This window comes from Netta rufina (genome assembly GCF_964035555.1).
Source record: "Netta rufina genome assembly, chromosome: 1".
NCBI lineage: Eukaryota > Metazoa > Chordata > Aves > Anseriformes > Anatidae > Netta > Netta rufina.
Genome location: NC_140123.1, coordinates 182,640,572 through 182,712,660, shown reverse-complemented (window position 1 = coordinate 182,712,660; position 72,089 = coordinate 182,640,572). Strand labels below are relative to the sequence as shown.

The 72,089-nt window shown below is 39.3% G+C and overlaps 1 protein-coding gene across 1 annotated transcript; it reads left to right on the top strand.

Annotated features, from left to right (window-relative positions):
• The first annotated feature begins 38,365 nt into the window (after positions 1-38,365).
• Positions 38,366-69,044, top strand: FAM3C (FAM3 metabolism regulating signaling molecule C). Its single transcript, XM_084285314.1, has 10 exons — positions 38,366-38,503; positions 52,616-52,675; positions 55,242-55,346; positions 56,462-56,491; positions 56,678-56,801; positions 61,937-61,995; positions 63,335-63,385; positions 63,843-63,927; positions 65,989-66,115; positions 67,180-69,044. The coding sequence occupies exons 2-10, from the start codon at positions 52,663-52,665 to the stop codon at positions 67,267-67,269; spliced, it is 684 nt and encodes a 227-aa protein (XP_084141440.1). The 5' UTR covers positions 38,366-38,503; positions 52,616-52,662; the 3' UTR covers positions 67,270-69,044.
• The last annotated feature ends 3,045 nt before the right edge of the window (positions 69,045-72,089 follow it).

The following is a 72,089-nucleotide window of genomic DNA, read 5'->3' as shown; positions in this document are numbered from 1 at the left end:
TTTGCATCTTAGACCATCATTTATACTAATACAGTTGACTGCTAGCAAATCAATTCACATTCATTTCACACACAAGAAAAATAACTAGAGCAAAGCGAACAGAAGCAGTGAATCCAACACAAAAGAGAAAATCTGAGATGTGACTGAAACTTCTCTTTAACAGGTTAAATTAATTAGACTCTACTGAAACCTCACTTCCTCTCAGGTAGACGTGCACATCACAGATTGTATCTTAGGAAGAAGAGGTAAGAACTTGGCTTTTAATTTAGCCACAAACTGCCAATTTAAAGTTTACCAGAACCTTAGTGAATGTGGGCCATATTTGAGGAGTCACAGGTCCTCTATGTGCTTCTGAGTAAAGACTTAATTTCTCTTAAAATGAGTAGATTCAGCAGGTTTTATTCTTGACATTCTCATACGTCTTGCATCAGTTGCCAACAGTACTGAATATGACATTTTTTTTACATTAAAAAGAACTGCAGATGGTTCCCAGGAATGGACTGTCAGGGACATGGACAATACATCCTTCCATTTTTCAGTGTGTCGGGATCTCCCAGATTTTACAAACTGATGCAATGAGTAGTCTGAAAAAATAGGCCTGGGACAAATTAGAATGAAAATTGATCTTAATACCATGGGTTTGGGGAATTGATAAAGAAAATAGCATGGATTTTGTAAACTGATTATATGTTGTCCTTAGGTTAAGCAGTGTCTTTCCTTAATCTTTTTAATTACTTGCACTCTTTGAGAAATGTTTTTCTTTATGGAGATCGTTCATATTAAATGAATCATTGCTTTGTACTGTTGCTTCAGTTTTTATTTAAAACATAATTCACAGACAAGTTCTGTATTCCCTCTAGATTTTATGAATTATAAACGACATTAAATTCCTTTTACTTAAACTAACAAGTTTTCTTTTCCATAAGCTAGGAGCTCTTTAGCACCATAAGAAGTCAGCAATATCTAAGCAGGCAGATAATTACTGTTTCTTTGTCATGCCTGTAACTCTAATGCACATTAATTGGAGCTTTACATGCAACTCGGAATAAAGCCTCATTCTTCAAGGTGCTGAACAGCTTGCCTAACACCTGGAGGTGGTAAGCACCTTTCCAAGCTGCCAACCTCCTATAACAGTTGTGGGCTTGATGCATCAGTTGTAAATTCTGTTTCAGAATGAGAAATCCCTTTGTACTTAGCTGTTTAATCTTTGTGCTTCACTCTTGGCTATCTGGATTTATCAGAGAACTGTGAATGTTGTCAGACTCCTAGGGGTGCCAGCTGAGATTATAACGATCTTCTTACACCTTAGTTAAAAACTGGTATATAGAAATGTAATAATATGTATGTATAAGTAACTGCACGCCATATTACAAAGAATTAGATCAAAATCTCACACACTAAATCCTTTACCTATTTCAACTCTTTTATGAATAGGCTAAACCTGGAAGTAGGGTTTATTCTTCTTTTGAACAGTAGTTCCCTGGACTCCTGTATTTGCAGTTGCTATTCCAGACCTTAACATATTGAAGAACCAAGAACAGGCAAGAATTATCTGATATGCAGTTTTATGATTGCAGTGATTGCAGGCAGGACTTACTCACAGGTGGTTGTTTTTTTTTGTTGTTGTTTGTTTGTTTGTTTGTTTTTCCCCCGGTTACTGTCCTCCACCCTTAGTCACATGCATTTTTGTTGCTATTTCCATCTCTCTTGTCCCTTCATTGCATTTCTGACAAGTGCACAGAAGGTATTTTGTGTCTAACATACATGCCAAATACTTGTCAAAGGCTTTTTTGCCCAGACAATCAAAACTTCAGCTACATTTCTGACTCTGGTAGTGATTTTCTAAGCCTCTTGTCTCCAAAATGCCACAAATTCAGTCCATTATACAGTCCCTCTAACCAAGAGAATTCTGACATATTCTTTCTGTTTCTTAGGGGTGCCACTACGTATCATCTGGTTTTCTGCTCCCACAGGAATTAAATTTCTTAATTGCATAATTATTAATGTTCTTTAGGTACACTGCTCATGACCAAAGTTTGCAAGATAGGATCTAAGACACATAGACTAAGCCTTGAATTACTACAAGAGAAGACCTAAGTTTCACAGCTATTTTAGCCATGCAGAATTTTGAGGTTGCATTCTGCTTATTCTTAACATTGTATGGTATTTGAACTGGAAGAAAACAGAAGTTATGGATTTTCTTCAAAAAAAAGGAGAAATTAACAAGTTTAGAAGCCTCCTCTGGGGGGAAGAAATAATAATAATAATAATAATAATAATAATAATAATAATAATAATAATAATAATAATAAAATAAAAGAACAGGAGCTACAATCTACAATCTATTATTTAATTCTATTGCAATTTTGTGCTTATGTCAGTGCTGTGCATCAGAATGTATTATGAGAAAATAGTTGAAAATTTCAGTAGATATTTCATTTGCCACAAGTATTTTGTTTGTAGATACAAAGGAAATTGCTTTTCTGGAATCTGTTGGACAAGATCTGTAGGCTGTTTCAACAGTGTGTGGTACCATACTGACTTGAGAGTTAGAGAACAATTCCAGATTTAGCAGCTTTAACACTAGTTTGTTACAAGTTGCTCAGGTATTTTCCTCATCTGCACAGAGATTATTTGTTTAAAGAGTGTGACCATACTTACTGAGCATTCTCTTTTTGAAATACGCAGTTCAATGCTCATTAAAAAAAGGAGGGTTAGTTTGCTCACCAGGAGCAATACATGAAAAAGACATTTCCCACACTTTTGACATGCTGGGACTGCTATCAAGACGGATTCTGTTTAGTTGCTCTGTTATGATAATTGGTACCTGTCATAAATGGATGCAAATCCACAGAGCACAAACTGGAGATGCAGAACTGAATGTGAAACACAGAACACAGGAATGTCTGAAGGTGCCTGCACTGAGGCGTTGAAACTTCACAGTGAAATTCTTGATCCTGGAAACATTTGTTATTTATGTCACTTTCAGACCTATATCTAGTCTGAATTTTATGAGAGAGAGAGAGAATGAGAAACACTATAGTAGTTCTTAAAATATAGATATTTTTTGGATAACATCTCCCCCTTCCAAGCTGCCCTAGTATTTTATCTTACTGCTTAGAATGTATGTAGTCTTGATAACAAAAGATAACACCTGTTCAGTTATCACTCAGTCTATTAATTTTTCAATAAACAAATAGTATAAAAATATTATTAAAATAAGGAATATGAACAAAAATCTCAAATTTGCATACAAAAATGATTTTAACATTCATTTTTTAAAAATATAAAATAGTTTTGCTTTGTTTCTAGAACAGCGTCCCTCCAGATGAGACATTTATTACCATGGCTGCCTTAGTTGTTTAAGGGATATACTAGATGGAAGTTCTGTGACTGATTCTGTGGCAGAAGTGAAATCTTTCAATGCTGTTGGGGTTTGTAGGTTGTAGGATTGTGGGGTTGTAGGATTATGATTTTTAGTTACTTACATTTATTCAGTTTAAATTAAGATAAATTAGCATCAAATACTCATTGTGGATGAAGGATCTTACCATCTCACTTGCACCATACATGTCTGAGACCAGCAGCAGGGGAGTGATACTAGGGGCCATGCTTGTGGAGTATTTTGCTATATAGTTATTAGTATATAGTATATTATTTTTAGCATACGGTATATATTAGTATATAGTATTTCATAGTATTTTTAGTATATAGTATATAATATAGTATCTTCATATATATATTAATATATATAATATAGTATATTCATATATAGTACCTTATAGTATTTATATTATTAGTATACAGTATATTGCTCAGGGTAGCGCTGTTGGTAAGATGCTTGTGAGGCATGCATCACAGATTCAAGGGCAACTAAGTGTGAGTATAATGATCAGAATGCGCTGAATAGACAAGAATAACGGGAGAATAAGAAACTGCAAAGACATCTACAGGTCAGAGGATCAGGGAATGGTTTGGGATGGAAGGGATCTTAAAGATCATCTAGTTCCAACACCCTGCCATGGGCAGGGACACCTCCCACCAGACCAGGTTGCCCAAAGCCCCATCCAGCCTGGCCTTGAACACCTTCAGGGATGGGGCATCCACAGATTCTCTGGGCAACCTGCTCCAGGCCTACTTTAGGTACTGGAAGGCTGCTATAAGGTCTCCCTGTTTCAGATGAAACATCTGAACATAAAATGTGCCATCTTTTGGGGGGTTAATAGGAGAACAGCAAGTAAAGCAGGATAAGCAAGAGCGTGGGAAGAAAGAAAAGCTTTGACTTGTTTAATAGGTATCATAAGGTAATAATATAGTATTATTTTCTTTTCTGTTTGGTTGTGAATGGGAGAGAGAAGTGAGAAGATAAGTTTCAAGCATGCCCATCTATAGACTGAGTCAGGAAAGCAACTCTTGTTTTGTTCTCCATTGGTTCTGGTGGGAGGAAGGCATCTGGCAAGGGAGGAAAGCAGGTTTTATTTTCATGTCAGTTGGAGGAGGGGTGAGTAGAGTGGGAGGACAGTAAAACTTTTGGTAGGATTTTGATATGAAGTGAGCTGTGAAAACTTGAAATCCAGTCTCACTTCTTTTGGTCATTATCAGGCATAAAAATGAAAATCTTCCATTTGATCTTCCATTGTCTGAAAAGTTTTTGGAAAGAAGTGTGGCATTTACTAATATCATGTATTTGCATTTATTGTAATTTGTTTATTTATATACTAATAAAATTGAATTATAGCATATTGCAAGATTTGTATTGTGGTTCATGTTTAATTAGCTGATTCTAGAGAAAGGAACAGAAACAGAATACTTATTTAAGGGAGAGGAAGAAATTAGAGAAAGAAAAGTACTCTTTTTTTTTTTTTTTTTTTTTTTTGAAAGGGGTTTGAAGAAATTAAAGCAGTAGCTTTTGTATGTGTTCACTATGAGAAAAAAAAGTTTGTCCTCAAAACTTATTTACATTTAGTCTGTGGATAAGAATACATGAAACACCCTATCAGTCAGAACACCAGTCCCAATACTGTCTCTTACTGTGGCAATCCAAAGAGCTATTTGGAGAGAGCTATTTGGACAAGATCACTGTCTAGTGCCCATTTCCACTTATCTTTCCCCAGCATCCACAAGTCTTGGTGGAAAGATAGTAGAAGGCAACACACATCACTGCTGGTCCTTTTAATTAATTTGCCTAATACATTTCAAGCCTGTGAAAGTATCGAATTTTTGTCTATTTTAAACTAATTTCACCAGTCAAGTGCTTTCTGGTTCTAGAACTGAAAGTTTTAATGAATTTCACTTTTGTGTTGACATTTTCTACATTTTTTTTTGTTAATCTTAACTTCTTTTTCCTTTCAGCCTTCTTATTTCTATATTGAACAGCTTCAGCCTTTTTAATCTTTCTAATAAGACTGTCGTGACATCACCTCAGTCATTTCAGCTGCCTTCTTTTGTGACATGTCTAACTCCACTGTTCTCTTCTTGAGGACCCAGAAATCTGAAGTTCTCAAGATTTGGGTTTACCTGGTGGTAAAATGGTACTTGTCTTATTGTCAATACCTTTTCTGATTATGCTTTACGTTTTGTTGACTCCTTTTTTGTCTCCCACCAGACACTAGGTGAAAGATTTCAGTAAACAGTAATGTTTCAAGATCATTTTCTTGAGGCGAAATGGCCAATACTGAATTCTGCATGTAGGTGCACTTCATGTTATTTTTCTCTAGATGCATTACTTTTAATTTAGATACAGCAAAGCTAATTTGCTGCATTTTTATTCAGTCAGTTTTGTAAACTTATGGAGTTCCTCACTGTCTACCAGAAGAGCTTGTTATCATCTTCAGATTTGAGGATTTCGCTGTGTTTTCATTTCCTGACCACTGGTGAAGATGTTGAATAAACCTGGTCTCAACACAAGTCCCTATAGAACCTCACTGCTGATGTTGGACCATCTTAAAAAACACTACTCTTTTACCTACCCTTTATCTACCTTCCAGAATAAGAGGTCATTTCCTGCAGTACTGTGGCAGTTTACGTGTTTTGTTTGTTTGTTTGCTTGTTTTTTTTTTTTTTTTTTTTGTCGCCTTTTCATGTAATCTGGTCAAAGATTTTTTTTAAAGTCAAATGTATTTCCAGGTTTGTCCATGCTCTGATTAACAGTGCTATTGAGCTCCAGCAAGAGTTCAGCGAGACAGGATAACCCTTCACCTGAGCCATGCTGGCTCTTTCTCAATAGTCTGTTTATTCATGTATTTGGCAATATCTTTCTTTATTGTAGGCATTATCTACCATTTTCCCATGAGTCAGACTCACGGCTCAGTAGCTTCCAGGTTCACCCCTTGAGCACTTGTTGACGGCCAGCAGTTCTTCAATTTTATGTCTGATTTCTTTCTCAATTCTTAGGTGAATGCCATCTCATCCTGGTGACTTATTAACATTTAAAACATCTGGTTAGTCTAAATACTTTCAGTATGTTTGCTCCAAACTGACCTACCTCATCTGACCTCTGTGCTGTAAAGTATATATGGGTTACATGAGCCTTCCCAACACCTTCAGCAGGAAAGACTGAAGCAAAGGATCAACCGAATTTCTCAGCTATCTTGCTTTTGTCCACAAATGCCCCTTATTTCCTGTCCTCAGGCATTCCCATCATTTCTCACCCAGGCTTTCTGCCTGCCTGGATAGGGCTGCTTGACCTCCGGCAATAAGAAGTATGTGGCTCCTTCTGGAGTGCTCTCACCTGTAAATGTTTGAGGTGTGGAAAGCATAGATTTTGTCACCTTGACCAGGGTCACAGTTAACATGCATGCTTACCTGCTGTGTTTGATGAGAAGATGCATGACATGAAAGATCATAGCATATAAATTAAAGATTATTTTCAAATGGTTAATAAAAAATGTCATTTTTTTGGTATCTCTTGACTTAAACTGTAGTCGATAGTAAAAATGCATATTTGTACATCAGATTAAATATCCATCCAGCCTAGCATTCTGACGCTGACAGACTAGCACAGCAACAGAGTACTTCCCCAGTTGCTAACAAGTTGTGGTTCAGAGAAATGGTGAACAATTGTTCATTATTCATTTTCTTTATGACACTCGTGATTTTATACTCATCTGTCATATTGTCTCTTAGGGGAACAGTCCTGGCTGAATAGCCATGTCTATTAAACAAATCCTTTCCTTTCTCTTCCATACTTTGATCATCTTTGTCCTTCTCTTGACCTTCAGTGAAAGATTTTTGCTTTCATTAACTTCTACCAGTCTTTTGTCTGGTTTATTTTATTTCATTTTTTGCAATTTGGATTTTTTTTTTTTTGTCTGGAGGAAAATGAGCAAAGTAAGTTATCCCGCAAGCTTGTTCATTCCCTTCCCCACAGTACCAAATGGGTAACAAACCCTGCCATAGGGATTCACAAATCTTTTTAATCATATATACCTGTCCACAATCCACAATCTAAAAGCAATGCCTCCCATATATTCAGCTGGGATTTCTGTGAATAAAAATGTGCACACACACCAAGGAGAGTGGTCGTCACGCTGTTTGCACATGGTTAAACCTTACAGCTGAGCTTAGTTAGGTAGACGTTCACCATCTGTCAGGAAATAAAATTTGTCAGAAAAGTAACTGCGAATTAAGAGGGAGTCATTTTTCATTGGATTAACATATTGAATTAGCAAATAATGTGGTGTGAGGAGTGCTAGAGAAGGAGTTATGTGGCTGAGAGCATGGGAAGAAAGGGCGGGATCAGTCTTCCAGGCAGCAATGAGCCATGTGGGTGGCCATTTGCACCCTAGCTGCTTGCTGACTCCCCAGGGTGGGCTGGATGCAGCTGTAGGTTGGTGCAGAGCCGAGCTGGATGTGTGCTGCAACCCAACACATTCAGGGCAGGTTGGTTACTGCACATGGCAACAGCAGTTCTGTGTAGTGGGATTACATGGCAAAGTGTTGGCACTGGGGGGGCTGCAGGGGTGGCCTCTGTAAGAAGAAACTTGTGGCTGTCCTTATCTCTGTCCACAAGCATCTCAGTTTCATCTGCTTCCCCGGTCGTGGTGAGGATGGGAGCAAGGGAGCAGCTGCGTGGGTGATGTGCAGCCAGCCAAGGTCAACCCACCATAATTTGTAACATTTGGAGTATCCAAAGTACAGCTGACTCATTGCACACACGAAGTGGAAGTGCTCATTCCTCAAGGCCATGCAGCACCCGAGAACCTCATCAGAGCAGTACAATTGTGTTGTTAGACACCTTGAAATCCAGGAAAAAATGTGGTGGTGGTGTGAAAAGCATAGGAAAAAAACAGCAAATGATTACAAGAAATGATAGCGTTGGCCAGCCTGTACCAAATAACAAACAAGAAAAGGTAAAAGAGTTGATCTACAGAAGGTGGTGTGAGGTGTCTTCCCCAGCCATGGCCACGGGAAACACCTACCCTGTGTGCAGGTGTTATCCCTCTTATCCCTCCTTATGTTCACAGCTGTGGTCAGCCTCACCTGCTGCAGCACTTGCCCCCGGGATCCCAGGGAGAGACAAGGACGGGCTGGCAGGTTCACAGGTGCCCAGGTGGCCTGGTTACTGACAGGAGCCCCAGGATGCCATACTGCCACGTCACTGTGTGTTAATGCAGTCCTTCTGTGAGTGCGTTCAGGGAAGAGCATACCAGCAGCAGTCCATGCGCCCCTGATAGCACAGAGTAGAAGTGTTTGCCTAAAAGGTGGTTTTGGACCTTACTGAGTTGTTTATTCATGCGATAACTTTATTTGCCTATAGCTGGAAGAAATCCTGGATTTGGTCCAAGTCATACATGGCATTATTCCAGCGAGAGGGGTTGTGGCAATTTTACTTTCATTATACTCATGGGTATGATAGGGCCTGATTGTAAACTTTTACTATTTCCCTCTGTTACTAGCTTTCTTTTTGTACAGCTGTAATCAGAACATTAATGAGCTCCTTAAAAACTGTGTTTAGGTACTCACATTCTCATTATGATTCTGCGGAGTTTGTTACAAGTTTCAGCCACTATAGGGCATATGTTTAAAAATACATGGCAATACAACTATCAGAAAACATCACTCCGAACAGACAGATGAGTGAATGATTAAGTTCTGTAAAATCACAGTGTTTTGGAGAAAAGAACTAAAAAAAGTAATGCAAAATTGGAGGTGCTAAAACTGTCTAGTTCAGGTCTTATTCTCACAAATCTTACAACCATCCAGAGCCATTTGCGTGCTCACTGAACTCAGTGGAGAGATTCTCACACATGTTCAGTATGAGTTGAATCAGACTGCCATTTCACACAGAATCACACAGAATCACAGAATTTCTAGGTTGGAAGAGACCTCAAGATCATCGAGTCCAACCTCTGACCTAACGCTAACAGTCCCCACTAGACCATATTCCTAAGCTCTACATCTAAACGTCTTTTAAAGACTTCCAGGGATGGTGACTCCACCACTTCCCTGGGCAGCCTGTTCCAATGCCTCACAACCCTTTCGGTAAAGAAGTTCTTCCATTTCAAAGGAGTCAGATACATAAGATACACAGATACACTGTAAAAGAGTGAATCTGCAGTAAATTGTCCTGGACCATTCTGGAAAAAAAAAAAATGGATTTGCAGTTGAGTTGAAATGAACAGTTTAGTACACAATAGTTATTGTAGATTATTTGCACAGCTGCTTCATTACTAATACTGAAGACCAGTACAACTACTCTAGCATTCTGATAATTATGCCCTCACTGGAAACCATGTTTGAAATTAGCTTCCTCCCTCATAATACAAACCTTGAAAAAATAGGGTAGAAAAGCCAAGAATTCACAAGCCTGTAAAATGTTCCAATAAATGCCCATTCATGCACAGTTAATTTCACAGAATCATCTAGGTTGCAAGAGACCTCCAAGATCACTGAGCCCAACCTCTAAGTTTGTTCTCCCTGTGCAAGTTTTATGATATCATATTTAATTCTAAGTTAATTACAATATATTCCTACTTTACAAAAGGAATGGGTGTCACTCTGGAACAAATCTGGAACCTATAAGGGTAGTGACTGTAGGTTGGTTCCTTTAAAGACATAAATAGGCATGCAGTGGGTAAGCCGGGGAAAAACAGGATAGCAAGTTTTGACCTTAAGACTAGATAGTTGAGTGCTTTCCTGTGGGACTAAATTCTAACCTTCCCTCAGCTATGGATTGCTTCTGTGATTCTAGGTCCATTTTTTACATTTATCCTGCTGCCTTCACCAATAAAAGCCTTGGACTTTGAAAACTCAGGGTCCTGAAATTTCTTTTTGAGCATTAGAAATTGGCATATACTTTGTGTTGATAATTTTGGCTTTCGTTTCTCTGCCTCTACCTGTAGAATAAGTGTAATGACACCACATAATGTAACAGCTGCATTGTGTAGATAACTATAATAGCTTTGAATTGCTTAGCTTATTCTGTTAACGGCACCTCTGAAACCTCAGTAAAAAAAAAAAAAAAAAAAAAAAAAGTGATTTCTTTTTAACTCAAATGACTGGATGATGTAGGAAACTACTGAAAATGGCATTGCAGTTTCATATTATTAAAGACAATCACAATATCTGTGAATCAAGTAGATTTGTAGAGCTTAGGGATATGGTTTAGTGGAGGGCTGTTAGCGTTAGGTTGGAGGTTGGACTCGATGACCTTGAGGTCTCTTCCAACCTAGAAATTCTGTGATTGTGATTCTGTGATTCAAAGGAGCAAATTAAAATTCCAGAGAAATACCAAATTCCGTCATCTTCTAGGTTGTAAACATGAATTTAAAATCTCTCTATTTTAGTATGTCAATTTTGTATGCAGTTTTTAACATTTAACTTTAATTCCCAGTGCCCACTTAATCACTCGAACTTATGGAATAGCAGATAGTAATAATAAGATGCTATGCTAGTAAGAGAAGGGTCACAAACCTTACAATAAATTTGGAAGTTGTTTTCCTACACCAAGATATGTATGCTAATTATAACCTCCTTTCTTCCATTTTCCTTTGTCTGTTGCTCTTCTACTGTTCAGATTATAAATCTTTTACCTCTGTAATTCTTTCCTATTTTCCATAGGCCCTCAGTGAACTTAAACACAGACAGCAGTATTCCATTCTGCTGCATGACAGAAGTCATTCTTCACCTCCAGAGCTGAGAACATTTCTATAATTAAAATGGAGTCAAGCTTTGGAAGCATAGCAAATGGGGCTTTCCCAACTCTAAATAACTTATTAGATTCTTCACTCATTTAGCTGTGTTTTACCACAAATTCAACCATAATGAGGTCTGAGCATCTAAAGTTTAGAGAGAAAAAAAAAAAAAAAAGATATTAAAAAAAAGTGAGACCTTAAAAAATGTTGTGTTATCTTAATGGCTAGTACCACAGCCATGCATGAAGTCACAAAGAACTTCATGAGTGCCTGGAGGAGATCTTCCCATCAGGATCTATAGGGGTAGAGGATGCAGGGTCCTGTTATGCTTCTGTCCCCACATGTTTCAGGGGAGAATCCCTACCAGAAATCTGCACTTGTATATTTACTGATCTACTGATATGTTTATGCCTATCTTCCCATTTGTCATGTTGCACTAAAAGCATCTGAAAGAGTTTACTCTGTAGAATACAGTTAGGGAAGTTTGACACAAGCAATCTTTGCTTTGGACTTCCTTTGGGAGTGGTAATTTGTGAAACCATAATGTTGTTCTAACATAATAAGACTCAAGGTATTCTAGAGAAGACAACATTTTTATATATTACTTCTCTTCTCTTCATCCTAAGCAGCTAACCAAAAAAAATGTTGACATTGTTGGCTACACCATATAGAAGCAAAAGTGGTTGACAGTGTTGATAAAGTTCTCTTTATTTTCAAACATGTACCAAGCTCCGTATCTTTGCACTCAGGAAGAGGAAAGAAATAAATATAGATTAGTCATTCAGTTTGATTTTTTCTTTAGTCTATACTAACCTTTAAAAAACCATTCATCCATCTTTAGCTAAGGGCATGCCCCAGTTGTGGGGTCAGCCTTTGGCCTCTGTCAACTTCATTATTCCACCATAGTCTTCCTCTTGAATGTTTTCAACTCCACCAATCTGTCTTCTACAGATAGCACCCAGATAAAGCTCTTTCTGCTTGATGCAGTCAGATTTTTCCATTCCAATAACTAAAACTGATGACAGACACACTGGTTTTGACTGGTTGACAGAGATGAATCTGGCACATCACATAAATTAGCATAAGCTATCTAAAAAGTTTCAAAATCTGATGTGCCAAGCTTGCATTTATCTTATGGCAAAAGTAGAAATCACAATACTAAAAATAAACTCTGCTAGCATGGATATTTCACCTTTCTTATAGGGATTAGATCGCAAAGACACCTCAGCTAATAACTCCCAGATAACTAATTACCCTTACGTTGCAGTATCACAGAAGTAATCATTTTTAAAAGCCAGTCAAATAACTAAAATCAATTTTCCAGAGTAATTAGCCAACCATCTATGACTGAGATGAATGATTCAATTAGAATTTGAATTATGCAGAGCTTCTTCATGCTGATATGAAAATAAATAAATAAATAAATAAATAAATAAATAAATTCAGTCTATCCTTGGAAGCCTGTGGCTTTTGTTGACATACCTATCAAGACAACTTGAAGAGTAAAGGCTTCCTCTAAGGCAAATAAACAAATCTATTTCTGAGTAATTATTATCACACTTCAGGTAGTGAATTTTGCAAGCTGTGATGCTAAGATTGACTGCTAGAGACATGGAATTAGCCTTTAGAAATGCTTTGCCTGGAGTACTTTTTGTTGTTGAAATCAATTAAGGAGCAATAATAAAGAGCAAGATCAGATTATTATTGCTTTTTTTTTTTCTTTTTTTTTTTTCTTTTTTTCTTTTTTTCTGTAGATTTCCAAGATAGTGAAATGGTGTTGGACAACATCCCCTTGTACACTGACATGGGAAGTTGTTACAGTTCTAGTATTCGTTATTCCCTAAGAGAACAGTCAACTCTATTCTAGCAGTACAGGAAAGACTGGCTAATGACATCTCTGCAACAAGAGAAGGACACAGAATAGAAAGAAAAAATTACCCTTTCCTAGTATAACAGTGCCAGTGGGTTTTTTTGGATGTTGCAAAATTTGGACAGCCATTTGCCCATATCCGTTAAGTTATTTAAGGCTCTTAAATTAAGTCCCTAATTTGTTGCTTGAGATATTCCTTTACAGCGGGTGGAAACAGAGATACCTTTAGAGAGCTCCTCAGCCAAAACAACTACAAATGACTTTTCTTGCTTTTGAAGCAATTTTACAAGCATATGTTATTCTCTTAAAAACAGATTGAATATAACTATGCTATTCTATGCTATTTCAGCCAATCTCATAGTGTTATCGTTATTCTTCTAGATGACACAACATTCTATGTGTTATGGCACTTCTACATTGCAAGTCACATACACAGAAATATTAAACTAAATACAGAAACTCCTGTGTTAAATTAATTATCTCAATTACACTCTAGCATCATGCGCTGTTTTGAACCTTTAGAAAGTGTCTTGATACTTTCTGACCATCTGTACAAGGCCAAATACATCACTGGTACAAGAATGTCCAGTTCCATTTGTTTCAAAGGCATCAACTCCATTTTCCTGCAAAACAGTAAATATAGCCAAGGAATTTCAAAAGTTTAAGAGAGCACCAGCACAGCAAAGCATGAACACATGCTATCTTCTACCCTTATCATCTATGACAGTGTGAATATTTCAGTAACACAGTTATGACATTCCTTTATATGTTCACAGTTTATTTTAGATAAAAAAATAATTGTCACTAGCAAGTTATTTTGGCCCATAGTTTCTGTTCAATATCACCTTGGGTAACACAACTACTCCCTGTATTTCAAGCAATTAATGAAAGTGCTGTGATACCTAATGTGCAAATCAGGTCTTCTTTATTCTGAACTTCATATTGTTTTCCACTTGTGAACTGGGTGACAGAGAAACCTTTAGCCAACTTGTAGATTTCCTTGTCTACTGTGGATTTCTTGGGAAGCCTAAAGCCTAAATCATTGTAGTAATGAAGCTATTAGGAAGTAATAGTAGGCAACAGTACTACAATAAATTAATGCATTTACACAGAACCTCACATCAACCTTGATGTGAAACAAAAGTGCTGACCACAAACTAAAGATTTCTGTGATGCTTGCATGTGAAGGAACATAAGGAGAACACACAGGCTCATCCAAATAGCAATGGGGAGATGGACAAAATAACCAGTGACTTACACTGGGGTGCTCTGTGACTGTAGCCATGATCAATAGACACTAGAAGAGCAAGGGTGAAGCAGTTTGATTGCTGTGTCATTCACAGCATGCTGATGGACATGAGTGTGTCCAATAAAAGCATCTCAGCTGTCATCCAGTTTTGTATCTCTTCTTGGGGAATCAAATTAGGCAACAAGCTGTCAAAAATCACTATGGCTCAAAAACAGTGCTAAGAAAATATGACTACATATAGGAACAGGAAAAGATATGGTAATGTCATTTCAAAGGTGCAGTTAAACTCCTCTTCAGTTTCTGAATCTGTCGCTGATCTGAATCCAGTGAGGCTTGTGGTGACTGAAAGAGGTTGTAATAGAGTTGGAGACTGAAATAAGTCCTGCAAAATAAGTTAGGTGGATTTCATCCAGCTCCCAAGAGAGACACATCTTTGTCACAAAACCATCACTGCTCTTGCTACTAATTGGCATCTGCACTGGCAATCTCAACAGAAGAGCTGAAAGAACTGCCAGAGGATAGAAAACAAAATCTGCTTCGCTTGTTGGGGATTGTCACTGAGGTCAGGCTTGAGACACACTCACTGGAGCAGAGAGCAGAGAGCTTCTCAATGTACTGCCTGGGGGTCTGCAGCTCCCCCTGTTCTGCAAGGGACACTCATCCTCCTTCACCTACCACTTTTGGTCACTTACAGCACTTATAGCCCTTATACAGCTTTCATCCCTCAATTACTTGGGCAGTAACACCACACCACACACCCAATAACTCTTTTGAAACACTGAAATGTTTCTTCCTCTTTTTTTTTTTTTTTTTTAATTATATTTTTTTAATATTTTTTAGAAGGATGAAGAACAGAGTTGAGAATACTAAATGGCTTATCAGCAAATGCAAAATGTTTATCTCATTCCCATGGAAGTCCCTGGACACAAAGTTGGTTTCCTGAGGATTGTTACAGGAATGGTTGCCTTTTACCTTGAGTTAGCAAAGGTCTTCAACTTCCAGGCCTGTTGATGTGATATACTTTACAGGATATTATTTTTTAAGAAAGAATAAGATAGAATATAAATTGCTTAGTATATCGTAGGTATGTAGGCAGGAAACCCATCCTGTTGCTTAAATGTGACAATATCAAATACATTACATTGGCATTACATGTGATCAGTGCTTTTTTCGGTTTATTATTTTAAGATTTCATTGAAGATGACTACAATCAGTTTCATCAGCTGGTATTTCTGCCCTTATCAAGAACATTCAAGTGCTCAGAAATTCAAGTGACCAAATAGAGAGTGACCAAAGAGAAAAGATTAAATTACTACCCTCAAAAATAAATAGAGATGGACTTGTATAGGGTATCTGTGAGAATCAACCTTTGCCAACATTATTCCTTAGAAGCTTAGGGTATTCCTTGTTTTAACTAGACCTTACTAGGCCCTACTGACAAACTAAATTTAAATGCTCCCATGTGATATTGCAAAATATAGATAAAGAAATGCAGTATGAATAATAAATCATAAAAAAAAATAATCTGTTGTGTAGATGCTTAGACAATTTGCTAGATATACCACATTTCTTATTATACTTGTAAAAACATCACTTTAATGCAAAAACTACAGAAATAATTATTAATTTGCATCTAGCTGCATCTACTTGTCAGGGTAAAATTCCTATGGAGACTTAGATCAACACCAACTTTTAGCTCTCAAGAGCAAAATAACTCAGATGTTTCCTATTGCAAAATAAATTATATTGCGGCTGGGTACAAAGGGGAACAGTGTTGTTATTTATTTGAAGTTCTCCATCTTTTCACCTGTTTTCTTTATTTTAATCACCATTTCAAAAATAGTCTCCTTTAAAAGTAGGAAAGGAACATTTTCTATGCAATCATGAAAGTACCAGATTGTGAATTAAATGTACTTATTCCCGTGAATCTGTAAGCTTTTGTCTTCCAAAGAAAATATGCATTCAAATAAATATGAAAAAAAAAAAATCTTGAATCTCCTCTTAGAGCAAACAAGTCACGTGACAACTTTATAATGTTTCTCTTCATTTTATGAGTATCAACCTTGTGCTCTTGAAAATGGAGGTTTTATTTTCACAGGTGTTTGCAAAGTACACAGTTGCCAGCAGTTGAACATTTAATAAGAAATGTCAAGGCATTAAATGCTGTTACTTGTTACCATTGTATTAATGGTCCTTTCTTCAAGAATCAATTTCAACACATTAATTAGATATCTTTCTTTTCTCAAGACCTTAGTTTGAAGATCTTAAAGCTACAATAGCATTTGAACACATTTTTTAATCTGCAGTTTAAAGTGAAAATTAAGCCAGTTATGTCAGTGAGGGACTGCATTTACATCACAAATACCATCACAACTGACAGTGGCAGTTCAGCCCAGACTCGGGATCAGAATAGCTTACATCCTCTATACCATGGCTTAACTACTTTTGAGAAACAATGCAGAAAAACCTGTACCTGTACAGATTTGTACACCTCAAACCACTATAGTCAGAGTAGATTTGATATTGCTTCATAGTTTGCTTTATGAGATAATCATTAAATAAATATAATATCTACTGATGTTGCAATTGTTATGTCTTACAGCACAGTGTGTTATCTCTGTGTACAGGTGTGGCAAATGTGGTACAGCTACTCAGTGGGTAAGTTTGGTGGTTTACTTGTATATGAAGAAAGCAAAATTACTTTTCTTTTTTTAGCAGCTACTGCTGTACTAGCTGTCTTTCTTTCTTCATTCAGCAATGAAGTATAGCTTTTTTTTGTTGGGGTTTATTGGACTGGAACATGATTTGCAAGTTTACATTTTGCTCCCTACTTTGTGCTACATGAGAGAGCTCCCAAAGCTCTGGGATAAAAAAAGCCATGTCCTTATTAAAAGCAGCGTTCTACTTCAGAGAAAGTTTCCTACATGTTTTCCATTAAGTCTGCAAGGCAGGTAGCCTCAACTGTGTCTCTTCATACACCATACTGTATTCATTCAGATGATGATCAGACAGCAGATGTCCATCTCAGCCAGACAGGTTGAGGGGAGGTCATGCCGTAGGTTGTGATGAATGAACTTCACACGTAGCCACAAATTCTGAATCTGTAATTGTGAAGTTTTTATTTAGGCTTTACCCAATATGAGGCTGAGATCAGAATGCACCCAACTTTTTTCTCTATCTATGAGTCCTATGACCCTCTGATTTCAAGCTATCTGGAAGCCTTGGGAAAAGGACATGTGTTGTCTGAAGCCAGTGATGCTACAGGCATGTGTTAACAGTTTCCCAGGGAAGCCAATGAAGTCAGAGAGAGACCCTCATCTTCTTTCCATGCACCTTATTTTTCAGAGCAAGTGCTGAAAAATCAGTGTCCAAGCCCAGTGTTATACTTTCTGTGCACGTGCAGTTGCATAGTGGACTCTGTATGCTATAAATGTCTAATTCCGTTCCTGTAGGCTTATGTGCCTATATCCTTCTGTGTGTAGAACACAGAAATGTGTGGAAAGTGCCTACTTGTCCTGGATTTGTGAACATGCAGACTCTCAGACATTTAAAAATCCTTGACAAGGGGCAGAAAAGCAGTAGTTCAGAAGATTGTTTATAAAAGTAGTAGCCTAATGCTAAAACCGGCAAAGGAAGCATGTGTACGCCTGGCAGAACAGACTAATTTTCCAATGTGGCTATTATTCCAGTTCAGTCTTAATGCCAGACCTCAATGTAATTGAGAAATGATGTACATTTGCAACACAAATAATCTGATTTAGGTTCTTAGAGTATTTCAAATAGCTAGGAAAATATTTAGTGTATAAACTAAACTGTGAATAGAAAGTCTGAGGGAACATACTGAACTGGAAACCCATGCAAGAAATGATGAACATGGTTTGTAACTAATCTTGCATTGGTATTTCAGACTTCTCTGGGCAGTGCTCAAAGCTACCATTATCTTATTTAATTTGTTTGAAATGTCTTTTCAGCTCTGTTTTTCTGACTGGTTGGGTACTCAATGGAGTGAAGCAGAAGACTTTAGAAAATTAAATCCTCCTCTTGGTCTTGTATCCAACATTTCTTTTTTGTCTCCTGTAGAAGTGATATATGCTGGCATTGTCCACTTGCAGCCCAGAAAGTCAACTATATCCTGGGCTGCATCAAAAGAAGTGTAACCATCAGGGTGAGGGAGGTGATTCTCCCTCTCTACTCTGCTCTCATGAGACCGCACGTGGAGCATTGTGTGCAGCTCTGAGGCCCCCAGCACAAGAATGACATTAGTTTGTTAGTCAAGTGCAGAGGAGGGCCACAAAGATGATCAAGGGCCTGGAGCACCACTCCTATGGAGACAGGCCGAGAGAGTTGGAGTTGGTCAGCCTGGAGAAAAGAAGGCTCCAGGGAGATCTTACAGCTGCCGTCCAGTACCTAAAGGGGGCCTACAGGAAAGCTGGGGAGGGACTCTTTGTCAGGGAATGTAGTGATGGGACAGGGGAAAATGGCTTTAAACTAAAAGAGGGTAGATTTAGACTGGATATTAAGAAGAAATTCTTTACTCAGAGGATGAGTTCCAGTGCTCAGAGGCACTGGAACATGTTGCTCAGAGAAGCTGTAGATGCCCCATCCCTGGAAGTGTTCAAGGCCAGGCTGCATGGAGCTTTGAGCAACTTGGCTAGTGGGAGGTGTCCCTGCCCATGGCAGGGGGTTTGAAACTGGGTGATCTTTAAGGTCCCTTCCAACCCAAACCATTTTATGATTTTATGATTCTAATTATAAGACTGAATATCTTATCCAAGAGCCAGAGTAGTTACTAATTGAGTTCTAAAGCACTGCAACACACAGAGAAATGAGAACTGTCAAAGCAAGCCAAACCAAATACTAGCAGGAGCCCAATGACACATAAATTTCAGACTGAGTGAAAACCACCCAGAAGTTTTGTGTAACTAATCATTTGGAATTTCATTTAAAAATAGCCTATTAAACACAAAGTATTCCAATGCAGTAGATGAAAGTGTATCCACAGAAGGAGTGAACCTGCTCGCTTTGATGTCAGTGAGAGTAAAATTCAGACCCCACTATTTTGGAAGGAAATAGGATCAACCTTAAGGCAACAAACTTGAGTGTGGGTTAGCCTAAGAATGCTTGTAACAGACAGAAAGAGGAGCCTGAGCTTTGAGATAGGCTCAGACACAGCCCTTTCATCTGCTGCCCATTTGTTGTTTTTCCCATCTATGGCATTGTAATTGTTATACCGTAACATGACTGGATGTTTGACTGAGCATGAAATAAAATTTAATTGCTATATAACAGATAATTTGGTCTCAGATCCAACCCTGCCAGCAACTCTTGCTCACATTTGTTAAAATTTCATTTCATGTGCCTCACACAGTCATGTCCATACAAGGTGCTGGCCAATATAAGGCAATGGGAGATTTGCCATGACTTCAAAGGAGTTGGGATTTCCCCCATGTTCTTCATATGGCTGTATATTTGGCATTATAGCAAAATAATTAAGGATATATTTAAACTCATTCATTAAGTGCAAAGAGTATTAGGTAAGTAGCTGAAGGTGAATCCATCCAATGCCTCATCTTTGCCAATGTATACTTACACTTACACAAGGCATACCCTTTGCTTAATTTACTTTCTGAAATACACATACTTCTCAATTTTAGTCAAGTGAGTGGTAAATTGGCTTGTCTGTCCCACAGTCTTAAAAGGGAGAGATTTAATACTGTCTTCTTGAAATGCTGCTCCACTGCAACCAACCATAGCACAACTTTCACGGATGTTGCAAAGCACTAGGATTTCATGCTCCCTCAGAGGCAGTATCTGACCATACTGTGTCTACTGGCTGTGACAGTTGATTGGAAGAGATTTGGGCTTTTTATTATCTCCAACTCTGATACAAAAATGGTTGATTTTTGTTTATGCTATTTCTGTAACAAGAACAGAGTTCTCAGCTCAGAATCAGTATTTCAATCTTATGTAAGTACAACTTACATATTAATTAAATTCAAGAGTCATGTTTTCTTTACAGGATGCAAGGGGAATGGAACTTTTTGCATAGCCAGTAAATTAGAAGCTATGTTTCAGGAAGGGAACCTGTGAGACATAATCTTATTGACAAGCCCAGGAAAAATAAAATAAAATAATGTTTAACTATACTAAGAATTATCCTAAAACATACTTTCATATTTACAACAAGCTAAAATTTCAATCCTCTAGACCATTTTCAAAATACCACTAGTGAAGACCAGAGACAAAGCAACATGGCTTCTGAGCACACATGCACGTGTGTGTGTCAGATTTGCATCTATACAGTGGAAAATAATGCTGAACTGGAGTGATGACTCACAGAATTTAAATATATGGCATTTTCTTACATTTTGACAAAATGTGCTAGTGGTTTAGTGTTTTATAAGGACAAGTTATTTTAGTGGTGAAAGTAACTCCATACTCTTGACTTTTTTTTTTTTTTTTTTTTTTTTTTAATGCAAAAGAACGAATTAAATAGGAAGGCAAAAGAAATGTAAAAAACAAATATGTTTGTTTAGGAATCCAGAACTGATGCTCTCCTTGATGGATAGGTCAGTCTAATGGTCCCTTTAGTATAATGGTATTTGACAGTGGTTGGTACTATTGGTACTATACACTTGAGGAAAAAGAGATAAGAAAAATCATGAGTACAATATAACAGAGTTTTCATGTTCTGCCCTGCCTTGATATCTTGTTCCTTTGCAGTAAAGGAATTTCCAGACATCTTAGTTTCAGCTGGACATTTGTGCTTAATTTTAATTAAGTTAGAATTTCAGAAAATAGAATTCAAACAGTATCACAGAAATTTTGGCTAGAAAGGACTTACAGAGGTTGGGTGGTCCATCCTCCCACTTAAAGCATGATTATAGCCAACATTAAATCAGGTCACCTCATTTTTTGCTAAGCCATAACTGTGTCTAGATTCCACAGTGTTTCTGTTTGACCAGTTTCTGTGATGAGGCATTCTCCTGGAGAAACGCACCCAGTCTGAACTTCCCAATTGGCATCTTGTGTCTGTCACCCCTTCTTAAACTGTGTGCCACTACTGAGAAGAGTTCAGATCTGCTGTCTTAGCAGCTCCTCTGAGCAGTTGTTGACTGCTCTGAGATCACGCTCTTCTCTAGAGTAAACAAGCTTAAATCCAATGAATTCTTACAAGACATGTTATTGAAGTGTCCCTGTCCCTTGGCTGTGCAATAGATCCTATATAGTTCTTGACATCCTTTTTGAGTTGATGAAACTTAACCTGGATATGGCATCTCAGGTGCAGGCTCACCAGTGCTGGGTTAGTAGGATAAGAACTCCAGTGCTTAACCTCTCTCACTGTGGGCTTCTTGTCTGTCTAGCTGGTTGAAAGCATCCTTGCTGCTAGTTTTGAATGTGGGCTCCCTTCCATTTGCTCTGCACTTCTCAGGAGATTGTCTTATCCTTTAACCTTCATCCTGCCACCCTCCATTAGACAGGTTAAAAAAGCAATTAGATTACCCTCTTGGCTTTCTCTTCAGGCTGAACAAACTCCCTTAGGCTAGTTATACATCATGTGCTCAAACCCTCTCATCATATTCAACTTGGCATCTGCTGTGATCCCCACCATGAGCCCTGTTCATCAGTGGAGCTGCTCAGCCAGTTATGGATGAGCCCCAGAGCTCACCCTGCTCCAGGTGCAGAGCTTTGCACCTCTCCTCTTACAACTTTATGAGGTTTCTGTTGGCCTGATCCTCAAGTTTTCAAGTCTTTCTGGACTGAAATTCTGCTATTTGGTGTGCCATGCACTACCACAGTTTAGCAGGTTGTTAGTAGCTTTCATTACATTTAGTATATACATAGTATGTAGTATGATATATACATATAGTATTCGTATATTTTTCTGTATTTGGCATTACACATCATGAAAGGGATATTGGAACTTTTCCCAGAATGTTTTTGAGTGGGAATGCCAAATAACCACGAACAACATGAATAGCAAGTACCCTTTTTGGAAAAATATGATGTGGTTCTAAAGTCAGTACTGCCTCCGTAACATTTTCCTACCATCCTTTTTCCACACATCCCCAAGCCAACATCAGAATTACTGCATAGGGTCACGTTACCATGATATGCTAAGTTGGATACAAAGTCAGTGCTGTTACACAGAAATGGAGAAGAAACACGCACACACCCCCCTCTGTGAGCTGAGCTGTAAGAGCAGTAAGTCCCTTAGTTGTAAGACTGTGATATGAGAAGTAAAAAGAAAGGGCAAGAAAGGTATTGTTTTCCTTGCCTGAAGACAAAACTAGATTATTTGTCCAAGGCAGGAAAAAGAAAAAAAAAAATCAAAGAAAAAAGAAAAATAGATACTTTAATACTTTATGTTAACTTAGAATTTAAGAATTTTAAGAATATTATGGTCTACTGAGCCTGATGACACTGATTATGTTTTGTGGTTTGGAGAAAACCAATGACGTCAGCTTTCTACCTGTTAAAATGGAGTATTAGTTATTATTACCTAAAGGATATATTAGAAGAACTAATCAGTTGTTTGTTAAGAACTATTAAGAAAATATTAATAGTAGCAAGGGTATGTCAATACATCACCATGGGCATTACTGTCTTGTCTTATGTTCAAGCATAACCTTTATCATTTATACATCCATGTGTAGAATGAGCACTCTCTTGCAGAATTAGTCTGTGTTCAGGAATTAAGAGCAACACGAATAAATATATTTTTATTTTTTTCCCCAGTGGAAGACTTTAATATTTCAAAATTTGGAATGAAACCAAGGAGTGTTGAGACTTTTCATGGCATGGTGCCTCAGCTCTGGGGCAGACTGTCAGCTTTGCACCCTGCACGTCTGGGGAACTGGGATTGCCAAGATGCCAGAAACCGGAGGATCCTTCCTTCCCAGCTCTCAGCACTCCATCAGCCCCAAAGCCAAGGAATCTGTAAGCCCAAGATCCCCTGGCACCAGCCAGAAGGGCTGTTGAGAAGACAGACACACAAACTGGCAGGCTCTGTTGTCTTGGAAACCTGCCTGGATTCCATTGGAAATTGGTCAAAAATGGAAATTCTCCTGTGGAACATTTTGATTTCAATGAATGGCATATCCTGATGAGAAAATGTTTCATCAGAAATTTTCTAGCCAGATTGTTCGCTGCTGGAAGTAGATAAAGCTATTTCATGGATTTTGTTTATTTATTTATTTTACTCCCACATGGTTTGGTAGAATCAGATTAATAAGCAAAGCACTCTAAACACTCTGACATTTAGTTCTGAGGTTTTACTCCAGGAACCTCTCTCTTTGGCTGAAATTTAAGTTCCATTTTCATCATTCAAGCCTCTGTTATAGAGAAATTGTGTCAAGTGAAGCACAATGCTACTAAAAGATAATTGCTCTCTATTGCTACATTTTGTTTACTTCTGTAATTGCCCTTAACTTCAGAAGAGCCCATGCACAATTAATTGTACTAGAGGCTTGTTTCTGCTTAAAGACGCACATTAATACCGGATTAATCTTAAGCACAGGAAGAGAAGATTTCCTGTGGAAAGCCCAATATATATTTCTGTAAGCAGTTTGTGTTCACATGCACAGAAATTATAATGGTGCTACAAGAAATAAAATCTAGTCCTCAATAAGCAGCTTCAGAAAGTGCAAGACTTTTTGGTTATTTAAAATAAAAAATAATAACATGCAAATAAAAATCATTTTGTAATCCAAAATCTGTATTGAGGTTAGGTAGACAGAGATCTCCTAGCTGCTGTGAAGTCAATGAAGGTTCTATTAATGCAGGAGCAATATTACTTCAAATGCCATGGAGACCAAACATCTTAGATAATCATCAGAGGCCCTATCATACTAAGGGAGAATAAAGTTGTTCATATGAATAACCTAACTGAAGTAACAGGTGTTGTGGTTTAACACTGATGGGCAGCTGAGCTCCACCACACCACGTTCTCACTTCCCCTCCTCAAAAGAACAGGGGGAGAAAATATGGTGGAAAAAAAAGCTCATGGGCTGAGGTAATGGCAGGGAGATCACTCACCAATTGCTGTCATAGGCAAAACAGAGTAAGGGACATTAATATAATTTATTGCCTATCACTAGTGGACTTCCCCCCATCCACCCTCTTCCGCCTTCTCCACTCAGGCGGTGCAGGGGAAGGGGGAATGGGGGTTGCGGTCAGTCCCTGATGCTTCATCTCTGCTGCTCCTTCATGGTCACTCTCTGTCCTGCTCCCTGTGGGGTCTCTCGGGATGCTGTCCTTCCTGAACTGATCTGCAGGGGCTTCCCATAGGCAGCAGCATTTCAAGCACTGCTCCCACATGGCTCGGTACCACAGGGTCCATCCCCCAGGAGCAAACTACTCCAGCACGGGTACCCCACAGGCAGCAGCTCCCCCCAGACCCCCTGCTCCTGCGTGGGCTCCTCTCCACGGGCTGCAGCTCTGGCCCGGGGCCTAGCTCCTGTGGGGGCTCTCCATGGGCCGCAGCCTCCTCCAGGCCACAGCCACCTGCTCCACCGGGGGCTCCTCCACTCATGGGAGGCTGCAGTGTGGAGATCTGCTCCTTGTGGGACCCATGGGCTGCAGGGGGACAGCCTGCTCCACCAGGGGCCTCTCCACAGGCCGCAGGGGAACTGCTGCTGCGTGCCTGGAGCACCTCCTGCCCTCCCTTCTACCTGGGGGTCTGCAGGGCTGGTTCTCACTCCTCACTCCCCCAGCTGCTGTTGTGCAGCAGTTTCTTTCCCCTTTCTTAAATCTGCTCTCACAGAGGCCCACCCAGCATCACTCCCTGGCTCGGCTCTGGCCAGCAGCAGGTCCCTTTTGGAGCCATCTGGAGATGGCTCTGATCTGACGTGGGGCAGCTGCTGGGCTCCGCTCACAGAGGCCACCCCTGCAGCCCCCCTGCTACCAGGCCCGTGCCACATAAATTCAGTACTGGTCATGTGGATAGGAGAAAGGCAATGGAAGTCATATACCTTGATGTTTGTGGCATTTTGTTCTCTGTCTTTCATGGAATTTTCATGATCAATCTTGTACAAGATTAAACTGCCATGACATGAGTGTGACACTGACAGAAAAAGCTGCAGTCGATTGTATAACACCAAAATCCCTTAGTGATGGGCTATCCCCAGTGGTTTGTCCTGGTTCTGGTACAGCTCACTACTTTAACTAAGGCTTCTCTGATAGTGGGATATCTCATTATTAAATAAACAGATAAAACCAATATGCAAAAGCCTGCGAAGACCTTAGGATGTAGGGATTGTACACAGCTACAGCCTAGTGTCAGTCAACAAGATTTCTGTGGCAAAGATGGAAAAAAGCATCATGTAAGAATACTGTGTGCCATAAATAATCATGTGTTGGTAATGCCTAAATAGAAGTGTTGTGGCCAGGTTTGGGCACAATGTTTCAAAGAAACTGTAAACTGCAGGAGACTGAAAGTCTCCTCCATGAGGAGACATACATGAGTTGTGAACAAGGATTAGAGGAAGTGGAATTATTTAGTTTAGGGGAGACTGAGAGAAAAAAAAAAAGAAAAAGAAAAAAGAAAAAAGAAAAGCCTAATAGCAAAGGTAAAGGATGTACATAGTTCTTTGTTGTGACTGTGGATGAGAGGAAGAAATTGTACTACAGCAAGGAAGGTTTAGGTTAGGCATTCACATAAGCATTGGCAAGTAATGGTATAGATCACTTCAAGAAACTGTAGAATCTCCATCACTGGATGATGAGAATACAAATACGAAGTGACAGAAAGGTTCTGTCCAGATTCTGCTGGAAAGTAGAAAGATAGGTTAGGTGGCCACTAAACATCCCTCCCACCTTTTTCTTAATATTCTATGAAAAACTATGTGTGACTTCATCTGATCTACCAGTAACATTTTTAGAGTGTTCTAAAAGGAAATTATTCGGGGATAATTTAAAATAGCATAAAGGGGAAATATCTTCAATGCATTAAGAGAAATGTAGTACTTTAAGGAAAGTACATCAAAAAAGATGCTTTATAACACAAATCTGTTACAGTAACACTTCTATCTAATGTAAATCAAGTGATTTTAGCCTCAATATGTCCTGTCTAGAAACTAACTGTGCAACAGCGTAACAGCCTCTCACTCCTCCAGTATTTTCCCTTCCTTTCATTTCATTCTGTTTCCATTTGCAGGATAACATACTGATTCCAAGTAATAACAATTTAGGATTCAAATCTTGGCTAGATTATTTTTTTAAAAAGCACTGAACAGACTTTCCTTTTGACAAGCAGTATTGTAAAAAGAAAAGAAAACAAAAAACACATTCAGGTAAATACAAATAATGAAATTGCTGTCTTGTGTTCTGGGAGTGTTGCTAGAAGCAGCTGTTAATACTTTATTTAAGAAGCATGAGCCATTTTGTGCACTTCTATAGGCAGGCACAAGTACAGACACGTCTTTATAACTAGCGAAATTCCCTGCAGAGATACAGACTAAAGGTCTATAGGCCACACAGGGTGCGGCCTCCACAGAGGCCTAATGGAGAAAGAGGTTTGTGCCTGTTTGCTGGCTTCCCTTGGGAAGGTGGGACACTGCTTTTCAAGGTGAGGAGATTTAGCTGTCTGGACAACCACAGACCAGCATTAGGTTGAGACATGAATACAAGCCTAACAAACTGTGTTCACAGATGCAGAAAAAGGAGACTAGGAAAACCCCTGGCATCAGTGGGTGCCTTCCATGAATTACTTAGAAACTGCTTCTTCCTGTGCATCATGAGTTCTTTCTTTCCTATAAACACTTTGAACACAACTTTGAAACAGAGTAAGTATTCTCCCAATGCCATTATTTGAACTAAAATTTAAGATATCCATAGTTATCACACTGTGGGAATATGTATTTTTAAAATTTACTGAAAGGTATATTGTTCTTTTGTCAGAAAATCTGTGGTATTGGGTTCTTAAAGTATTGAATTCAGCAGCATGAGAGACAGTTAAAAGTGCTGATGTATAAAGAGTGAGTGCTCAGCTGCAAAAAGAGAGATGTCAGTTCTGACAGTATATCTTGCTTTAGTGAGATGGTTGTTAAAATGAGCTGCTTCTCATACGATATTACTTTGACTACTGAGGTAAGCTTCCTTCAAAAACATCTGACTTTCAGTGGTTGTGTCAACTCTACAGTTAGGAGGAAGTAATCAATGAGATTTTTTTTCCCTCCTAAACTCCAGAGCTCAGAAAACCTCTATGCTTATCACCAGATGAACAGAAACTCCCTGCTACATTTGATTCATTGTTGAGCAAGGCTGAACCTTTGCCCCAGCTGGACTGTGAAGAACTTTTGAGACAGGAGTTCGTTAGCTGTAGGCAGAGCCAGAGCCTGATTGCATTTCACTGCTAAAGTTGCTGTGCTACTTTGAGACTTTCCGCAGTAGCAGTGAGATTGGTATAGGCATAATAACAGCAGGAAGGTTGCAAGAGAACAGTATCAAAGGGCACAGGGATTAACAGAGGAGCTGACACCTTCCAAGTCATTCCAGAAGTTCTCACAGTTCTGATTCGTTCTGTTTCTAGGCTGGGCAATGCTGCAGCTTAGTCTGGTCTCTGGATAAATCCGTTTGGCCTGAAACCAGTTGCATTTGGATATGCTTTCAACAGAAACAAGGCGTGTTTGCCGTCCAACTTCTCTTTTTCACTTTCAAAGCCAGTCAGATGCCTATTACCAGTTCGGCCATACTTTGTGGTTGGAGCTAGGCCGTCAATCCCTTCTTTGGGGATATGTCTGTTAATATACAGTGAAGGATGCCATTTCTTTTCTGTGGTCTAGCCAAGCACAGCAGCAGGGATAGAGTGATCAACAATGTTGCTGCATTTTTTAACTTACTCATCATTAGAGGCTCAGAAGGATGGGGTCAGGTCATTCCATGCTGATGACATGTCTATGTGAGCTCAGAGAATCCATAATTACAGAGGCTGCTTTCTACTTCTGGGTACATAAGATCTAATGTTTTTTATTATAGTAGAACCTAAGGGCCTAACCTAGTATAGGCTCTATCCTCTAGGCTGACCTGCCCTGTCATTTTGCCCATCACTCTGAAGGTTTGTTCACCAGATGGGATTCTTTCCTTTCCACCAGAAAAGCATAGACATATCAATTACTGGTGATTGTTCATACATTGGGAAGACAGGCAGTATCTTGATTAAGCACTAAGGCGTGGGAGGAGATGGAGAGACTGTCCATCAATTACACTCTCATTATTTAAGTTATGTCATGAGAAACAGAACACATTTCTCATGCAGTTACACAGGTGGGAGGAAAAAAATGATGATGAAGGTTGGGGGCTTGTGACTTCTGGCAACAGGAGGAAGATTCTTCCTGTGAGCTCTGTCCAGCAAAGTGCTGGCGCCAGCAGAGCATGACCCCACAGCCACACGTGGGGGAAGTGGGAAGCCATAGTAGGGGGAGACTCCCTGCTGTGGGTCCCCATGGATGACTTCACCTGCTGGCTAAGGGGAGTTGCTTAAGAGGGCTTGAATCTGAGATTCTGAAGAAGTGCTGTTGAGACTTTTGGGTCCCTTAGACTTTTATACTCTGCTGCTCATCCATATGAACAGCAATGATTTTGCCAGGTAAAAGCACTGAGCATATCAAGCATAACTACATGGCACTGGTTGTGAAGGTCAAGGAGGGTGATGTGGTTTTCTTCCTTGAAAGAAAACCTGTTAGAGAAGAGAAAGAAAGGGTTTGAGGAGGGGCTGAAAGATACTGCAGATCATCAGCTGCCTGAGCAGCTGGCATCAAGAACAGGGATTTGTTTTTTTATGACTATAGGACCCTCTCTGAGGGTCAATAACTGCTAGGGAGAGACAGGATCCACCTGACAAAGTGGGGCAAAAGTCACCGTGCCAACTGGCTGGCCAGCCTGGTGAGGACAGCTTTAAACTAGAAATGACAAAGGAGGGAGATGATGACCCACAATCAAATAAGGAAGTGGTGGACCAACCTGGCAAACAAATGGCGCAGGATGATGTGGACAAGAAACCCTGTAATCAACAGAACAAGCTGATAGGGCCCACTTAAGCAAATGCCCATAAATAAGGAAGTACCAACAGCATGACATTGTGGGGAAAGCTCACATAAATTTTCTGGAATATCACCATGACGAGGTGCACATCTGAAGGATCTGTACATCTATGCATACAGAATGGAGAACCAGCAGGAGGAATCAGAGAACTGAACACAGTTGCAGGGCTACAATATCTCACTGGGATCACAGTGATGTGGTGGGATAGCTCACACACCAAAGAGGCTGCTAGAGATGGACACAGGAAATTTAGCAAGAACAATCTGAGAAGGAGAAGAGGAAATGCCTTTTGTGTGAGAGAGCAATGTGAATGTGTGAAGCTCTGCCTCGGGACAGGCAGGAGCTGATTGAGAAGTCATGGGTGAGGACTAATAGGAAGAGAAATGTGTGATGTTGTGGTGGGTGTCTACTACAGACCCCCTAAACAAGCATTAGGTGGGGCCTTCTTCAAAAATCTGGGAAAAGTATCATGTTAGCAGGCCTGGGTACTCATGGGGGACTTCAACCACCCTGGTATCTGCTGGAAGGCCAAAACTGCAGGGCATAAGCAACCCCAGGAAGTTTCTGGAATGCAATGATCATAATGTCCTGACAGAGGTAATCGAGGAGCCAACAAGAGGAGGTACTTCACTGGCCTTAATACTCACAAATAACGAAGAACTGGTCAAGGATTAAAGGTCATGGGTAGCCGTCTGCAGTGACCATGATATGGTGGAGTTCAGGAACGTGAGAGAAAGGAAACAGAAAAAGGCATGATTGCAATGTACTCTGTGAGAAGAGACGTCTGCTTGTACAGGGATCTGTTTGGAACACTCCAGTAGCAGACAGCCCTAGAGAGAAGAGGGGACATGGAAAACCGATTCATTTCCAAGGATCACCTTCTCCAAACTGAAGAATGGCACACGTCAATGAGCAGGAAATCAAGTAAAGGCAGCAGAAGGAGGCAACATGAATGAGTAAGGAACACCTGATAAAACTCAAATGTAAAAAGAAATCAGACAGGTGACCTGACAGCAATACAGAGACACTACACTAATGTGCAGGGGTGGGGTCAGGAAAGTCAAAGCCCATCTGGAGCTGAATGTCATGAGAGATATGAAAGAAAACAAGAAAGGGTTCTGCAGGTACAATGGCAGCAAAAGGGAGGTTAGGGAAAATGTGGCTCCACTGCTGAATGACACAGAGGACCTGGGCGGAAAAGGCCAGGCCCCTGCGGCAAGTGAAAATGTCTTAAGCAAGGAAGGCTTATCCTCATTAGAGAAAGATCCAGGTAGGGAATATATAAACAAATTGAACAAGTCAATGGGACCTGATGGGAAGCATCCACAATTGCCAAGGTAGCTGGCAAATGTCAGTGTGAGGCCACTTTTGATAATCTTTGAAATGTCATGGTCATCAGGGGAGGTTTCTGAGAACTGGTAGAAAGCAAATGTCACATAAGAAGGGCAACAGATAACTGAAAGCAGCCAGCCTGGATTTAGGAAGGGGAAAATCATGTCTGACAAATCTGATTGCCTTCTACAAAGAGATGACTAGGTTGGTGGGTGATGGAAGAGCAGTGGCTGTTATGATCTTCAAATGTGGGTTTAAAAATCTTTTACATTAAACCAGTATAAAGGCATGCGTCATTCACCTGCTCTTAGAATGCAATTCTACTGCATTGGTAAAGCATGCTATTAGCTTCTCATTCATTTTCTGACTATGGCACCTTTCTCAGCATTTTATTATTAATGATTCATATGAACTAAAAACCTCTTACTGTACAAATATCAAATTTGAATAAAGGAGTGAGCATCAAATACTTAAATAAGGTGACCGTAGGGGAAAAAAAAAAAAAAAGGAAAATACAGAACAGTATTAAAAAAAAAAAACAAACAAACAACAACAACAACAAAAAAAACACGCAAAACAAAACAAAAACAAACACACAGAAACAGTATCTTGCTGAAATAAATCATTATAAACTTAGAGGCAAACTTTATATTCTTGCTCTGAGGAAGAGTTGTAGATGGAGGAGTTTCATTGTGTGGAAAATGATGCTAATGCAAGAAGTTCAGTGCAGGTCATGACCTTTCATGGTGCAACTCGTGAATACCATCTGTAATGTGTCTCTCAAGACATCTACAATTTCCAACTGGTGATGCTTGTTCTTGATCTGAATGGGTACAATCTCAGTCTGCAGTGTTCCTCAGATGCTACTCATCTAAAATGGGGGTAGTGCTTTTTTAGGACTTCTAAAGCTCTTCAGGAGACTGATAAGATTTGATAATGTTGTAGGCAGGAACCACAAGATCTCCACATCCGCACATTGGAGGTGTTACAAAAGTTTTCAATTTTTCTCTTTAACACCACACGAACATTTCACATGCTTCTGCAGCTCATTATACACTGCTTCTAAGACCTCAAGTCAGCAATATTTCACTGCAACTGCACTAATAACCTATGTACCAGACGTCAAGACAAACATTTTTGAGTCTCATATGACCACAAAAATGACCACCTTCCACATCGTCTGTCTAAATGACAGGATATCCTTTTTTTGCTGACACCAAACTGGCTGATTTCACAAGAACATTGTATTTCATAAGTTAATAAGTCATCACATACAAGGAGTAGCTCTTGTAATGTTTGAGGTACTTTAACAAACAGCACAGGAAGTTTCCCTTACCTTATCCTACAGATATAATTTACAGAAGACTTTGGTCTCTACTGTTGTCTATGTAGAATAGTTAAATAACACTAGATGCACTCACAGGGAAGAAAATGAAATAAGAAACCCTGTGGTCTAAATGTGACATTATTTAAACAGTTGCAATGATATTGACTCCAGTGGAATTTTGCTCAATTACATCCACATTTCCTCTGAAACTTTGGGAATGCTTGGACATGGAGTTATTTTGACTTATTACAGAAAAAATGGGGATGTGATATATTGATCACGATTAATGCATCAGTGGCAAGAGCAATTTTGGAGATGTTCAAATCCATCCTCTAGACTCAGATTTTTACAGGAAACTCAATGGCAGCTAGAAAGCTAAGAAAACATTGTTTTAAGGAAGATTTTTCCATATTTGTTCATGTCTGTTTGTAAGAGGCAGGAAAGAGGAGAGGAGAGGAGAGGAGAGGAGAGGAGAGGAGAGGAGAGGAGAGGAGAGGAGAGGAGAGGAGAGGAGAGGAGAGGAGAGGAGAGGAGAGGAGAGGAGAGGAGAGGAGAGGAGAGGAGAGGAGAGGAGAGGAGAGGAGAGGAGAGGAGAGGAGAGGAGAGGAGAGGAGAGGAGAGGAGAGGAGAGGAGAGGAGAGGAGAGGAGAGGAGAGGAGAGGGCTTCATGTTGTGCTTTTTAATTTCTGTTTATAGTTAAGTGACTCACAAGTTAGTGAAAATCACATTTTCCAGTTGCTTCAAGACAAACTGCTTGGAGCATTCTCTGCATAGCTTTCTTGTTCTTCTTCCACTCCCCTTCCACCCCCCTCACCCACCCCCAACATTTAAAAGATTGTCTAGGGTGTCCATCTTATTTATTTAAGACTGCGCCGTTATTCTGATTTTATCAGATGTGAAAATAAGTGTTTCCTATGATCATGCTCCTGTGTTAAGAAAAGTAACATTTTGCCACAGATATTCCAAGCTCCAGAGAGCAGTCCAAGGTTGGCTCATTCAGAACTGCTTGGAAAGATCAGCTAAGGCAGAAGTATCAGTTTTATAGCACATAAATGTAAAGTTTAAGCTTACAGTAAAATGTACATTTAAGAAGCCACCAGGAACTGCCTTCATACCAGAACAGAGAATCAAGACTGATGATGGATTAGTAGAACATCTACTGCCAGAGGCAACAAGCAACAGCCTGAAGACAAAGAATCTCAAATGGTTTGCTTTTCTATTTTACCTTGTTTCCATTTATCCCCATTAGCCTTAAGGTGCTAAATAAGACGTGTTGCTTAACCTTTCTGTAATTACATGAAGGCAACATCTTCATTTTCCTAAAACAAAACAAAACACAGTGCAATGGTATAATTTCTTTTAGTAAAAATTAGCAGCTAACAGAGACGCAAGAAAGTAAATGCAAGACCAGATATGTTAGCAAAGAAATTCATCAGAGATATGAGTTTCAGTTCAGGCCACCAAATTCATCTTTGTTCAGCCCCAATGTACCCAAATTCTTAAGACATCTTACTTTCTGACATTTGCAAAATAAATATTTAGAGTATAGCTGTTGTTTTTTTTTTGTTTTGTTTTGTTGCTGTTTGGTTGGTTGTTTTTTGTTGTTGTTGTTTTCCCCTTTAACATTTAAATTATAAAAAGAAGATATTTTGTTGTTTTGTAGTTTATAATATATATAAGTATTGTGGATCTTAAAAATTGTAGCATTTAGAACCTCCTATGTGGCTATGAAATGTGTTTGCTTTTGTAACCCTGCTATAAATGAATTTCTCAATCTACAGGAGCAAAAAATGGTTAATTCACCACAGACAATAATAAAAAACAAAATAAACCCTTGTAGGTATAGACTTTATTTGTACTTAATGGCCACATCTATTTTATTATCAGGCAAATTAGGAAAAAAAGAGGAAAAAAAAAAGGAAAATGTAATCATATAAATCATAAACACCAGCAAAATTGTATCAGAACTAATATACAACAGAGGCTTGATTAGATTAGCAGTATAAACCATGAAAGCAAATTTCTTTCAGCCTAATTCATAAATGAGAGTTACTGTTGCTTAATCCTGGCACAAGTTCCTCTAATATTCATGCAGAAGCTTTGTTGATAAGTAGGAATGGTATCTCTGGCATAGTGATGCTTGTACATGCCCAGAACATCTCACTGGAATCAAATCATGGTCATGTGCTACTTAAAAATTACCCCCTAATGCCAGTAGTTGTGGTAACAAGCTGAATGTAGAAGCACTTTGTTTCTACACCAAATCATATAAAGCATTCGTGCACAGGCTGCATTTGTAAGATCAGTACGCTCAGCTGCTGGTTTGATTTACCAGTGAGGGATTGTGATTCTTCACTAATGAGTCATTAACAGCAGCCTACCTTCAGTTCATCACAACGCTGTGCATGAAGCAACCTAGGTTTCATGTAACCACATCCACAGACACTTGTACTCAGAGCCTCCCTGAGACACTGTGGGGTCTGGAATAATCTCTCCTCTTTGGGCTCCTGCCAGCTGACATATTTCTGCTGAACGACAAGACTGTGACTCTCCACCTTCTGTGAGTTGTGACACCTTTCCAGTCAGGTAGATAATTACTGTTCTTTAATCACGACCATTCTCAAGTCCTATTTATTTGACCATGATAAAGATGTAGTTAGAGGTGTTGACTATTGTGCCTATAAAATGATTTCTTCTTTTGATAAGTTCATACTGCTATTTACGTTATCTTTTTAGCATGATTCTTCCTACTGCAAACATTAACTTATCAGAGGATCCAATCTCCTTTAACATGGTGACTTCAGGAGTCTGCTATGCCGACAGTGCCACCTAATATTTAGTCAGGGGAACATGGTGGGATTTCATATATCAAACACTGAAAGAACAGGCAAATTAAGATATATCTATTTAAAACATTTAGAAATAAAACCTATAAAGTCCTCATTTTCTTGAGCACTGTTCCACCCACTGGGTATTTCTTTGCTCATTTTGAGATTACTGCATGACTGAAACTTCAATGGATTACGAGAATTTACTGAAGAAATTACTTGGCTGATGTTCAAACAACCATCCTGTACCAAGGAGCAGTTGGTATCAAAGTATGTTATTTGAAACCTGTTAAAAGAAAGATATATTGACCAGAGGTGGTTAAAATAAGACACAGAAATGTCCTTTTGTCTACCTAACTTTGATGATGTGTGATATGCCTTATATTTTAGCTGAGGCTCTGTTCTCTACAAAGAAGAGAAGTACCACACTGATTTTGTAAAAGTGCTCTCCTTGTGGTTTGACAATAATGTAATTGAGTCTGCCTATCTGCTGCCTGAGCACTTTCTATACACACCGCAGCAACAGTCCAGCTGAGGGAGTTACATCAACAGAAATCTTATTCCAGAAAATAAAGCAGTTAGTGTCCTGCCAGCGTTATCTCCTTGCCTCTAACAGCTCGTGATGGGGCCTGAAGACCAGCACCAAAAGAAAAAGAAAGAGAAACAGAAAATGAAAAAGAAACAGCAGCCACAGAGCATAGCTAAGGACAGATAAAGGAATTTACCTTTTCTTCTTTTGAAATAACTCAGTTAGATCAGCTCTGTCTGTCCTACTGATCAGAGGATTTTAACAGTTTTTTTGTTTGTTTGTTTGTTTTGTTTTTTAAAGCAGAAAATACATTTTCTGTTCTATAACATTAAATTTGGATTTATCATAATTTTCCAGGGAGACCTTACTGCGGCGTTTCAATATATTAAGGGGGCTTATAAGAAAGATAGACTTTTTACCAAGCCCTGTAGTGATAGGACAAGGAACAATGATTTTAAACCAAAATGGGGTAGATTTGTATTGGATATAAGGAAGAATTTTTACATGATGGATAAGGGTGGTGAGGTAGTGGAACAGGTTGTCCAGAGAAGCTGTGGATGCCCTGCCCATGGAGCTGTTCAAGGCCAGGCTGGATGGAGCTTTAAGCAACCTGGTCTGGTGGAAGGTGTCTCTCCTTCTGATATATGGGAAAGGAGAACTGGTAATGACAGATATGGAGAAGGCTGAGATACTCAACAACTTCTTTGCTTCAGTCTGTGCTGCCAGTCAGGCTTCTCATGTCTCTCATTTCCCTGAGCCTGTACATGAGGGCTGGGGGAGCAAAGTCCCTCCCACTCTAAGTGAAGAACAGTTTCGAGACCACCTGATGAAATTGAACAAGTACAAGTCTATGGGGCCTGATGACATGCATCCCAGGGTCCTGAGGGAACTGGCTGATGTAGTTGCTAGGCCACTCTCCACCATATATGAGAATTCCTGGCAGTAAAGTGAAGTCCACAGTGACTGAACAAAAGGGAAACATGACTCCCATTTTTAAAAGGGTAGAAAGGAGGACCCAGGGAAGTACAAACTGGTGAGCCTCACCTCTGTGCCTGGCAAGATCATGGAACAGATCCTCCTGGAAGTAATGTCAAGGCACATGCAAGACAAGGAGGTGATCTGAAACAGCCAGCAGCAGCTTCACCAAGGGCAAATTGTGCCTGACCAGTCTAGTGGCCTTCTATGATGGAGTGACTGCATCAGTTGATAAGGGAAGACTGACTGATGTCATCTACCTGGACTTCTGTAAGTCCTTTGACATGGTCCCACTTTGGTCCCACTTGACATCCTGACCTCCAAGTTGGAGAGACATGGATTTGATGGGTGGACCATTCAGTGGATAAAGAGTTGACTTGAAGGCCATGCCCAGAGAGTGGTGGTCAATGTCTCTATATCCAAGTGGAGGCTGGTGAGGAGTGGTGTCCCACAGTGGTCTGTCTTGAGATGAACACTGTTAAGTATCTTTATCAACGACATAGACAGTGGGATTGAGTGCACCCTCAGTAAGTTTGCAGATGACACCAAGCTGAGTGGTGCGGTCAATACAACAGAAGGAAGGGATGCCATCCAAAGGGACCTGGACAGGCTTGAGAAGTGGGCCCACGCGAACCTAAAGAGATTCATCAAGTCTTGCAAGATGATGCACCTGGGTCGGGGCAATCCCAGACATGAGCACAGACTGGGGGAAGAACTCATTGAGAGCAGCCCCACAGAGAAGGACTTGGGGGTTGTGGTGGACAAAAAGCTCAGCATGAGCTAGCAGTGCATGCTTGCGGCCCAGAAGGCCAACTGGGCTGCATCAACAGAGGAGTGGAGCCAGCAGGTAGAGGGAGGGGATTGTCACCCTCTGCTCTGCCACTGTGAGGCCCTGTTTCGAGTGCTGCATCTAGGTCTGGGGTCACCAGCACAAGAAGGATGTGGAGCTGTTAGAGTGGGTCCAGAGGAGGGCCATGAAGATGATCAGAGGGCTGGAGCAGCTCTCCTATGAAGGAAGGCTGAGAAAGCTGGGACTGTTCAGTCTAGAGGAAAGAAGGTTCTAGGGTGACCTTATAACATCTTTCCAATACAGGAAGACCTCATTGCAGCTTTTCAGTACTTAAAGGGGTCTTATGAAAAGACGGAGAGCAACATTTTGCTTGGGCAGATAATGACAGGACAAGGGGGGGGGGGGGGGGGGTTTAAACTAAAAAAGTGGTTTAAACTAAAGATTTAGGTTAGATGTTAGAAGGAATGTCTTATCTCAGAGGGTGGTGAGGCACTGGAACAGGTTGACAGGAGAAGTTGTCATCCCTGGAAGTGTTCAAGACAAGTTTGGATGAGTCCCTGGGCAACTTGATATAGTGGGTGGCATCCCTGCCCATGGCAGGGGGATGGAAGTAGATGATCTTTAAGATCCTTTCCAACCTAAGCTGTTCTGTGATTCTGTGATTCCATGACTCCATCTCAGAAGATCTGATTACTGTGTTTGCTTTGGGACAGAGAGGAAAACAGCCATCCAGACTGTTCCCTGTTCTCTCCTAGACTGTGTCACTGGGCTGATATTTCAGATGTGCCTAACACATTTTCTTCACTTGGTCTTGTAAATTCATGTCTGTGGGTGTACAGATGTAAGGGATTTTTTTTTTTTTTTTTTTTTTGAATACAGAATTTCACTGAATTATCCAAAACGTTGTAGTCAAGAAGAGTTGAGCATATGCAAAATGGTCCACAACACACCAGCTAGGGTTTCTCTGTTCCAAATCTCCTCATGGGACATGTGACTCCAAAGCACGCCCTAGGTTTGGCTCCTAGCAGCCTCGGCCTCACCACGCTGGCCCCCTGAGGAGACCTTTCTGGGCTGCCGCAGGAGCCTGCCCTGTGGGGACGGGCAGCAGTGCTTGTAGGGACAGTCTGCAGGGCTTGTGGGGACTGTCAGCCTCGCCCCCTGACGGGCAGCACCTCGCTTCCCAGACCACCTGCCCCTCTCGGTCCTGGGGCGCGGCAGTGGGGCGGTGCCATGCGGCCCCAGTCCGCCACCGGCAGGGGGCGGGCGCGACGCCTCGGCGCCTTCCTCAGCCTCAGCCTGTGCAGCGGCGGCGGCGATCGGCTTCCTGCTCCGTCGCCGGCGGGCGGGCCGGGGCAGCCTGCGCGGCGCGGCCGCTGAGCGGGACCGGGGAGAGGCTGCGCGACGTGGCCGTGGCCGCCCAGCCCAGGTAGGGGCCCGTGTCCTCCGCGGGGCTGTGCGAGGCGCGGCGCGGCGGTGGTGGTGGTCCCGGTCCCGGTAGCTCGCCCGCTTCCCCCGTTGGTGCAACTTTGGCGGAGCCTCCCTGCCCCCTTTCCCCGTCCTCTCCGCGCTGCGTCCCCTGCCGGCTCCGTGGCTCCGGGCTGCTTCGCTCCCCGCTCTCCTCCTTCCCTGCCTCCCCTCGCGGGACCGCCGGACTCGGGGCTTGTCGCCGCTGTGGCAGCGCCGTGTGTGTCGCTGCGGGACACGGTGACAGCGCTGGCGGCCGCCCTCAGCCCCGTACTGGGGGCTCGGAGCCGGCACCGAGCCGCGGTGCCTGGGCTCGGCGCTGCTGTGTCTCGGCGGGGCAGCCTCCCGTGGAAATAACGCCGTGTGAAGGTGTCGCTTTTCTCTTTTCTCCCTTCGAGTATCGGGCCGTGGACTTTGTTGGCAGATGAGTTGCAAGGCTCAGCTCTCGGTTAACGTGCAGCGTTACAGGAATCAGGCACAGACTGACCAGGTTGGCAGAGGGAAGACTGTATTCCTTTCGTTTCTGGCTTCTGAGGTTTTAAAGTAGGCAAAGAACACAGTTGTCTTACACATATTCGGTAGGTAAATGCTGTCGTACCTTTGGTCATGTTTTTGCTGAGCGGCTGACAGGCTGAGTAACTCCCCTCCCTTCTTTTTCTATTTTCTCACATTTAAAAGGGGCTAAGTGATAGTGTAATAACTCCTGACTTATGTGAAATACCCGCATTTTAATATTACATATATTTATATAATGTACTGTTTATACATATATTAATAAATATATACATTAAGTAATTCTTTGTAGCATTTTGTGTGCCCCGTAACTCCACGCAGGCTTAGAACCCACAGTGGTTCTTTGTGGGTGAACGTAGCTGACAGATCCTTCTAACGTTTTTTTTTTTTTTAAATCCTAATAATAGAATCATTTAGGAAGAAAGAACACTACAGAAACATCTGGTTAACGCCTGTGCACAGTTTCCTTTTCTTAAAGCCTTTGAAGGTGCTCAAAGTACAAGTTAACCTCACTAGCACGCACCCCCTCCCGTGCCAGCCAGAGAGCAGTTCTGTCCAGTAGGAAGGGATCTTCTTGATCTCTTGGCTTGCATGGTTGTCTGTGTGCGAAACAAGTTTTGTAACTTGCTTTAAGCCTGATACAGACTCTGAACAAGTTAATAGCTTAGTATTGTTGTGTAATAACATCTAATCACTTAAGGATGGAGGAGAAGCCTGGTTTGTTGCAGGCCATTCTGTTTCCAACAGCCCTGAGCCTGTCACCCAGGAAGAGTGCAGAATATAGAGTGAAATAATGAAGTGGACTCACAGTGTCCACAAATTACTGTCTTGCCTCTCTAGGTGCGGCCTGAGTGATTTAGGGCATAGAAGCTCTACGTTTAAAGATAATTTTCTCAGTGCTTTAAGAAAAGAGTGACAATATAGAAAGTTTAAATTTAATGGAACTCTGGCAAGCTAATGCTTAAAAAGTGAGCGGTTACTACTGGATAATTTGTTTGTGGTTTTATTCAGAACATTAGCATAATATATGGAAGATGGATTTTTTTTTTTTTTTTTGTAAAAGCACAAAACAGATTGGTACTGTGTAAGTTGCAAAAATACCAGTTTGCTTACAGGTTTTCTTGTAGCCTAAAATTAGGTGTCTGTAAGATGAATCCCTAGTGGATAAGGAGATAATTTTCTCTTTAAATGGATATCCTAGTGGATAATGGATAATTTTCTCCTTAAAATTCAAGTTATTGAAGCAGAAGTTGCTATTCATATTCTGTGTAAATTCTGCTTTTTAAATCTGCAGCCCCAGTGAATTCAGCTGATGCATGAGTGTAAGGACTGCAAGTCTTACTGCTTACATCAGTGATCAGTATTTCTGTAAGCTCTAATAGAAGTGATATGTCTGTTCATTTTTTTCCACAAAAATCTGTTAAGGAAGTTTAGGATTTAAGGTATAATTATTGTAAAGCTGCATGTTTTCCCTGCCAGTGGCTTGCTGTATGACCCTGTGACAATCATTTTGCTGTCAGCAGCACTGGAATTATTTTGGTTGTTTTGTCGTTTTGAAGGATCTTGCAGGGAAGTATCATATTTATCTGAATCCAAGACTTCATAAATTCTCAGGTTTACTTTAGGAAAAATGTAATCAGCGATAACGTCAAGAATCTTGCTGTCTTACTTTGTGAGATGGCTAGGTAAATCTAACAACCTGTTGCTGCTGTATTCTGCTCCCTACCACTCCAAAAAGTTGTCTGCTAAACTGGTTGAAATACATTAATTCTCTTTTTACTAGGTTAGCTTTCTTCCTCCTTAGTGAGCGAAATGACATGACTGGGGCTGGAGAAATGATGAGTGGGTCTGTAGCATCTTGACAGCTGAACCCAATTTGTTTCTTATATTTTTGTGCTTTGTAGTACTATTCAGACCTGAGGCCTAGTGACGTGGTAGTGGAGAGGAGGAAGTAACTTTAAACTGCTAGTGGTGCTTGAAACCTTGTTTCTTCAATAACAGAACTTTCAACTTGGATGGATGTTCAGACATTTACAATCAATGTTTTGGTGCTCCTGGCTTCCAGCTTCATCTTCTAAAAAGTTGTGTCTAACCATGAATCCAAGCAGAGCCTCATCATGGTTTTCTTAATGGTATATGGATACTAGGAGTACTTAGATTTATTTTTTCTTGAAGGAAATAAGTCTTGTTTTGCATAACTTATGTCTTTAATTCTGCCCTTCATGCATTTATTGTTTTTGGTTTTTGGTTTTTTTTTTTTTTTTTTTTTTTTGTTTTTGTTTTGTTTTGTTTTGCATCTCCCTGTGACTTAATTTTATCTACAAACTTAAAAAGCATACCGCTATTTAGTAGTCCAGGTTATTAATGCCAATATTGAATATTGATTTACCCAGGTTTATTGAAATTCAGTCACACTTAAGTTTTCACAGTGAGCTATCAATAAGTACAATTTGGGGAATTTTACTCCTAATATATAGCACCGTATTTCTGTCATACAAAACTAATTGGTATCTTCATTTGCAGACAGAACTGCAACTTAGTTTTATCCAACTCTTGTTGGAGTTCAGTGCCAAGAGGGTATGGAAGAGTGAAGCAGCTTTGAAGGACTACCAGGACAGAGGGAGTCGCTGGAGCAAACTCTCTTGCATTTAGTCCACAGAGCTGCTGAGTCAGTTTTAATGAGAGAAAGTTGCAGAGTGTGTTTATATGTACAAAAGCACAGTAGTTCTCATGAGAATGTCATGAGACTCCAGTTAAAGTCTTAATTAGCATAGGTGACATTTACAGTTTTCCTTTCTATTTGTAAGACACCCTCTTGTTGTGGCTGGTTGACTTCCGTCCCTTCTCCCACCCTCTCAACAGTTGTTGTTTTGTTTTGTTTTATATTCAATGAGAGAAAAATGATCTGCTAGCAGCAAAGGCTTTTTTCTTAATCTGTTTGATATCATCAGATACCTGTCATCATTTCACAAACATTTAAGCTGGTGTAAGCCAGTACTACTGCCATTAGAAAGCTTCTGACCTGCTCCCAGACATTTATTTCTGCTTTCAGATCAGTTCAATATTTTTGCAAGTACCAGGTGAGGTAGTTCAGGAAGCTGCTGTGGCTTTTAGTTTGTTTGTTGCTCAGCTGAACGTCAGTGAAACCTGAACGCTTTTGAAACTGGTTTTGAGTCATTTCAAGCAGAAGTTTATTACAGGAGTTTTTGTAATAATTGGAGAACTTCTTTTATAATAGTATGTTCCAGAGAGGTGTTTAGAGAATTTCTTTTACAACACTGCATTCCAGAGGGTTATTACAGCATACAGGGACTTCATATCAACATCTCTGTGTAAGCTGTGTATAGGGTCTCACAGTGAGTAAGCTCACAGTGAGTGGTAAGCACCTTTCTGTCCTCTAGGCATAGTCTTCCTCAAAGGAGCTAATGTTTATTTCATGTTATCACCTTTGGAGAAATTGACAGCATGCGGTAATTCCTATCCAACATAACTTCGCCTTTTCCCATATTGCTCAAAGCCACGATGATGATCCTTAGATTTTAAAATCTCAAAGCGTAGATGATGACCTTGTTGAATCTGATTGTGTGGTGTGCACCTGTTGATGACTAAGTATTAAAATACACAGTGTATATATCATGTAAAAAGAGTACAGTTCCCTTAGATTTATTTTTATGTGAAATTAATTCATTTCACCTATGGCTTGTGTGCTTGGTACTGGTAGGTGGAAGCTTTCACCCAGTCAGGATCTAGGTCATGGACCCTTGTTCTAGTCCCTTAGTCTGTAGTATTTCTTGCTGTCTCTTTGTATCTTGAACAGGAAGAAGTGAGCCAGTATGGAGCTATAAGGGACCACACAACTGACTTCCTCTCGTTTTTAAGCGTGTTCCACCTCATCTTTCACAAGTGATGGTCTGTTCAGTGCTAATATGGACCAGCAGCAAGGGCTCACCTGTACTACAGGAGTACTGTGGCTCTAAGCATGCCGTGCAGGGGCAGGTTGGAGGCTGTGTCACTGGCAGCAGTCAGGCATCTCCCATACGAGATACCACCATGTGGGGCCTGTAGGCCTGCTGTAACCCCTCCGCATGTTAGCCCTACTGTGCTGCACCTTCTCCCCAGAGCCCACACCTGACGCTTTCTCTGCAGCGTGCTCCCCTCAGCCAGTGGCAAAGGGCCAAAGCTAGTGCAGCCTTACCTGGCAGGTGAGAGGATGAGAAGGGGCTCCATGGTGGAGCAGGGGTTTATTTATCCCGTAGAGGAAGAGGAGGGAGAGATACCGTCAGCACTCAGGGCCGTGGCAGTCACCTTGGGGTGCTTTCCTCAGACACATCCCAGTTTTCTACTGAGCAAAGGTTAAAACTCTTCCCCAACATCCAGCTTCCTCAGATCATGCTGACCTTTTGTTAAAGGAGCTGAAATTATTAGTAGTATCTTTTTTTTTTTTTTTTCTTTTCTTGTGTCAGCAGCACTGTGGTAGTGTCCCTTGCTGCTGTCATTACCCTTGGTGCTGACTGCCTCATGAAATATTTAGGAGCTCCCTGTAGGGCTCTCTCTGCAGCGTCGATGTGCAGCTCTGTGGTGAGGTCGTTGTGGTATTCTGTGCAGTATATGAATCTCGCCCATAAGATGATGATATCATTCTGGCATCTTAAAGTTACTGTCTAGAATTGGGTGTGCTTGGGAGAATACTAACGTGGAGGAGCAGACAGTCATTCTGCAGTAAATTTGGACCTATAGAGGAAGTATTTATAATGTTCCCTTTCTGTTCTGCTTTCTTCGTAGCTCTGTTCAAAACAGGCCCCAGCATGAAGTGTTGTGCTGTAACCATAGCCTCAGATGCATTTCTGTGGCAGTCTTGTGTGGTTATATCAACTCATAGTATTCATTTGTATGAGAATTTTTTTTCAGACCCATAATCTTTCTGTATGGAAGTTCTGTTGAGAGTCCCCCTACATGGCAGAATTCTGACAAAAGGCTTGAGATATGTACATATACATTTATTTTTTTTAATTGAAAGGAAGATGTGAAAGCCATACATTTGAAATATCTACTGTGTTATGGCAACATGTTGTCTCCAGTGAGACCTGGTGATCTGACAGAAGCATTGCTAAGTTTTATTTCCTCATCGCAGTTGTGGAAAGATTGTACCAATGTTGTTGTCTTATGAAGTCAAGGTAGTGATTTTTTTTTATATATAAAAACAGCAACAACAACAACAACAAACAAAGCCAACAAAAGCAATAAATCAGTAGTTTGGGACTTTTGAAATGGCAATTGCAGCAGTTTTTCAGTTACAAAATAGTGTGTTTGTCATTTGAGAGAAGAAAATGTTAAAATTCACCTTCTCTATTTTAACTCCTCTGAGATTTACGCACTTCTCTGTGGTGAAGTTTGAAAGGAAGTGAGTGAGGCTCAGCAGTTTGTCCATGACAACTTTATCTGAATTTCTCTATGTAATTTTATCTAACCCTTTGAAATACAAGAGCTAATATTCTCTTTAATGAAGAGAAGCAGCTCAGGGACAGTTGACTTTCTTGTGTTTAAACAGTATGGCTTTTAGGGGCCATAACTAAAACCAAATATATATATGGCCCAGTAAATTTTGTGTAATATTTGAGAAGAGACTTCAAAGTACAGTTTGAGAATAGTCAGTTCTTAGTGCTCTGGAAACAGATTGTTTTATGAGGTTCTTTTAATTTCAAGAGGAACATGGGTCGAGTTTCATACTTAGTGCGAAGAGTGCCTTAGTACTTTTGTCTTAGGCTTCCCAGGGTTCAGGAGATTTTTTCTGTTTGAGATTTGAGGTTTGTGCGTTGCCTAAGATGGAAGTACTGCATTGATGCCACTAGCAGAAGAAGCGTGCATGGTCAGTAATTTGGCACCTCCTTTAGGAAGTGTTTGTTTTGCACATCAGGTATCAAAACACTCCCGCAGAGTCACGTTTCTTCTCATGTGTATTTCCATTCTTAGAAGTGAAACCACACACCAGTATTCGCAACATAGGTAAGTCTGCTACTTCTGCATGTCCTGTTTTTAATTTTGGAGTAAGTTCTGGCTTCATGTGCTAAACTTGTCTGGGTTTCATTTGCTGTTGGCAGAAGTAAAGTAAAATCTTGTTTTAACAACCAAACATTTTGGGTCTAATTCAGTGTTTTCTGAATACCAAATTGAATCTTACACGTACATGGAAGAATACAATTAAGATGGTGTCTTTTTTTTTTTTTTTTTTTGTAGGAGAAGTTAATATTTTTGTACGTAACTGCACTTTGTGATAATTTTTGTCTCTAAGGAGAAAAAATATATTAATCCACAAGTCCAGAAGGTGTTCTGTGTAGACAAACCTTTTGCCAGTGTGGAGTTCTGCCATAATCATGAAGCACTCCTATGAATGTAGGAGTGACTGTAGGGGAAAAAAAAAAAACAACAAAAAACACCTCAGAACAGAGATTGTGTTATCAGAAGACACAAATGGTGCATGATTATACAGTAAAATTGAAACTCAGTAGTTACTTATTGAAGATATAATGCTTTTCAATGTCTGCCACTCAGTGCTCTAAGTTCAGTTTCAAATTCATTTAATTTTGTAAAGGTGGCAGAAAAGCTGTCCTTATTCTAGCAGAAGGATAAGCAATCATCTTGGTAAGGAAATGCATCTCGTACTTAAATACAACTTATACTAGAAGCTTGGATTCCTTCTCCAATTTAGACTTGGAATGATTTCTACAGTCTCAGCTGTTTGGTTCACGGCGTATAATTCAGGTTGGCTCAACCACTGGTTTAAAACCAGGGCTCAGATAAGAATAGCTAACGCTATCCCTGAAATATCAGATTCACTGTGTAAATCACTTTGTAATTTTGGGTAGAAAACCACCACCGTTCAGAACTGCTTGAAGACAGCAGACTGAAATACCTATTAACAGAGGCTGGATTAAACAAAGCATTGTTTCACTGGTTGAATTTTGCCAGATATGAAAAAGTAAAATGGCTTTCTTCTATTTTTTCTGGCAGAAAAGACGTGCCTCTGCTGAGTGCTGAGGAAGGCGGTCTGTGCTGCAGAAAGCAAACACTACCCTAATCTAGTTGTGGCTCAGAAACAAAAACTACTCAAGCGTTTTGTTTTTTTTTTCTGTAGTACTAATCAATTTTGAAAGCTTATCTAATTGTCATTCAGTGTACTTGGTAACACTATAGATAGCATTGAGATATGCTTGGTAATGCTCTGTGTATTGACAGATGTAGTAGATAAAAAGAGGGATAATGTTATTTGACCATTTTCAAAAATTTACAATCTTCTAAGTACTGCTTAGGGGAGAGAAAAAATCCATCTGAATTTAATTCAAAGCATCTCAAGCTGATACACATTTATTATTACTTAAATCTGTGCGCAGATTTGCATATAAGCGGATAGAAATATGGGGGTGATAGTGAATGGGACATTAACTCGTGCCTCGTGGACTACCTTGGTTATGGAAGCCTTTCTCTCAGTTCTCTGGAGTTCTTTGATGATTCACAATCTTCTTTTCCTTGTTCTTCCTTGTAGTTAGGACTTTTTTTTTAATCATTTTGTCTACAATTAGGCAGACAGCAGTGGGTGGATATTAAGAATACAGTCCATCTCAGCATCTTTTAAAACAGTTTTTAAATTCTACCTTGGTGGTAAGAGACAAGGGTGCCTGTTCAGTGTTCCTCTCTTCGCTGTCATGCTTCCTTGCAAAGCAAACCCAATTCTTTTAGCCCTTTAGTTGTTTTATTTAGGTCACGTAATGGTTATCTAGACTCTGCCATTTGGGGATTATGCTTTAAGATAAATTTAGACAAAAATACATACGGGGTCTCAACGAAAAGTCTAGATGGCACGTAGGCACAGCACAATAATTGCTTTTTGTTTAGCACACAGCAGTCCTACTGGTGCGGTTCGCGATGAGCAGTTCCGTTTTTGCAGCAGTCCCACATCATCGACCCTAATATTAGCTGCTATGTTCCCTCAGATCCTTTTCTTTACTGCTGCCTCTTTAGTTGCACTTGATGTCCTTTTTGAATTGTGCTTTCTGGTTTGTTAAATACCACTGCTGATTTATTTGGACCTTCTTCTAATCAACTATGCTCAGAATTCAAAATTATCATGACCTTCTAAATTCTTGCTTCTCATCTCTGTTTTCTTGTGTCTTTCATAAATATTATCTACACCCGTTATCAAATTGCTAATAGAAATGGGAATGAAGTAGACTGATTTGTTTCGTATTATTCATAAAGAACATTTATTGCAATCCTGTTTAAAAAACAAACAAAACAAAACAACAACAACAACAACAAAGACTTAAAAACAGCAGTAGACTGCAAATGGCCAAAGCTTTAAAACACAGTAAGTAGGGCAGAGGCTGTGCACAAATGTACCCTGCATCATGCGCTCCACAGCACTTGTCTCTGGGCAAGAGCATTGAGCAGGGCTGATAAAGAATTGACCAGACTGAACTGAATTCATCTCAGTACAGAAACCTGGACTTCATTCAGTGTTGTCAGCGTGCCTCTATGTGTTTGTTCGTATTTTAACGACTGCTGTACTTGACACTGTTTCCTCTTACACCCTGATTCTTGGAAGCAAACAGCTTGCTTGATATGATTACCATATCTAATACATGAACACAGAAAGAATCCAATTTGCATGTTGGAAACTGTATATCAGCTAATAAAGCACAATGACAATTTGTTTGGCAGGAATGTAAGCTGATCATTTTCCTAAATAAAGTTATATTGTAGCTTCCACGTGTGGAGTATCTGGCAGACTTTCCTCAAGAGAGGTGTGTTACTTCTGAAAACAGCTATCTGCTGCTCCACTGACCGAAGCTAGCATTCTTATATAAAAGCACGTATGCAGTAGCTAAGTTGATACATATTCTGAGCTCATCGGATTTGCGTTGTGTCTGTCATCCCCACCCAAGTTAATCAAGCAGTGGAGCAGCAAACCAGAAATCCACTGAAGGCTGAAACCGAGTGAGTGGTAAAATAAAATGAAGTTGGAGAAGGTGCTTTTCTCTCTTCCTTTTTTCTGTAAGCTGCTGTTTCATGTTTGTTTCTTCCGTTATGTCAAGCTTTGTCTGGCTTTTTTTTGCTGCTGTAGAGTTTGCTGCTTGGGAAGGCTTTGGCACTGGAAATCACAACATCTGGAAACTGCCCCTGCCGTGGGTCAAAGTGCAATCCACAAGGATGGGTGTGGAGGAGAAAAAAGCAACCAGTAACCTCAGCTCCCAACTGTCTTTCCACAAACCCACTCCCTAGTACTTTGCAGCCAGAATAAATAGCTCTCTTCTGCATGGATGGACGCGCAGCTCCATGCAGCGAGCTGGTCAACGAAATGCCGGCATTCAGAAAATGTTTATAACCTGTAAGTTCTCAGCTTCTCCAGTTCAGTGAGCTATCTTCTTGTTCCTACTCTAGAGGGGTTGAGTTAGCCATGTGCTGCTCTGTGCTGAAGGAAGAGGTTTCTAAACTCGCAGATACGGCAGAACCAACTTCCTGCCCAGTTGCTGTTTCTCTGCTATTTTTTTTCAGTGAGCACATCATACTCTGTCAGTTCAGAGAGAAATTTTGCATCACTTTAAGTAACAAAGCATACCCCTCATGTTTTGTACCGTTCAATATTTCACCTTTACATGCTGGATTTTTATCCTCATAGCTGTGCTGACTGCCTGGTTTTGGCTGAAGTGTAATGTCATGTAGACCTTACAAGAGGAAAAAGTCTTCAACAGATGTGTTTGTTGTGAAGAGAAGACACATCTGCACCGTTAGTGCTGAGTGGGATCATAGGAAGAGGACAGCGTGTTCGTCTGGCACCATTACAAGTTGCACGGGATTCCTTTTGATAAAGTAGGAATATTCGAAATTTAGTGGAATATGGGAAAATCACAGTGGTGCCCATCTTGTGGGGGAGTGCCAAGTACAGAGATGTGACTGTGCCATTTATAACTAGAGTTTATTCTGTTGGGACACCTGGATGGTAGATGTAAACTTGCAGTTTTTACCCCTTACTCCAATACACCACTCTGGGAAATAATAACTTCCTTTCTCATGAAGCAGAGAAAAACCAGCATCTGAAAGCACTGGTTTTACGTTCTTCCGCAGATACCTTTTTATTTCAGGAAACTCGGTACCGCATGTGAGGGATTTATTGGTATCTTTCCACCATCCCAGTTTTGTACCTTGCCTGATGGACTGATGAGTTCTGCACTGAGGAAAATCTGAAGAAAAACAAATTCCACGTTTCACAGTCGTGCACTACAGTGCATCCCCAAACCCCCATTTATAGAGCTGTTGATCCCTTCTGTTGCCTGTTTCATGGTGCTCCCCTGTCTCTCACTTCTGTAAAGGGATCTGCTTTACTCACCCGCCTGTGCATCCTCGTGTAGGCTGCACCTTTTGGGTGCTAAACATGGTAAATAAGGGCCCTGTTGGCTGCCCAGCAGAAATAAATCCTGTTAACATAGTAATGAAGTGGTTACTTACATTATCAGATGTTTGTAAGGCTGCAAGATATTTCGGTTGTAATTCTACTGTCCTTGCTTGATTGGGATGTTTTGTCAAAGAGGACAAAAACAGTGGTGATGCTTTTTAGTTTATTTTAGTCTGTTTTCGTGGTGGTGGGATTTTAAGCTAATTTCTAAAGCATTTGAAAGAATGTTGTTGCTGCCGGTTCTGTGCATCTGAGTCTGAGCTAGTTCTTTTTTTTTCTTTTTTTTTTTTTTTTTTGGGGGGGTGGGGAGAAGAGAAGAGAGCTTAGAAGAGTTCTGTATGTGAACTTTTAAATGAGTTTCTAATATCAGTTGGGCCCTGATTTTAATCATTTGTCTTGTTGCTTGAAGGCGTTTCCCTAACAGTGTAACATCACTGCAGAAATGGAAGCAAGATGAATGTTGTGGGTTCTGCTTGTGCAGGCCTATAGATGTAAGGCATTGTATATCATATGTAAAATGCCCCGTCATGGTCCTTTTATACCTTTTTATACAATAAGTCTTCCACTGGAAGAAGATTCAGTGGCTGTAGAATATAGAATATATGTGGGCATAAATAAAATGGATATACTGCGTCCATAGTATGCTATGAAATTTCCCTTGTATAACCTTAGTATTCAAAGACGCTTGTCTGCTCTTCAGTTTTTACATTGATACTTATTTTTCAAATTCTCATGGAATATAAATATTTCTATACTTGATCTCTTGTTTGTTTGTTTGTTTGCTTTTTCCCTCCTGTGTTTGTATAATATCAGGTTTTCCTCCCTGGCATAGACACTGAGAACTACTGCATTTGGTTTTGATGATCTTCTCAAATGATTTGTGTTTTCTGACTTTTTGTTCATGTTTCAAATAATTTCTAAAGATAGTATTTTTGATGGTCTTCAGAATCACGATATAGGAGCACAGAGCATTAGGGATGCTGCAGTTTTTGTGATAGGTGGGTGTGGGACAGCTACTGCAATTAAAGTGATGATTTCTTACATGTTTTCAAGTTCAGCCTTAGTGTAGGTGATGCAGCGTCATCAGTGAATGCCAATAGTTTTTTACTGCAGTAAGTGCAATCACTTATGCAGTAAAATGATCTGGACTGATCTGGATAGGCTGGACCCATGGGCTGAGGTTGACTGTCTGAAGTTCAACAAGGCCAGGTGCCGGGTCCTGCACCTGGGGTGCAATAACTCCAAGCAGATCAACAGGCTGGGAGAGGAGTGGTTGGAAAGCTGCCTGGCAGAGAAGGACCTGGGAGTATTGGTTGATAGTCGGCTGAATATGAGCCAGCAGTGTGCTCAGGTGGCCAAGAAGGCCAACAGCATCCTGGCTTGTATAAGAAACAGTGTGGCCAGCAGGGCTAGGGAAGTGATCGTCCCCCTGTACTCAGCTCTGGTGAGGCCGCACCTCGAGTACTGTGTTCAGTTTTGGGCCCCTCGCTACAAGAAGGACATCGAGGTGCTCGAGCGGGTGCAGAGAAGGGCAACGAAGCTGGTGAGGGGCCTGGAGAACAAGTCCTACGAGGAGCGGCTGAGGGAGCTGGGCTTGTTCAGCCTGGAAAAGAGGAGGCTCAGGGGTGACCTTATCGCTCTTTTTAGGTACCTCAAGGGAGGCTGTAGCGAGGTGGGGGTTGGCCTGTTCTCCCACGTGCCTGGTGACAGGATGAGGGGGAATGGGCTAAAGTTGCGCCAGGGGAGTTTTAGGTTAGATGTTAGGAAGAACTTCTTTACCGAAAGGGTTGTTAGACATTGGAACAGGCTGCCCAGGGAAGTGGTGGAGTCACCATCCCTGGAAGTCTTCAAAAGACGTTTAGACGTAGAGCTTAGGGATATGGTTTAGTGGAGGACTTGTTAGTGTTAGGTCAGAGGTTGGACTCGATGATCTTGAGGTCTCTTCCAACCTAGAAATTCTGTGATTCTGTGAAAATGCAAATTCAGAAACAGATTTCCTTTACTATTACAGAGTGTTCCATGTCTGAATGCCTCATGGATTTCTGAAAGTAACCAAGAGCTCTCCTTGCTTATGATCATAATAACAGAGGAGATGGAGTATGCTACCTGATCTGTTCTGCTTCCAACCAAAATCTCACTTTGGTTCATTAAAAAATAAATGTTTACATGCTTAAACTATCTAAATATTGTAAAAGGAATTGCAGTGTCTCTAATGGCCCTGTGGTAGGCTACCGTGACAGACCACAAGACCATACGATGTTCGCCATATGTGCTTTGCTCAGATACCACGTCAGCACCGTGGGTGCCCAGTGGTCAGCTGCTTTGCTTTGTGCTTCTCAAATCAGGAGTAAGGGGAGGCTTGGCACAGAAGATGCCCCAGCTCAGTGAGGTTTGGGCCTAGTGTGGCTGAGGACAGTGTTATCACCCAGAGAGCAGCAGCACTATTGTAGGCAGAGCCCAAGGGATGCTGAGAAGGTAGAGGGGGTGGTGGTAGTCTTTGAGGAGAGCCCATGTAGGCTGTGGCATCTTTGACTTCATGCGGTGGCAAGCTCTTCTAACAAAAAACTTTTGAGTACTTACGTGGCTTTTGCTTCTAGGCAATGATTTTTAGCTTACCCTGAAATAGTCAATTCTAGCATTGTTGCTTCTGCCACCGTTAGCCATAACGTGAATCTCCTGGATGCTGCTGTGAGTGACAGATGTGTTACTGCATTTCTGTAATACGTGGGTCTTGCAGTTCCATTGAATGCCTTATCCCAAAGAACCAAGTGCTTATATCTTTTCTCTAATATGGTTTGTTATGTTAGGTTACCAAATAGCAACTTAACATCAAAAAGTCAATAGGATTTTGGAGCAATGCAGATCAATTGCTGGCTTTTTGATTTGATGAAATGAAAGTAATGGTTTTAAGATGGCTTGTTTCATGGAGTAACAAATGAAAGTGATACATCAGAGATCCATCATGAATCTTCTTTACTGTTAGCGTGAAGATTTAACTATATTGTGCAATCATCACTACTGGTTAGAAAATCCACGCTGTTTTTATAGTTAACTCATCATAAAAGTGCTAATTTGGCTGTAATTGCAATGGTGTGCTTTTTTTTCCCCCCATAGGTGGCTTTTTGAATGCATTAGTATCATTTCCTGGCTGAAGATTAAAGATGAGAATAGCAGGTAAGCATGCGTGCTGAAATCGGACTTCTGTCAGTTGTGAAACAAGCTGTAGACAGCAGTAACAAGTTGTGATGATAATATAAGGTTTTAAAATAAGCATAATTGGCAGAACAAGCATTGCTATTCTATTTAACCGGAACCTGTTTTGGAATTTGTGATAGTTTAAAAGCAAACAGCTGGTTACAACACTTCCTTCAGCTGATCCGCAGTGACAGTTTAAGATATCGTGATGTGATCTAACTTGGCTGCTAACTGTAAGATGATGAAGGAGCAAGGAAATGGTCAGTTGATGGCTTATGTAATTTCTTCTCTGTCCCACGCTGCAACAAAAAGTTCCATGCACCTCTACAACGTAGTGGCTTCCTGAATGGTGATGAGGAGGTTGAAAGCTATAAAAAGCCTTTAGTAGAGGTGTGTTACTTCAGTACAGTGTTTGAGAAGGTGATTTGACTTGACAGAAGGTACAGCTGTTATTAAAAAATAATACTATAAGAAAATATTATTTTAGACACTTTGTTGCAGTAGAATAGCCTGCTACATCTGTGTGGCAGTTGAGCAGGATTTGCATTCTGATGCACTGCACTTTAATCAAAAGTGGTAGTGGTGGTTGTGTTGCAGAAGGATCACCTTTTGGCTTTCCTAGGAAACAGTGACATCCTCTTTTCCAAGAGGGTTGCATGTTAATGTTATTGATGAATTAAACTAGTCCTGATTTTTAAGGTTGTTGTTACTCAGTGTACTTACAGAATATCAGTAAGTATAACTGTGAGCAACCTGTTAAAGCAAAGCTGATAAAGAACTGGGAGAATGCTGTGATTTTTAGAAGACTGCCAAACCACCTGGAAGATGGTTGACTTTCCCCAACCTCTTCTTGTCTTCCAGCTAACTACTTTTGTCACCAAAACCTACAGACAAAGTTATGACAGTTCATACAGAATGTGTAACCTGTAGCAAACAGGTTTGTTTTGGTTCAAATACTACACGAATATTCAAGGAGATTTCTTACCTCCCACTTAAAGGGAGCACTTAAAATTCAGTTGGAAGGGTCAGACTATAGATGGAGAGGAAGGTTAATACTCATACCGAGTACTTGTTCATCTCGCCTACCATGTACTGAAACCTCATGCTTTTCAATTACCACTTGCTATGTGACTCATTCCAAAATCTGGTACCATCTTGTCTTTTTGAGCAAATGTTGCTTTGAAGCCCTTTCTTTTCCACTTCTTAATTTATGTTCCAATCATCTGTTCCCTTCAAATGCATTTATCTTTGGAGCTTCAGTGTAATGTTTTTAAATTAAGTTTCTATCTGTGTTTTCCAACATAGTAGTGTGTATAAACTCACACATGTGAAATGGGAGAGGAAGTCCAAACTGCAAGCAAACAAAGTCTTTTTCTTCTTCTGTCTTTTTTAGCCTTTGGAAGGATTGATTAACAACTTTCATCCTTCTGAAGGCTGAGTAATCTGTCTATTTTAAATTTTTCTGAACAGCCTCATCTAAGATTGCAGGAGTGCATTTTTTTTTTCTGAACAGTTTATTTGGATGGCCATCTGAGAAAAAAGTGTGCCATAGTATTGCTTCTTTCAAACAGTTTGACATACTGAGGTGAGACAGGAAGGTGAGATAAAGCAGACACTTCCTCACCTAACATTTCTGACAGTCATTAATTTACAAGAATCTAAGAACAGATTTTTTTAAAATATATTGAAAATGATGTTAGAAAATGGCAGGGTTCCATTTCAGATTTAAATCGCTGTGGTTGTGTTCTTCCAGCTCTTTTTCTTGGAGGTGGCTTGACTGCTCAGCACTGGAGTAAGTTAAGCTTGTTAAAATTTCAAGCCATCTGAGACCATAACATATTAAAAGGGGCAGGGGTGAGGAACTGCTTTTTATTACTTTTTAAGATCATTAAAGTTTTCTAACTCTTGTCGAAGGCCTGTAATTTTTTTTTTATTGTTATTTTTACGTAATGCTCAGGCCTGACTGACCAAGGGAGACAAGCTATGTTATATCAGCAGATTCCTAATCCCTCACTCTGGTTTATTTGTTAAAACTGAGGTATCTCAATCTGAGGGGGGAAAAAAGAAAGGGAGTATTCGTGAACAGTGAGAAGCAAACACAGGGCTAAGAACAGGGAAGTGGGATGGAGAGGGCAGGACTTCCCACTTGGACAGCAGCCACTAAAATCAGCTAAGTTCATCTTGTTAAGCTGGGTTTCCACAGAAAAGTATGTGGTTTCTCCTGGCTGCTGAGGTGTGTTGGTAAACCATGATGTCAGAGAGGCGTGAAGATTGGAGAAAGAACAAGGTGAGTTTTCATGGCTGAGAGCAGGGTACGTCTGGTGTAGCAACCTGGTGAAGTGGCTCAGTTGCATCTTACATCATTATGTTGTTTTTTGTGCAGATTACTGTTTGGTGAGTCCACAATTCCTCATTGTGTTTCTGAATTCCTCTTGATGTCACACTATACAAATTTCACATGTAGTTGATTTTGATAAACTTATTATTGTCATTTACAGATATTTTTTTTTTTTTAAAAACTGTTTTTTTCTCCACTTCTGAATAGGTGCTGCGAAGTTGGTGGTAGTTGTAGCAATATTTTTATTGACATTTTATGTCATATCTCAAGTGTTGGAAATAAAAATGGAAGCAAACTTAGGACACATATTTGGTAAGTGATAAGTCCCTGTTTTCTGCAACCATCTGTTAATAGTTATTTGAGCCGTAATCAAGAATAGCATATTCTTTTACTGTAGGCTTGAATTAAGCTCTTATGAATTTTGAGTATTTTAATACTATTGTCCATATGAAATATTTAACCTACTTCATTAATCAGTTTGATTCTCTCACCTTCCAAGTATGCACACATTTTTACCGCTTTTTTTTTTTTTTCTTGCTGGTAATTACAGTCACAGTCTGGGTTTGTAAACTCTGTGACTTGAATGATGTCTCGGGAATTCTGCACTCTGCCTTTCTGTTGCTTATGCACTTTAAAATTCTGTGCTTTGGGTGGGATTTTTTTGTTTGTGTAGTTACACTGCCATGTGCAATAATCAAAACATTTCAGATGTGCTGAGTTCTGTGCAGAAAATAATTACCAGTTTAAATGATGTAAAATTAAGGGTATTTGTTTTGAACCAACTTTATCTTGAAAGGGACTTTTCAGTTTGGGCACATGGATAGGGTTCATGCTGTATAACTCAGCTTACTGCAGTGTGGTCATACATCTGAACCGGTCACCAGTGGCATCATTAATAATTACTGAAGAGAGGTGTCCTTACGTATTACAGATGAACTGTAGATATGTGTGCTGTCCTTTCCCATCCTGAGAAAGGGAGTCATGAAAAATAGGGTTCAAATACACCTAAACTGCAGAATTACAGGGTTGAATGAAAGGAATCACATCCTTGTGAAGGTTCTGATTTGTAGCACTTATTTTGAAAGGCTCAAATACTGTTGTAAGACAGGAATTATTTTCACTTCAGCACCCACCCTCCACAGATTCCTGGTGGCTCTGAGTTTTTATCTCTGTTTTTTTTTTTATTTTAATCAGCAATCCATAAATTAAGATAGTTCTTCTAAATGTGTTCCCTGACTATTTTCATTTTTCTACCATGTAAAGATTAATGTTTTTTATATTGTAACATAGTTTTCATATGTATTTGATACTTCATTTCAACCAATCTATTTTTATAGAAGCATTGAAAGGTTTTAAATTTATAGGATATTTTATAGCAGATGACATTTTAATAGTAACATCTTGTAAAACTTTCGTTTGCATTTCAGCTAGATCAGCATTGGATGCAGCTGCACGCTGTGAGTATTCATGTGCATGTGTTACTGCTGTGACTTGCTTTCACTAATAGTAGAAAGAATGTTGAATTTTCAGTTTGGAAAGTCTTAATTACACTTCAAATGCAATCAGAAAGTAATTTTCCTCTTTCCCTGATTTTCCTAAATTCCTGATTTTCTCTAAAATCCTGTTTTATTTTCTTTTGAAAGCCACAAAACCTCCAAGATACAAATGTGGGATCTCTAAAGCTTGTCCTGAAAAGCATTTTGCGTTCAAAATGGCAAGTGGAGCAGCAAATGTAGTTGGACCTAAAATTTGTGTAGAAGATAATGTGTAAGTACTTTTACCTGTTGTCTTAAAATACCTCTTTCAACCTTTGCCTTGGATTGCTCTGTGCACAAAATCGTTGATTTAAGTGATTCTTTGCAGATCTTGTTTTGCCTACAGTATGACCACATGAAAAAATTAAGTTATAATGAAGTATAATCTCTGATGAAACACATTTAATACTCTGCAGTAAATGCTGAAATATATGCAATTTTAATACATGCAAGATAGCTAACCGTTTATTTTAGGTTTAGAGACTGTTGGAGTAGTGAGACTTCACGCAGTCAGATATAGTGTTGCCTCCAAGTAACTTGTTCTTGTGTCTGTAATTGTAATTCAGTACACAACTGTCTTTTTAAGTAATTACTCTTTGTACTTCTAATTGAATGTAATCAGCTAAAACTGCTGTGGATTGTCTTTTGCAAGTCATCTTTTAAATTATCTGGTTATGTTGTACTGGAGACAGAACATATTTTCAACTTTTCTTTACCACATTTCTTCAAAAGGAAAAAATGTTTTAAAGATTTGTAGTTAGTTACCATCAGCATGATTAATTAAACTGAAAAATTGAACTGTGAAATGAATTGGAGTCATTTACGATCTTGAAGGTCTTTTTCAACCTCTAATCCAACCATCAACCTGAACAACCAAGCCCATCACTAAACCATGTACTGTAGTGCCATGTTCACGTTTCTCTTAAGTACCTCCAGGGATGGGAAGTCTGCCACTTCTCTGGACATCTTATTCTAATGCTTGACAACCCTTTCCCTGAAGAAATTCTTTCTAATGTCTAATCCAAACCTACTCTGGTGGAACTTGTGACTGTTTCCTTGTGTTGTATTGTTTGTCAGCTGAAAAAAAGACCGACATCCTCCTCACTACAGCCTCTTTTCAAGTAGTTGCAGGGAGTGATGAGGTCTCCCCCTGGCCTCCTCTTCTCCAGACTAAAGAACCACAGTTCCCTCAGCCCACTCCTCATAAGTCTTTGCTTTCTACTTCCTTCACCAGCTTCGTTGTTCTTCTGTGCACACACTTAAACAACTCAATATCCTTCTTGTAGTGAGTGGCCCAACGCAGAACACAGTACTCAAGATATGATCTCACCAGAGCTAAGTCACTTCCCTGGTCCTGCTGGCATTTCTGATGCAGGCCAGGATGCTGTTGGCCTTGGTTGACCACCTGGGCATGCTGCTGGCCCATGTTCAGCTGGCTGTCGAGCAGCACCCCCAGGTCCTACTCTGCCAGGCAACTTTCCAGTCACTCTTCCCCAGGCCTGTTCCACTGCATGGGGTTGTTGTGCCCCAGGTGCAGGACCTGGCACTTAGCCTCGTTGAAGAAAGGAACTGTTTGAAAAATTGTTCAAGCCCCGTATTTCTAATAACAGTATTTTCAACACAGTATTGTTAACAATATTATGTCTAGAGTATTCAACTGAATAACTTTGGGTAATCCTTATAACTAGAATATTAATGTTTATTTTTAGACTCTGTTTCTTTGCTCTTAGATTGCTACTGCTCATTGTCACCCACAGCATGCCATTTTGTATGATATAATCTATCCACTCAATTTTGAATGTCATGTGGCAGAAAAGACATGCTGTTAGCATTGTCAGAAGTAATAAATACATTTTTTTTAATAATCAGCCTTTGCCTTCCATCTACATTTAAACTACCCCAGTTTAGCTGTTTCTCAGCCCATGCTATGTAAGTACAGGGTGGTACAGATAGCACACACAGCAGTCAGCACTAATTCTAGAGCAAATGGCAACATTTCTGTGAACAGCAAAACTCATAAATAGGATAAGCGATCAGTTAGTGTTTAGGTCTGTAAAATCTGTAAGTATTGGATTATATTTTCCATCACTTTATTCTCTAATTAAAATAAAATTAAATATTTTTATGTGATCTAAAAAACTATTTCTAGCTGCTTGGTTCTCTTCATTCATAGCATTCATTCCTTTTACAGCCTTGGAAAATCTTATCCAGTCTCCCTGCAGAGAGATTTTTTTTGTTCATGTTCCAAAATTTGCCAGCATCTCAGCCTGGTTGCTAGGAAGCTTAATATCTGCAAAGATTTAGGGTGATTCACTGATGAAAAGTTATGAGACTGCAAGTAGTATTTTAACATCAGGACTGTAGGCTTTTTAAGTGTCTTGCTTACTGGTTAACTAAGGAGAGATTTTTTGGGGGGGACATGAACAACAATATGAATATTTCGTTGAAGCAAGTGATGAAAAATAGCGACTGTCAAGAAATCCTCTATTCTTTTAATATTAGTGCACAACTTACTGCATTACTATTGGGGTCTTAAGTTCTGTTTCAATTGGCAAAAAAGCTTTGCTAATTCCTTCTGAGGAGGATTTTTGAAGTCTATTGAAGTGTCCGTCAGCAGGATTGATTAATTTTATATTATCTTCTCCTTTGTTCATAATACATTTGACTTCTCGTTCAAAAGCTGACATCATTTCTTGATTGTGAGTTTTCGGAAGAATTCTAAAACTGGTAAACTACTGCCCTCCTGTGAGAAAGCATTCACATTACACCCACTAGTATTTGTGACAGCACACAAGCTATCTCAGGTGTGTAAAGCAGTGTCTCAGAACTGTGAAGGGACTTACTTTATTTTTAGTAGCTCTTTTTGTAGTGATGTTTTTGACAATCCTGCAAAACGCCTTTTTCTGGTTAAGTCGGGATTGCTGAATTTTTCTTGATATTCTTCCTTGTGCTTCCAAGACACAGAAGCAGGAACAAGGTTTCATAAATTGTTTGTAATGTTTACAGCATAGGTTTTTGCTCTGTATTAAACAAGGGTGTCATTACACAAGCTAGTGTAATTGGGAGTGCGTTTAAGTGCTCAGTGTTTCCTTTGTATTGTATAGATATTTTGGACTGTGGTGGGAGCTCTGCTCTGTAGATGTTCAGTTGTGGTCTTGTTTTTCTGTATTGGAAGGACATAATACAAACTAAAAAAATATATCCTGCAGTCATTGTCAAAGTATTGTAAAATATTGTGGTTGCTATGTGATGGGTTTAAAAGGAGCAATAGAGTTAAAGAGTTATAGAGTTGCTTTACTAGCAACTTCTCCATGCAGTTTTTCTTCTGTAAAGAAGCCAGTTCCATGTTTGTGCTGCAGTAGCCATATAGCAGAATCTTACAGCATCCACCATTAATAATTATTTTACTTCTGGTATTCATATTTGCAGGATTTTTTTGGTATCTGAAGTCCATCATAGCTGTTAGGTGTGTGTGGTTTTTCAGTGCCTAATTAACCCAGTATTGGAAGTTTTTTGACTTGTGTTTATTTACTGAGAATTGTAGTTAAAAACTAAATGAAGTTCTTAGTCTTTTTGGTAAATTAAAGTCCATCTTCTATGACCAAAGGAATGCGTTCAGAACTTCACTGGTTTTGTTTTGTTATTTCTTTTCAGTCTATTTGCCATATGTTTCTGTTGCTTAGAATTGATGCCTAGACATGATGTGAAAATGACGTGATCACAGAAGTAATGGACTTCCAGTGGCTAAAACGCTTCCGTAACTCCCTACTGACCAAAACTGAATTCCATATTTTAGAAGAAAATTACAAGTCCTCTTCTAATCACACATCTCCGATTACTACTACTATAAAACTGAAGTCACCATACAAAGAGTTGCCATTAACTAGTGGGCATTCACTGCCTCTCTGAAATCGCTGATACTGAGTCTGTCCCAGATACGGTGTTGTCTGTATGAATTTGATCTAAATTTTGGCTTGTATCTTCATCCTAAGTGCAACGGACACCATCAGAGAGGAAGGTTCTATCATCATCTTTGTAACAGAGCATTTCTTGTTGCTAGCTCATGAGTAACAAATTAGTATGGGGTGAGTAACAAATTAGTATGGGATGAGTAATGAATTAGTATGGGATGTTGCAGTGGTGTGTGCAAGCATGCAGTCCTTGTGAAACATTGAATAGTTGCTCAGACATGACCTGAAAATCATGTGGCCACAAAAGAAGTTACCTGAAAAAAGTTTTGAAGATAGAAGGGTTGTACAAGCTTGCCAGCCCCTTCTTAGAGCGAGCTAGGGAAGTCAAAGCAGCCCTGGTCAGGAAGGAATTAACACATTTGTTAGTGTGTTTGGAATTGATGAGATATGCTCCAGTATGCTTATGCTGAAATGCTTTCTTAAATCTGAGCTGAAGATTTCTTAACTGTCCTCATAGGGTTTTAATCCTTATTCCTGTTTCTCCTTGCTTATGTTAACGTTTTTAGTCCTAGCTTCAAAGTGGAACTGCTGGAATATTTAGGGCCTGTAGGTAGAACAGAGATCTTCATACAGTGCCAGTGAAAAATAATGAGATCATCTGTGAGCTTCCTCTCACTGGAGTGGTACCCTCACCATGGCCCAAGGCACCGTAGCTAACAGTCTTAACATTCCCATTAGCTCTTCTTTACAGCTCTGAACAGCTGCCATTTCACAGTGTCTCTGTACTTTCTGAGCTCCTTTTCTGCTCTGAGTTTGGCCAAGTAATTGTTGTCGTAGACTGTGGTGGTTTTGTTGGGATGTCTAATGGTACTCCAAGATTATAGTCACTTTTTGTTTAAAGTCCCATCAATATATTGACTATTTCCCTTGGACTTACTTACTTTTATCTGTCATTGGAAACCTGTCTACACTGACTTTCTTGTTTAGTATTGTGATGCTGCAGTATTCATTTTAAATACTTTGGTTCAGGTAACTTTTAAACTCATTAACGATTTTGTTCATCTTATGCTTAAAAAAAAGCATAAAATGTTGGTTACGTGACTGTGCTAAGCCCCTCAAATTGTTCTTCATGTTTCAGGCTCCTTAACTTCAAGGAATTTCCTTAACTGCACTGATAGCACTTTACTTTTGTTGGCATTTTTAATACACACGTACTTTGAGCATTTAATCATCTTTTTTTTCAAGCTAAGTGGGTACAATTAGGGACATTAGATCTATCATTCTCAGTTCAGTGGTTCCATAAAGGCACGTATGAGACTTTGCTTCATTTAAGTACTCATGGGCACATGGTCTTTAAGATACACATCCTTATGATTTAATCGTTCCTATTTAAAATTGAAATACTACATATCAGAAGATTGTCCTATTACAAATTAAATTGTTTATTTTGTTTCAGTTTAATGAGTGGAGTTAAAAATAATGTTGGCAGAGGAATAAATGTGGCCTTGGTCAATGGTAAGTGATGTTTAAGTGAGCAGTGTCTTCATTTTAAAATTCTTCCTGAAATTTAAGGCCTGTTAAGGGATGATGAAATACAAAGAGGAGGATAAGAGGCAGTATTCAGCATATGTACACTGAGATAATGCCAAATTTTGGTACTTACATGTTTTTGTTAGTATACAGTTTGAAAGTAGAAAAACTTAGAGCGTTTTTGTTTCTGAAAATGTGTAATAATGCGGAGTTCCATTGTCGTTATTTTAGCGATACATCAGATAACTTTCTAATGGTGTGTCTCTTGAATTTGTATATTGCCACCACTAATAAAATTCTGTACACCAAATTCTTCTCATACTGTTTTCAGTGAAACCTATTTAACAGTGTTACTACATGAAAAAGACAGTTCATTATTTCCTAGTTTGAAATCAGTATATTCTATTACTCCATTTATAGAGATCTTGTTCCCAAATACATCCATGTTATATATTCAGGATTCTTAACTTCCATTAACAAATTTACCTGTGTGTCAGCTTGAAAGCTAAACTGAACGTCAGTACTGACAATTTTGTCCTTTATATGTAGGAAGCAATTTCTTGTAGCAGCGAGATAGTACTTTGTCATTTCACAGCAATATAAATTCATATTATTTTTGGATTGTACTCAGGTTTACATCACCTAATGCATGATTTGAACAATACTAACTTAATCCTATTTTGCCCTCCTAAATTGTCTCAGTCTGTTCAAAAACAAACCTCCCAGTTCCGTATTATATAGCTGCCAGTCTTTCTCCTTGTCTTACAGATTTTATGTGATGTATCTAGTAAAAACTATACTCTACATTCCATCAAATACTGACGTTGTAGACAGCGCAGTAAAAACGGTGATGAACATGCAATACCCACTTTCTTCTCTGTTTATTCTAAAAGTTTACATGGGCTAAGAAATTCCAGTTTGTAGCAGAACATGCAGTGTAATTTTGATCTTTCTTGCTTCCTATGTGGTACTAAAAGCAAACTATAACTGTACTCTTTTTTGGCAAAAAGAACCTTTTTTAAAAAAAAAAAAAAAAAGAAAGCTAAGTGCATTTTCTTTATTGCTCTTTTTTGAGGGTGTTCTGTGTTGTTTTTTTATGTTTCACTTGAAGTAAAATCAGTTTGCATCTTCTATCTTTTTTTCCCCCTCTTAGCTTTTCACAAATGGCTGTAGTGTTTAAGGAGAAATCTTCATGAAAGATAGAAGTACTTGATTTATAGAGTGTCTTCAGCACTTTTTCTGACAGTCATTAAGAGGAATTGGGCATGTTGTCTGTGAAGTACCTTTGGCTATTTCATTAAACCACGTATTTCTTTTTCTTCAGGTAAAACAGGAGAACCATTAGACACTAAATTCTTTGATATGTGGGGAGGAGGTAAGTGCAGTTATCCTAGCTGGTTAGAGAGAAGCAACCTGACTGTGTGCATGTGCTTGTGTGTGCCCCCTCTAGGCTCCGTTTGCTGTGGTGGTTTAAGCTTGACCTCAACCTTTATAATTGTGAGGAGAATGCCACTTTAGAGAAACACAAAGGGGGATGGGGAGAGAGAAGAGGAGAATGGTGCATTTAATCACACCTGCTCATTCTCCTGAGTAGTTCCCACTAGCAGGTATGTCTTTACACAGTATAGATGAAACCCTTTATATAAAATGAGAGTTCTTCCTTGTGCATTTTATCTTCCTCACACTTATGATCTTGTTATAAATGTACAAGTACAATTATAAATAATAATAATTATTAATTTAGCAATGTCTAAATTAAATAAATAATGCAGGTTATTATAATATATCTAATGATTGGTGCTTATATGAGTTTTTTTGTGTTCTCTTTCCAGATGTGGCACCATTTATTGAATTTCTTAAGTCCATCCAGGATGGAACCATAGTGTTAATGGGAACATATGATGATGGTGCAACCAAGTATGTCATAGATTTATGCAGTTAATATTGCTTAACATTTTAAATGCTGTTTTATACCTGGGAAAAAAAAATTCTTTATCACACAACCACTTCTGATAAAGCTTTGTTCTTTCAAGATAAGGGATTGTAAACTATGTTTTCAGCTGATTCATTTAATGATCCCGATGTGATATTTACATAGATTTATTTCTATACTTTCATGATCCCTAACAACAGAGAAACAATAAAATATAAAATTAGGCATATTAGCAGAAATATCCCAAGTGTTTTCTGCAAATCATAAATGCTGATTTTTTTAACCCCTCAGAGAAAAGGTGTTGATGCAATAAGAAGACAGTGTAGGGCAAATGGGACATGGCTATGAGGACACACCCTCTGATGGAAATTGGTCTGTTTCATCCAGCACTTTTATCAGAACAACTCCAAGACAGAGTGTGGTAGTTAAAAATGTTCACAGATCATTGCTACTAAGTCTACATGTACCCTTCCTGTTTTGAGGTCCGAGATTTTACTGTGTGAGCCTCATGCTTGTTGGCCTCAAAGTTTGGAACTGTTCAACTATCAAGCTGTTCAATTTAGACAACAGACATATCATAAGAGGTTTTAGTACTCTTTCAGCAGTATCTTCCAACCTTCTCAACTTTGATCATCTGGAATAGATAGTAAAATTACTGTAGAAATTTGTATTGGGGTTTCAATACAGATCTAAAGAATTATTCCATATTTAAGTCATACTGTCAAAAGGATTACTTTTTGTAGTGAAAAATAATGATTTTTTTTTTCTTTTTCTCCTGTTTTAGACTTATTTAACTTTTTAATGGGTTCTGTATGTTCTTTCTTTTTCCTCTTTTGATGCAATTTGTTATCCACAATTTATTTCTGATGTAGGAGTAGCTTTCTGATGACAAAATCCTGACTTTGAAATGAGCGGTATTTGCAGTAAATGGTGGAGAGGGTCTGTAGATTCACTACTTTGGGAAGAAGAAAGCTATTTAATGTTTCTTTATCACAAGGCTGGATCTCCAACTGTTGTTGTACTTTAATATTTAGATAAGTACAGTAAGTTTGTTTCAATAATCGTGTCTCAGCTGGTGTTTTTTCAAAGCTAAAAAGGAAGACCCATTCTTTCTGATAGCCAGGAAGTACTCGTTAGTAATATTGCAAAAATAGCCCAAACCATGCCATTGAAACTTGATATTAATCATAAATACCAGTGCTTGGAATCAACTAAAAATATGAAGAACAATCCCGTTTAAAAGATTAAAAAAAAAAAAAAATTGTATTGTGAGGTTGTGGGTTTTATTTAAGTATAAGCTGCACCAATGCTGTGGAAACTTGAAGCGTGGGTGGTACAAATAACCTCCAAAGTAAATTAAGTAATCATTTTTTTATCACTTTTGTTAAGGTGAGTCACGTAACTATATCTCAGTAAGTAGTAATAATCAGAAGTTGTGTGTGATGTTTGGTAATCGGGCAAATATAGTAACTGGTAGGAAGAAATAAAGAGCTGCTGTTTGGAGGTTTTGTCTCCTACAGAATAATTTTATCTTCTGTATTATCCTACACAGACTTACAGGCACTGATCCATGCTGTGGGGTAGCATTCTGAATTTTAAATTAATTGACTTGAGCAAACAAGAACTTCTTTTGTGTATTTAGGCCATTCTTTTAACCTAAGAGAGCTCGTGTTTTATCTAGGCTTCAACTTGAGCCTGCAAAACAGTGTTTACTTTAAAGGTTGACTTTTTTTAGCTGCCGAGAGAATTGCTAAAATTCCTTGAGTTGTATGTATAAATTTTGAAAATATAGGGTTCTTGGCTTTTGTTGGTGTACTGATAGGTTTGTGTGCTGGTTGCTTGAGATAATAATATCAAAGAGCAGAGCTCATAAGATCAGCTTATTTCAAAACTATCGTTATCTGATTTTGAAAGATAGATCTTTCCCAGTGTTGGCTTACTTAAACTATATTTAACCAGATTGACGCTAAATGGTGCATTGAACAATGAAAGCTCTGAGAATGTGTATTTTTATTTACATATCGAATTTCTCTGTTTTGCTCAAGGCTTAATGAGGAAGCACGGAAACTGATTGCTGAATTGGGAAGCACGTCCATCACTAACCTTGGCTTTAGAGACAACTGGGTCTTCTGTGGTGGAAAAGGAATTAAAACTAAAAGTCCATTTGAACAGGTCTGTTATTCTATAACTTAGTAGAATTCAACAGCTTACATTAATAAAGGCTTAGAATGTTTTATAAATGCCTTGAGTTTGTTCAAATTAGATATTGCAGTAGTGGCACACGGTGTTATTTTCAAATTTGTTCTTGATTAGTCTCCCCCTTTTAAATGTGCAGAATAATTCCATCATGATTCACAAATAAGAAAAAAAAATCCTCTGTGGGTGGGTTTTAGTAACCCAATAACTAGATTAATTCATTTTGATGGATTCAATTAAACTGATAATTCAAAATTTACTGCATAACACTCATTTTTAGACCTGCTAACCTCTGACAGATTAGTTGTAGTTAAGGTGTTCGTGTTCCCAGCTGTTCACTTTGCTCTTCTGTCAGAAATTACTGCTGCCTTGGAAAACTTGTGAAATTAAACATATCCACATACTTTAATAGCTGCAATTCAACATATATCATTGCTGCCTTTAATTACCAGTAATGGTAGCTTTGTACTTGGAGAGCAAGCCTGTTTTCTTTTTTGCCAACTTTCGAGGGAGTGGGAACTAGTGTAGGAGCAATGGCAAACTCTTGGAGGCAGTAATATCTTACCTGGCAGCAGGTGGTTGCTTCTTGGAAAAGCCTTAATTTAAAAATAAATAAATAAATAAATAAATAAATAAATAAAATTCAGCCTTATGTAGTTTTCATAAAATCTGCCCTGTAAGTTTAGTGTCCTTATTTAACTTAAACCTAGTGGTTTATGTTTTCTTGGCGTTGATCTTTTCCTTGCTTGTTTCTCTTGCTGAATAAACATCCATGATAAATTTTAAAAATGTTTTCACTAGTCAGATTCACCTGTTTTTAGCATATACTTGTCTGAACAAGCAACTTTCAACTTTCAGTGGAGAGTACTGAGAGGCTGTTGTATTTGATGATACTTAAAAAGCGCAAGAGGTTAATACTAACATCATCTCTTCGTCTGTTTCCTGAAAATAATTACAAAGGAGTGTCTTTTAAAGCCATGCGTAAAGCAACAGGGTAAGTGACTTCACATTAACAGTAGGATGATATTATCTATTTACAGCATATAAAGAACAACAAGGATACAAACAAATATGAAGGCTGGCCAGAAGTTGTTGAGATGGAAGGCTGTATCCCTCAGAAGCAAGACTAAATCAAAACAAAAGGAAAGAAGAATGAAAATGGAAGAAAATGCACTTTCTGCTGTTATTAGAGAGAGGGCTATGAAGGAGACTGTACTGTAAATAATATTTTTAAGCATGCAACCATCTTGTCGGTGTGTGCATGAGCACTGACATTTTGAATATCGGGATTATTTATTGCTAACACATAAAAATCCTTTTTGTAAATATGTTCAAAATAAACATCAAATCATTTCTAAACAGGTTTCTTAAAAGCACAGTATTTAGTTTGCCTATGGTAAATATCTCGTAGGTCAACTGGCTAATAAATTGCATATGCCAATAATAAATAGATCCTGACAAATGTACTGTCTTCTAATATTGCTGTGAGTATATAACCTTTGTGGAATATGTAGATTTTAGTCATAAGTTAATAAAAAGCTTTAATTTTTTTTATCCTCTGCCTTTTTAGTGGCAGCATCACTTTTTATTGAAGCTTAATGGTTATTCTAATAACAAGTGCTCCGGAAATTTATTTTGTAGTTCCCCACCAAAACCAAATAATTAACAAAGGAAGAAAACATGATACTTAAATACAGATATGCCACAAAAAGCACAATATGAATTATTTTTACTAGGAGGAAAACAAAAGTAAATGTATCCATAGTGTATGTGCTACTTAAAAGCAGCTGAAAGGATTTATACTCAACTTGAAAATAGTGTTTACTATGTAGAAGAGACTTGGCATGTTAAGCAACAGTACTTATGGCAACTTGTGCAGTTTTTATTACAATTTTTGTACTGTTGCTTAACCATTTAGTCTACCTATGGCTGTTCAACCATACTGGTTAGTCATTTGTTAAATGCAAAGTGGAATTCCTTCCTGCTTGAGTTCTAACACCAGGAATAAATTTCCCATTGCAAAGAACCTATTAGAAAGCAGTCTGCCTTCTAGCAGCAGTTTTCAGGGTACAACATTATGAACCTTTATTGCCTATGTTACATCTAATATAAACTGAGGTAATTTGTGCTTACAGTGAGGTATTAGCAAAAGCATTGTATCTAAGGTTATGTAATGTGTAACATTCAAACTTAACTGACAATTTTCTTTCTTTTTTTTTTTTTTTTTTCCAAAGTAAAAAAATGGACCAAGTTGAAGTGGCCTTATTCTTTAGCTCATATCAGAGCTGTCAGAAAGCAGCTTTTGTTGGAAACTTCAGTTTCTTTTAAGCATGGCCCGCTCGAGCTTTCACTGAAACCAAGTTAGCATGGTGTAACTGAAAGTGTTGGTATTCAATAAATAGGGGCTGTCACAGAATAGATTATAATCTCTTGAAGCTTCATGCCATGAGTTCTGGTACAATCTTCAACAACTTCTAGCTGGTACCGTGGCACAAAAACCACAAAGGATTTTTCAGGTACCCACAGCCTAAGCTGAAAACAGTGGCGATCGAATACTGTTACCATTGATGTCTTCTGAGATGGATGTGTGCACTAAAAACTTCAAGCAATATTGGGAATTGCTTTTCAAGTCAAATAACCTGTGATATCAGAGCAAGTCTGGACTCCGAGTTGTTCTGTATGTTTAACTAGCTTGTTAAATAATGTGGTTTTCCCTCAAGTTTAATGTAGAACAGCAATAAAAGCACCTTATGGTGAAATTGTTTTTGTTAAATCTTTCAGATTTTCTTGTTTAGGAGGATGTGTCAAAATCGTGTATATCTTTGTCATCAAATAAAGTAAAACCCTCATTTCTATCAATCAGAAAATAAATTTTATTTCATAACAATAGGTATTGTGAAAAACTGGTTTCCTAAGTCCTGGGATTTTCACATAAATACATTGGTTGTGCTGCTGTACAAAATAATAATAGAAAAAAATTTGAAGGTAGTTGGCAGGGGCTTAAGGAAAGAGAAAAAGAAACAAAAAAAAGTATTAATAGTTTCTTTGCACTGTTGTCTTTATTCTTGATTTTGAATGTCAGTGCATATTTCATCCATCAAATTAAAAAGTTCAGATTTCCTCTGCAAAATGAAATGGGGAAGAAACAGAACTGAAATCAGACCTCTTTTAGCCCTCATCTTTAAGTTTGTGCCTTTTTTTTACCCCCCAGCAATCTGAAGGAAGTAAATATATTCTGATTGTTTAACCTGCTAAAGGTGGACCTGCCACAAAACATTTAAAAACAGTTTTTAAAACAATAAACTGGTAATGTTATTTTTTGTAATTTTCCCTTAAATCGGTTGATTTTTGTGGTTTTGATGGATGCACCTTGCAATTAAATTTACTTTAACTGACCAAGCAAGAAGCTTACTTCTATGGCCTCCCTAGTGTCTTCTACAGTTTGTGGGAGGATGTTGTGAGGTGTGAGGATGAAGGCATTTTGTACAAATAGCTTCATGCAAAGGTATCTGCGTGACAAAGCTCCCGGATATGTATTTTCCTACACAAGTTGATGGGAACATCTGCAGCATGTTGAAGACAGCAGTGAAGGAAGGCAAGAAAGATGTGGAGCATGTCTGCCTCAAAAAATGCACCTGTGAGAAAAGGGTGAGGACACAAGAAGACTGTGACTTCATTTTGCCCAAGGAGCACAGCTGGGATCCAAGCCTCCTGAAGACTTCATTGCATGCTACAGCTCTCAACTGCTCTACTATCAGTGCTTTACGTGAAACAGATGAGGCTTAAGAAGCTGAAGATCTCTGCCTTTACATACCCTCTGCATCTTCCCTAGCGTCTTTCATGATCATTGTTTTCTTGAAAGAGCAGAGGGATTAACAACCTTAGTTTCCTAAGTGCTGGTTCAGAAAAGGCTTCTCTTTGCTTGGCATGTTGTGCTTTCCAGATGTCTTAATGTGGCACTTGGATCCCTCAGATGCTGACAAGACTTGTAAACACTTAATGTGTACATAATGGCTCCTATACTGTTTGGATTAGCTGCAGTTCAGAAGCCAGGTGGATAAATTGGGAGGGGAAATAAAGTAATGCTACCAGCGTGTGTTGACTGACTTTCCTGTGTGCAGATGGGAAGGACTCTGTAGCCCCTCCAGAAACTCCCTGGGGTGGAGCCCAGGCTGGAAGCTGCTGGGAAGCTTTCCTGGCTATCAGCCCATTGCAGATGGAAGTGTCCCAGCTAGTTCAGTCTCAGATGTGATACCATGAGATGGCAGTTGCTTCCAATGCTGTACTGAAGGTATGAGGGACCCTGCTCATTGCCCTCTGACCAGTGTACCAAAAAGGAGCAAACACTGGGGCTCAAGCACCTCCTGCTGCTGCCTCTTCCTTCTGTGGAGGAAGAACTGCATGTCAGCATGGACAAAAAAATGAAGAATGGTGAGAGAGAACATGCTTTACTTGAGATGTTTCATTAAATTTCTCATGACCTTAACTTTGGCCTCAGAACCAGGCTAGCTTAAAACCACTTGTAGTTTCACCTCTCTTTTCTTGTAGTAGTCCCTTTCATCCTTACAACCAAGATCTAATGCATCCTTCATAGACCCAGGCTAAATCAGGTTCCTCAGGTATTCTTCCTTTGCTTATGCATCCATGTAGGTAGATTTGGATCATTATAAAACCTTCTTTGCTGAAAATTAATGTTAATTCTTAGCAAATTAAAAATTGATCATTGTCCTCCTAGGTAGGAAATTGTCTTTTTTACTTTCTTCCAGGCCCTACCATTTCCATACTAGGACATACAACCCAGTCCCTTTAATCTTGCATTTATCTTTTAAGATCTCATTCTTGTAATATTTTGTTCTCACATAAATAAATGTCTGTTCATTTCTTAGGGTGTTGCTCATAGCAGGACACAGCATTGTTGACATGAAAAAGGCACTCCCAGCTTAGGACGGGATCACGTCTCCTCAGTGAGCTTGATGGATGGTGGTGGAAGGGAGTGCTGTCTTCTGTGGGGCATAGCCTGCATTTTTTTTCCCTGTGATACAGCAATCCCTTCTGGCTAATTATCTTCTAATTATATTTCAACATTTTCTTTATCAGTACACCAAGGTTCCAGATCTTGGCAGCTGAATCATCCTTTCCAAGTGGAAAAATCAGTGGGTAATGTCTTGATTTCTGGCTTTTATATCTGCACTCTCATATTTTCTCTAAAGCGCCTGACACGCATGTGGCACAACACAGATAACGTTTATTATCCTTTGGGGCATGTAGAATATAAAACTTTGTTTCAAGGCTTTATTACATATATATTGGAGAGGGGTGGGGATCAGCATAGAGCACTGTAATAGTCCAGGCACATTGTGTACTACGTAATATGTACATAAATCACTTCGTCCTCTCCATTAACTTTCTGATCCCAAGAGACAGCCCAAAACAGATGATTAACCATTCCTCTTGCATTACAATGCAAGATGCTTAGATTGGTTTCTTAGCATTGCAACTGTGGGACTTTGTTAGCACAGTCAGCTCAAGGAGTTACTGCTCCTGGTCACCTCCCCAAGTCCTTATCGGTGTGTTGTAGCTGAGTTTGCTGCTCCAGGCTCAGCCAAAGTTCTTGTTTGTGGTGTGTTTCCATGAAACATATTGCTAAACTGATCCATGGGCTGGGGGCAGCATGGGGTTAGGGAGGGTGAGAACATGCTCAGCCAACCCAGCAGGCAAACCAGCTGTGAAACCACAGTCAATTTTCCAAAATCAGCAAGTATAAAAGTTAACAACTTCATTCTCTAAGCTTCAGGCAATTTTTGTATTTGCTCCCGTTGGCATAATCAGCAATGACTAGCCAAAATTGTTTTTTATTTTGTTTTAAATCCCATTAGCACATTTTAAACTAACATTGATTTGTACTTTGATGTCCTGTTCCTCTGCATGTTGGTTCTCTTAATGATTTATA

What these genes read in the sequence shown, in the direction of transcription:
- FAM3C (XM_084285314.1), top strand. An exon ending in AAACTTAGGACACATATTTG is followed by an intron (nt 55,347 to 56,461) that starts GTAAGTGATAAG and finishes TTTGCATTTCAG; the next exon opens with CTAGATCAGCATTGGATGCA. An exon ending in ATTGGATGCAGCTGCACGCT is followed by an intron (nt 56,492 to 56,677) that starts GTGAGTATTCAT and finishes TTCTTTTGAAAG; the next exon opens with CCACAAAACCTCCAAGATAC.